The sequence below is a fragment of the Oryx dammah genome, unplaced genomic scaffold (genome assembly GCF_014754425.2).
Source record: "Oryx dammah isolate SB20612 unplaced genomic scaffold, SCBI_Odam_1.1 HiC_scaffold_14, whole genome shotgun sequence".
NCBI classification, from domain to species: Eukaryota; Metazoa; Chordata; class Mammalia; order Artiodactyla; family Bovidae; genus Oryx; species Oryx dammah.
Window position 1 is genome coordinate 47908662 of NW_024070198.1, and position 60988 is coordinate 47969649.

Genomic DNA, 60988 nt, shown 5'->3' on the forward strand with positions numbered 1-60988 from the left:
CTGGGCCTGTTTCCTCATCCAGACACCGCGGACGATAAGGAGGCCTTTTACCTCAAGGAGACCTCTTGGCTTTTCACACACTGTTGTGTCTGGGTCCGTGGCCTTCCCCAGTGCACTCTGGATGCCTTTAAGGAAGACAGTGGGCTACCACCAGTTTGCCAGCCCCAGAGCGCCCATGAGCATGATTCATTCAGAAACGCAGCAAGTCACACAGCCTTGAGGGTACAGCGCTTGGGACGGGACACTGGCAGCCTGCGGAAGCAGTCCACGGTCAGCGGGAGACAGCCTGGGAGCTCCAGTCTCTCGACCACTCAGCCAGGCAGGGTGCCCAGGATGGCCTCCTCCTCTGCCTCTCTCCCTCTTCATGGGGCGAGGGTGAGCGTGGACGCACGGCGGAAGGCACGAGCAGCCTGAGCCTGGGTGCCTCCTTTTTTAGGGAATTCTGGGAAACAGTTGCCGGCAGCATAGAAGGCCCGGGTCCCTGCACCCTCAGCCCCTAGTCCCTTTTGAGCTAAAGGGCCGCCCCTGCCAGCCAGCCTGTGCTGGCAGTCCACAAGGAGCCCTCATGACTGTGTGGCAGCATCTGCTGGCACATGTGAACACTGGGGTTTCTCCAAGGTGAAGGTCGTGACAAGGCTGCTTTTGCAAAACATCTCAGGCAGTGGGTCATTTGGTTCATGGACTTCAAATTCTGTGCCGGCATCAAATTCTCCTTACTAGAAACGACAGCAATGGATTCCTCGGTGATTCTCCCTTGGCCTGGCCCACGCTGCCTGCATCCCGTGGTAATGGGCCTTCTTCAAAAGAACAGAAGGAGAAAAGACCACGGGAGTGAGCTGGAGACCCACAGAGAGGGGCCCCTGAGGGCTGTGGGGGACTGGGGGTCACTGCATGGTCTCCCGGTCCAGAGCACCATTCCTGGGCATGGGCCGACATGCAAAGGGATACTTGGGTCTTGGTCAGACCTCCGTGGGGCCTCCTGGGGTAGGTGGGTGGTGCTGTGCCCTCCTACGTGCTCACATCCCTTCCTGCCACCAAACGGCAGAGTTGGGAAAATCTGTTCCACTTGGAAGGAGACAAGCTTCCAGGCTGACATCCTGCCAGGAAGATGCTGTGTTTGAGTCAGAGACAGGGCAGCCTCTGCAGGAGGCTTCACAAACCGAAACCTCCAGGGGTCTTGGCAGGTGTCATTGTCCCCACATGGGATATTTAACCCCAGAAGGGAAAGAAGACAGTGGTCCCTTCCAAAGGCTCACAGTGCAGCTTTGGGCATAAACCTATGCACAGAATCAATTTTTTAGGAGGGTGATGAATTGAGCCAAGGGTAGGGGCATTTTACACATTAAAAGATTTTGCCAATTTGTTTTCCAAAATGACTGCAACTCTTTTCTTTGCTGTCAACAGGGACTGAATGCCTATTTTCCAACATCTTCACCAGCACCGAGTGTTTCACTTTTTAAAACTTCTTGCCAACTTGATAGTAAAATATCTGATAGATCTGACTTTTATTTTTAAACTTACAAGATATAGCTATAGCAAAAACCCAAGTGTCTATCAACAGGACACCAGCAACGTGAATTATTGCTCATATAATCGACGTAATATATGTGGGTCTTAAAATAATGAGCCAGATCTGTGCTGATGAGCTATGTTCACTGAAGGGACATCCAGGACATAGTGTTAAAGGGAAATGAAAGTTGCAGGAGCTTTGTGTATAATTTTAAGTCTACACACATGTGCACACACACTCATGTGTGTACATATGCACACACATACACAAGCCCTAGGGGGAGGCATCAGTGGGCATCGGGTAGGGGGGAAAGATCAGACAGAGCTGGCCCAGCATGAGGGAGGCCATTGCCTCGATGTCAGGGCTGGACTAGCGTCGGGGTTAAGTCAGAGAAAGTGCTCGAGGTCAGCAGGAAGGTGCCAAGGCCACCCTGCAAGCGTCAGCCAGGTCGGGCAGTTTGGAAGGAACCAAGGCAACTGACTGAGGAAATAGACAAGAAAATGCAAAACCCACCAACGGGATTGAACGCACATTCTTAGAAGAGTCTATAAATCGGTAAGTGCCTTCCTCCTCTCACTGGCCGAGGCTCAGCAGGACATGCCGCGTCCCAGCGCCCGCCCCGCAGAGGGTTGGTCAGGCCTGCCGGCCAGGCCCCCAAACTAGCCTTCTCTGCCACCTCTTCTCCATGGGCTCCAGGGGTCATTAGACTGTGGGCAGGGCAGGGGGCCTGTCTGGGTGAACAAAGCCCACTCCCTGGAAAAAGTGTCGGACCCCATTCAGAAGCTTTGGCTTTCCCGGAGGGCGGGGGCCAGCTCCGTCAGCCCAGGCCTGGCCCCTGGGGGCTCTGACGGCCTTCCCCACAGGGCAGGCCGTGAGGGAGGCATCTCGCCTTGAACTTGCACTAAAGGCATGCCCCTTCCTACTTGCAAGGCTCAGCCCACGTTCCTCAGGAGACGGCCTTCCCAAACCACGACAGCCAGGACTGCCTCCCGTGGGCCAGGCCGTGCCGCCAGCCTGTTTGAGAGCAGAAGGGGGGCTCAAGAGTGTCAGGTGTCTGGCACTAGTCGGTGATTAAAACAGCACGGGCCCCCCCCCCGCCGCCCCGGGTGCGCTGACGACAGGGCCAGCCACAGCCCTCGGGCGCTCCAACACTGGACTTAGCATGTCCGCACACCCCGCCCGCCCCGAGCCGGCATCGTTCGCTTAGAATCCACTGCACGGCGCTGATGGGAGCTGCGTGAAGACCTTCATTCCAGAAACGTTTCTCTTCTGGGGAATTTTCATCCGAAGCAGAGGCTTCAGAAAAAATGACTGCAGACGAGGAAGTGATGAGGTGGCCCCAGCATGCCCAGCCACACCCACACGATGGAGGTGAAGCCATGACTCAGAAAGACCTGTCCAAGGGAGGCGAGGTCACGGGCGCAAACACTGGTGTGTCTCGTTTGTGAGGCGGCCGTCCGCTAAACCTATCAGATGCGCTCCCCTATTCCCAGGCAGGCTGATAAAGCAGTTTGATACAAATCAGTTGTAGATTAGATTCTGCAAAGCACATTTTCCTAGGAAATCCAATTGCACCTGTTTTGGTTTCTGGGGTGGCATCCGTTATCTGGTGATGGTACAGGAATTGCGCTGAGGCTCTTTGAGTGCGAAGGACGCGATCCTTCATCCGACGGGGGTGGGATGAGACTGCTCGAGGGAGTTCGGCAGGGAAGGGGCTGCAGTGGGCACCCTTGGGCCCCAGGCTGGCTGGGCAACCTTGCCAGGCCCCTCGGCTGGCGCCTCCCCCACCAAGACTCGCCCAAGGGGCCCAGCCTGCAGGCCATACATCTGAAGGCAGGCGTTCGGTGGAGCTCCCCGCAATTTATTTTAATTACGTGTGACATAAAAAGACCACCTACAGATGAGACAATGCTGCCGTAAGAGTCTCAAGGTTACTGTAGGGAATACTTCATAACTGAAGTGTGTTTTCCCCAAGGACTTATACTACCATTTGATTTAATTTTTAATTTTTACATTTTAATCAAAAATAGATCAAATGGTGGTGGTCTCTCCAGGGAAACATACTTCAGATAGGAAGCCGGCCATGCTCCTTTTAAATATGTAAAGCTGCCATCCTCCTATAAGTCATGGACGGCACCGGCTGCCAGCCGCCCCTGCCACGCGCTGGGCGTGTTTCCCGAGCATCGAGGCCGCTGGCAGCTCCACCTGCTCCAACGCAGCGTGAGCGTTAGGCAGAGGACGAGAAGGTCGTTCAGTCGGTCCCCTCCACACCGCGTGGGGCCTCGGGTTTCCGGGGAGAGACCAGTTAGGTCTCCCAAGGGGAGGCTCCTTACCTTTCCAGGGCGGGGCGGTGGGCAGTGTGAATCGCATCTCAGGGGTGTGTGTGTGTGTGTGTGTGTGTGTGTGTGTGTGTGCGCACTTGTGTTCTGAATGAGAGGCAATAAAACTCTGCAACTGCAAGGAAAGGCACACAGTCTTATCCAGGTGGGTCTTCCACCCATGAGGGCCACCCTGCTTGTCTCATCGCCACCTTGCGGGTGACCCGCACACCTGCTGATATGCAGCTGGGCTCCAAGAGCAGCTGCCAACCTACTTCATGACCTCAGATGACCCACATGTGCACTCTGCAGCCTCTCTGGACTTGACCTTCTCACCTGCAAAGTGGGGACAAAGCTAGCACGTGCATTGTCGTGCAGCTCTAGCGTCCATCAGGCAACAGGATCTTACTGCCGCCGGGGTAATAAAGGTAGCCTGATCTTTCTCTCTCCTCCTGAGTGTCCCCACAGGACCCTGGAGACTCTTCTCAAGGCTGCGTGCCTGGTGGGGACACAGCCAGGAAAACAGGGGAGACTAGGGCCCCCAGCAGCTTTACACTTCCCAGGGGCTGCCTCAACCCTGGGCAGTGCCCACAGCTCTGTAACCTGCCTGGATCTCCTGTTTATAAGTAACCCAGACACCAGCCTTCCAGGCTTCTAGGCTCTAGCTGCATTGCAAAGCAGACCCCAGGAAGCTGGGGGGACTCGGGGAGGGGAGCACCGCACCCACTTCCTCTAACTCCTGTTGCTGAGACTGGCGACACCCTGGCCACGCTCCCCCGTGTGTACATTTAACACAGCCCTCTGGTGCCCCAGGTGGTGCAGTGGCTAAGAATCTGCCTGCCAATGCTGCAGACACAGGAGACGTGGGTTCAATCCCTGCATCAGGAAGATCCCCTGGAAGAGGATCTGGTGGGCTACAGAGAAGCCTGGTGGGCCACAGTCCACGGGGTCACAAAACAGTCGGACTCGACTGAGCGCCTGAGCACACAGGCGCTGGTGCCCCAGGTGGGGCTGTTCCCCACCTCCCGTCAACGTCATTTACATAACATCCACTGGAGACGTTTCTTCGGAATTAGCTCCAGGGAAATGGCGCAGTTCTTCTGAAGAACGGGTGTGCTTCGCCTCTTCAGACCCTCGGGGCACACAGCAGACCACCTCTGTGCCCTAGAAGCCCAGGGAAAAAGTTCCCGCTCGCGTCAGTGACCTGGAGCCCCGTCCTGGCTCCTCTGCTCTGGGGCCCGGTTTGTTGTCTGCCTTCATCTCAGAGCTCATCACAGACGAACTTTGTGGTGGGCTGCCCAGCTCCCTGTGGCGGCCGCAGGGCAGGGAGGGAAGTGAAGGCTGGTCTAGCCCTGACCCCTCTCGGGCCCTGCCCACCAAGGCTGAGGGGGCAGCCTGCCTCTCTGGGCACCCCACCCACTGGGCAGGCCAGCAGGTTGACTGGGGGCAGGCAGCCTCTCTTCCCTCGCTCCGCCCGAGACCAGTATCCCTGCCCCCCCACCCCGTCACTGCCCTGGCTGGATGGGCTGCGTCCGCTGTGCCCGCTGCTGGGGCCACCACAGCTTCTTGCATTTCCTCGGACTGTGGCCCCGGGACAGCTCTGCGGGCCCCCGAATCGGGGTGCAGGGTGAGAGGGTTTGGCTGTCGCTCCAGGCGCGGGGGTCCGGGGAGGCTAAGGCCTGCAGGGAGCGCAGTCAGCTTCAGGCTCTGAGGACCACTGGGATCCGCCTAGTCACACAGGTCCCTGAAGTCCACGGGATTTTCTCACGGACATACACAGCCCGTGCATCGTGGAGAGAGCTCACATGTGACACAGGGAGCTGGGACACGCGCTGTTACTGGACTGTGTTACTGACGCAGAGGCCCCTGGCTGTACGCCCTGGAACTAGGGCTCCCCCCTCATCGTGGTCCCAGCTGAGTCCCTGGGGGCAGCCGGGGTGGGGAGGAGGCCCAGCATGGGCCCGCGTGGTGCTAGCGTGTTTGATCCCAGCCCTCGGGGCAGTGAGGAGCAGGCATCCGGTTGCCTGGCGCGGCCTGAACTTCCGCCTCCAACCACCTGGCCCTGGTCCCCGTGTGCTCTGTTTCCAGCTTCCGCAGTCCACGCGCGCGGATTTTCTCAGCAGGCCAGGGTCACCCTGGACAGAGGCAGGGAGGGTCTGGGGACAGGAAGCAGGTGGTGGGCTCAGCCGGGAGGTTGGAGCTGTGGAAACAGGACCAGGAGCTGGACCGGCCTCGGTGGGCCCCTCCCAGCAAGCCCCCAGCCCCCGCTAGCCGAACACACCGCCGGCCTGGGCTCCTGATTTTCAGAAGCTCATTAGAAATCAGTTCCTGGGGCTCCCCGGCCGGCTCAGTGGTAAAGAACCATCTGCCAATGCAGGACAATGAGGGATCGAGCCTGATCCGCGAAGATCCCTCGGAACCGCTCAGCCTGTGAGCCTCCGCCGTCGAGGCTGTGCTCTGGGGTCCGGGAGCCGCAGCCCGAGAACCCGCAGCCTGTGGTCCGAGCTCCGCACGGGGACGAGGAGCCCCCGCTTGCTACAACTAGTGAAAAGCCTGCCTGGCAACGAAGACCCAGCACAGCCAAGAGTAAATTAATAATTTTTTTTAAAAAAGAAATTGGTTTCAGTTGACCTTGCGAATACTCACTGAAGCGGCCTGGGGCTGGGAGCCCTGCCCGCACCATCCTTGCCTCCACTTGGCCGGAGCAAACCCCACCCCCGCCCTCCAAGGCCAGCCTCCTTCAGGGCTCTGCAAGGGGACCAGGAGATAGAGGTGAACAGGCGCCCTGGGACGTGATGGGGCCGGGGGCAAAGGCACCGTGACCTGGCCTCATCCAGAACTTATAAACGCCACTGAGCCACAAAGGCCAGAGCAGAGGGGGCGGCAGGGGATGAGATGGCTAGGTAGCGTCATCCACTCGACGGGCATGAGTCTGAGCAAACTCTGGGAGACAGTGGACAGGGAGACCTGGCGTCCAGGGGGTCGACAACAAGGAGCCACAACACACAGGTGAGGCAGAGGAGAAAACTAGGTGTCGTCACAGAGAGACCCCCACACACACGGTTTGTAAAAGGAATGGAGAACCCACCTGGTAGTTCCTGCCTCAAAGACGACGGAGCCTAGTGAACTCGCTTCACATAAGCAGTCCAAGAAACACCGAGTCTGAGGGCCACGCAGATGGCACCCTGGATCTTACACATGTATACGAATTGTCTCAATACATCTTTTTTGTTAAGACCCAAGTTTCCTAAGAGAGGCAGAGCTTGAGAGGATGTAAATGAGGCTCAGTGGCCTCGGGGCCTCTGGGACGTGCTGGGCCTGTCACTATTGTTCACGTGGCCTTGGGGACACACTCAGGTCTTCCAGGGGGAGCCTCTGGCCTTTCCCAGAGCAGGGTTCAGACCGTGATGGCCCTCACTGGGATACGTGCATCTGTTCAGGTTCTGCTGTTGAATGTGAGGTCAGAGGCCCAGCTTGCTGGCCGTGGGATGCTCTGCGGGCCGGGCCGGCACAACGGCCAGCCAGGCGGCTCCGGAGCCTGGACTTGTGGACCAGGGGTCGTGAGCGCCTCTTTCAATTACCCCGGATGCCAGGGAAACCACAGCCTAAGTGGAACCATCTGGGGGGACAAAGAGGCTTTGTGGAAAGTCCCCTCCCGCTCCGGTCGAGGAGAAGCCACTGACCATGCGGAGAGGGTGGAGAGGGCCTTCGGCAGCCACCACGGAATGCAGGGCCCTGTGGGGTGGGGCAGCACCAGGACTCAGAGAAAAGACCAACAGCGAGGGCAGCCTTCCTCCAAGGGCCCCGCGCTCTTTCTAATTTTATTGTGGTGAGAACACTTAACACGGGATCCGGCCTCTCCAGGGCGTTTTGTGTGCAACACACCCAGCGTGGTGGACACAGACACTCTGTTGTGCAGCAGAGCCCCGGGGCTAAGCCACCCTGCGCATCCGAAACTCTACCCACCCGGCACCCACCGCCCTGCGTCCCTCCCCCAGCCCAGCACCCACCACTCTGTTCCTGGCTGCTGTGAGCTTGACTCTCGTTTCCTCGCATTGGTGGGATCAGGCGACATTCATTCTTCTGTGACTGGCGAATTTCCCTTAGGGTCATCCATGTGGTCACACAGCGCAGGGTTTCCTTCTTTTTTAAGGCTGAGTAGTATCCCACTGTGTGCGTGTCCCACATTCTCTTTATCCGTTTATCAGCTGATGGACATTTAACTGGGCTTCCCCGGTGGCTCAGGAGGTGAAGAAGCCGCCTGCAAGGCAGGAGCCACAGGAGACGGGGGTTGGATTCTTGGGTCTGGAAGATTTCTGGAGGAGAAAATGGCAAGCCACTCCAGTACTCTTGCCTGGAGAATCTCATGGACAGAGGAGCCTGGAGGGCTGCAGTCCATGGGGTCGCAGAGTCAGACATGGCTTAAGTGATGGAGCACCCGTGCACGGCCATGCAGCTAGTTCCCAGGCCTCGCTGTTGTGAACAGGTCCTGACCTCCAATCCTTTGGCTGTATACCCAGGACTGGAATTGCTGATTCATCTGATGGTTCTATTTTTAATTCTTTTAATTTTGATGTTTTTTGTTCATCACGGATTTTTTTTTTGCATCAATTAAAAAAATTTTTACATTTATTTTTTTGGCCACACTGTGTGGCATGCATGATCCTAATTCTCCAGCCAGCAATCAAACTCTCACCCCAGTAGGGGAAGTGTAGAGTCCCAATCACTGGGCTGCAGAGAAGTCCCTCTATTTTTAACTTTTGGGTGAACCTCCATACTATTTCCACAGCAGCTACACCATTTTGCACTCTTATCAACTGTGTGCGTTTCTAATTTCTCCACGTCTTTGTGAACACTTAGTATCTATTGCACCCACTCCAGTACTCTTGCCTGGAAAATCCCAGGGACGGAGGAGCCTGGTAGGCTGCAGTCCATGGGGTTGAAAAGAGTCGGACACGACTGAGCGACTTCACTTTCACTTCTCACTTTCATGTATTGGCGAAGGAAATGGCAACCTACTCCAGTGTTCTTGCTTGGAGAATCCCAGGGATGGGGGAGCCTGGTGGGCTGCTGTCTATGGGGTCGCACAGAGTCAGACACGACTGAAGCGACTTAGCAGCAGCAGTATCTATTGCTCCATCCCAGCAGGAGCTCAGTGCTGTCTCAGTGAGGTTCTGCTTCGCGTCTCTGTGATGATCAGTGATGTTAAGCATCTCTTCATATGCATCTCTTCATAAGCATCTCTTCATCACACTTTCTGATTTCAAAATATATTACAAAGCTATGTAATAAAAAAAATACGTACTGGTATTAGGGCAGACATATGTAGCAGAATAGAGAGCTCAGAAGTAAATCCATGCACATAAAGGTCAAGTGATGTTTGACATCTGTGCTAAAAATACACAATGGGGAAAGGACTGTCTCTTTAACAGATGGTGCTGGAAAACTGGATATCCTCACACCAAATAATAAAGCTGGACTCTTATACCACACACAAATCAACTCAAAATGGATTAACGATCCAAAACTGTAAAACTTCTAGAAGAAAACATAGGGCAAAAGCTTCATGATATTGATCTGGGCAATGACACAGTGTGGCATGCAATGAAGTGAAAGTTGCTCAGTCACGTCTGACTCTTTGTGACCCCATGGACTATACAGTTCACGGAATTCTCCAGGCCAGAATCCTGGAGTCGGTAGCCTTTCCCTTCTCCAGGGGATCTTCCCAACCCAGGTCTCCCGCACTGCAGGTGGATTCTTTACCGACTGAGCTATCAGGGAAGCCCCATATGGCATGTAATACGACACCAAAAGCACAGGCAACAGAAGCAAAGCCAGGCAAGCTGGACTGCATCAGAGCCAAAAAAAGAAAGAAAGAAAGAATAGCATTTGCAGCAACATACGTGGACCGAGAGATGATCACACGAGGTGAAGCCAGTCACATACCATATGACATCACCTATTATGTGGGATCTGAAAAAATGACGCAAAGGAACTTCTATATCTGTGAGAAAGACTTACAGATCCAGAAAACAAGTTTATGTCTACAACAGAAAAAGAGCAAAGGTTGGGGGGGTAGGATAAATTAAGAGTTTGGGATTAACATATACACACTGCTATACATAAAATAAACAAACAAGGACAGGAACTATCCTCAATATTCTATAACAACCTAAATGGGAGAGGCATCGGAAGGAGGGTAGATACCTGTGTAGGTATAACAGAGGCACTTTGTGTGCACCTGAAACGGATACAGTGTTGTCAATTAACTATACTCCAATATAAAATCAATATTTTTTAAATAGTAAGAGAAAACATTACTTCCAGCATCATTATTTTGCTACGTATGTAAAGAAATCCATTTATGTGTATAGGTTATGCTTCAATAAAACATTTCACAACCTCCCCTCCAAAAAAGAATAATTGGTTAATATTTGGAGAAAAACAAAGTTAGATATATCGCCCTTTATGCCCTAAAACTCTGTAGCTAAAGCACAAAGTTTCATGTGTTAAAAGTGAAATCAGGGGCTTCCCTGGGGGTCCAGTGGTTAAGAATCTGTCTTGCAATGCAGGGGACACCAGTTTGTCCTGGTCCAAAAGATCCTATATGCCAGGAGCAGCTAAGCCGGAGTGCGCCAACTACTGAGCCTGTGCTCTAGAGCCCATGATTCACAAGGGACCACCATGAGAAGCCCACACACCGCAAGAGCAGCCCCTGACGCCACGACCAGAGCAAAGCCTGCTCACAGTGATGAAGACCCAACACAGCCAAAAATAAAATTCAAAAAATGAAATCAGAACCATGCAAAAACGTAGGCCATAATTTACGTATCAGTTCATGTAACGTACATAATCTCGGGGAAAGGAAGGTCTTTCTTGAATGGCTCCAAGGCTAGAGACACGCTAAAACGAGGCCAAGAGTTACGATGGCTAAAACCGTCCAGTAAATGATGCCATGGACATCACTGAAAAGAATGTGAGAAACTATAAATGGGGAAAAAATATGGGTAACAAATGAGAGGAAAACAGACGTAACACCCTTAATATTTAAAGAACTCCTAAAAATATAACAAAAAGAAGCACCCCAGCAGAAATACATCCAAAGACAGATCGTTCATGAAGGACAAGCGTGGCTGATAATACACATCAGAAACGCAATATGGGACCCACGTGTCAAAGCCACAAAGTCAGTGCAAAGATCAGACTGGCAGGGACTAAGAGAGAACTTCTGCCAAAAAAATCAAAATTGAATCTGATCAAGCTTCTGGATCAACAGCAATTATAGTAAATTACCAAGATCTCAGTTCCCCGACCAGGAACTGAGGCAGGCTGATGTTGCTGCTCACTCAGTCACATCCAACTCTTTGCCACCCCCACGGACTGCAGCACACTGGCACCCCTGTCCTTCACCACCCCCGGGCCCACTGAATCAGCGATGCCATCCAACCATCTCATCCTCTGTCACCCCCTTCTCCTCCCGCCTTCAATCTTTCCCAGCATCAGGGTCTTTTACAGTGAGTCAGTTAGTTCTTCATATCAGGTGGCCAAAGGACTGGAGCTTCAGCTTCAGCATCAGTCCTTCCAATGAATATTCAGGACTGATTTCCTTTAGGATTGATTGGTTTGATCTCCTTGCAGTCCAAGGGACACTGAAGAGACTTTTCCAGCACCACAGTTCAAAAGCATCAATCCTTTGGTGCTCAGCCTTCTCGTGGTCCAATTCACACATCTGTACATGACTACTGGAAAAACCACAGCTTTGACTAGATGGACCTTTGTGGGCACAGTGACGCCTCTGCTTTTTAATACACAGTCTAGCAGGGACAGGCTCTTTTCTGTGTCCAGAATCACTGTGGATGGTGACTGCAGTCATGAACTTAGAAGACACCGGCTCTTTGGAAGGAAAGGAGCAAGGACAGAGCTAGACAACCTAGACAGAGGCAAGAGCAGCAGGGGAAACTTGGGAGAGGCAAAGGGCAACATGTTGACACAGACTGTACGAACGAACCAGTGTCTTGAAAATTCACTGCAGAGGAGTAAAGGGGGAGGAAGACCCTTGATCGGAGACCCAGGACGGATCAGCCAGCCTGGTACATGGACCCTGCGTGCATCCAACTCACACACGTCGTGAAAAACCAAGCAAAATGAAAACGATCATCTATGAAGTTGAAGAGGCAGAGGGACTTGATCAAAGACTAGAGATTTCATAAATAAGAAATTATTGTAAATTCTGTTTGAGGGCTGACTATTGTATTGTGGTTATGCTTTTTGTGCCGCTTCTTTGGGAGGACAGACGGAGATAATTATAGCGGAACTAGTATTATGGATAGAATCTGCTCCCAGGGCACAGGGAGGCAGAGGAGGTGGGCAGGACTGGCCATGACGACCTTTGTTGCCGAAGGTCAAAGGCTACAGGGTCTTTGTACTATTGGTTCTGCCTACTTTCCTCTGTGTTCAAGATGTTCCAGCTTATTAACAATAAAAAGAGTGGGTTCTATTTGGTGTTGGTGGAACGGAAGGGACATGGGACCACCTTTCCAGATGGTAGAAAATCTGAGTAGACTCACTGACCCAGCAGCGTTACTTCTAGAATCTTTTCTCACGAATAGAATTGAAAGACCTTATAAAACTGTATATGTAAGACTATTTATCCTACAATTTTTGTAACAGGTAGATAAAAAAAAGAACAAATCAACGAAAAGAACATCAATTCACATTAGGGAGCAAGTGGGGAAACACACTGCACTTCCAGTCCATGGAATTAATACTTTTTTCCTTTTTTGCCTCAATGCATGGCCTACAGGATCTCAGTTCCCCGACCAGGGACAGGCCACGGCAGTCAGAGCACCAAATCCTAACTACCAAACCACCAGGGAAGTAAGTCCCTGTGCTGACCTGTAGAATGACAACTTAAACACGCACTGACTTGAGGAGACATGCGTGACAGTAACATCCAGAGGACAGGCTTGTAGATGTGTGCGCGCACACAGAAGTTTGGTTAAGATACACAATGAAACGTGAGCATTAGTTATCTTTGTGTCATAGGATTATAAATTACTTTTATATTCATCTTTCATTTCTACTTACCTATGGGCTAATTTGTGCCCTTTTTTTTTTTTTTTTTTGGCTGAGTTGCATGGCATGTGGGATCTCAGTTCCTTGACCAGGAATCAAACCCACACCCCCTGCACTGGGAGTGTGGAGTGTTAACCTCTGGGCTGCCAGATAAGTCCCATGGTAACATTTTTGGAATATGTGTAAGAAACAAATTTGAAGATTAAACTACATTTTAAAAGGAGGCAAAACATTTCAGGTGATACTAACATGTCTGTGATAACCATTCGCCATGCTTCTGAATTTTCTGAGAGTTTTGTAAGTTGTTTCAAGCTTTAGAAACCAATATAAACTTATTTTGTGAAATGATAAAAGGTATGTATTGATATTTTTGTCTCTACATAAAAAGCAAGGACAGATCATGTTTAAAGAACGAATGGAAAATTTAATGGGTATCAACTTATGTGTAAGTGTATTTAATACACACACAAAATGCCTGGTCTGCTTCCTTGGGGTGTTCCTCTTTCTGGCAAGAACACAGAGATGGAGCACTTTAAAGGTATAATCATAGTTCATGCTTGTCCCATGTGTGTCAAAAGCCAGTTTCACGGAATCGGTGCAGGCTTTGTGTGTTGCCTGTTTCGGTCCCTGTGGGGCTGACAGATTGAGGTGCAGGGAGAGGGGGTCCCTGTGTGAGGTCTCTGGGCAGGTCTGCCTCCTGCCTCTCGCAGCTCCTCACATCCAGGCAGGACAGAGCGGCTCCCCGACGCTTACCTACATCCTTAGAGCCAGCCCTTCCCGACGGAAGGCAGTCAGTGTCGGAGCCGTGAAGATGACGGCTGCTTGTCCCGAGGTGGGGTGCCCCGCCACTCTTTTAAATAACATTTTTTACAAGTTTTACTTATTTTTAAACATTTGTTGCCTGCACCCTTCAGCACGTGGAAACCTTGTTCCCCAACCAGGGACCAAATCCACACCCACTGCATTGGAAGCAGGGAGACTTCACCACTGGACCACCAGGAGGTTCCCTGTCACCTTTTAAAATGATGCTTTCCCACAAAGATGGGGGAGCCTGTTCGCTCGGTAACATTTGGCTGGAAATAAAGAAGTCCGTATCTGCGAGCTTATTTAGGGTTCGCTGTCTAGTGGCTCCAAAAATGCTGGGGGCAGAAAATGCTTTCCGTCCTGCAGCCGGGCAGCGCCCTGGGACTGCGGGTAATCCTTCCTACGGACGCTGCTTGCGCACCTCCTTTCTGCAGCCTGTCTCCTGGCCTCGTCTGTCCAGCCTGAACCCCTTGCCCATGACTGCACACCACGATCGCCTACAGATCAGGCTCTTCTGAACATGGATGCTGCGGGCCGGCTGCTGGCAGAGGACACGGCCACGTGGACGGCCCAAGGAACAAGGAGAGCCGGGTGGGAGGGGAGAGGCCCTGTGAACAAGCTGCCGCCCAGGGTTTCGCTGGGACCCGCCTCGAGGTGACAAGGGCAGCCTGGAGGAGCCTGCAGACCCTGGGGAGCACACCAGTCTCCATAGTCAGACCAGACACTGGAAACCCGAGAGATGAGAAACTCCCGTTTTCATATAAAAGTGGTCCTGCACCTGGTAACTTCAGTTGGGGAAATCACACAGAACGGACTGCTAACATTTAGGAAAATTCGGTGGAAGACTACAGAGCGTTTTCAATATAAAAATAAGACTTTTAATTAAAAAAGAGCACATAAGCAGCTCTGGATACACCCTGGAAGCAACAGAAGAGTACGGAGCGGGGCCTTTCCATCTGGACGCGGACTCCCAAACCACACGCGACGCTGGATGCCAGATACTTTCAACTCTCAGATAAAGCCACGACCTTCCCCCGCAGTCTGCGCTGGAAAGGCGGCTTCGGGAGGAGCGAGGTCTGCAGGCTCTCTGGCTCTGGAGTGAGGAGGCGGGACCTCCCGACGGGAGCACGGCGGCTGCTATGGGGACAGGAGGCGCCAGGTCCAGCCAGGGGAGCACATCCGCCGCTGCACGAGGGCTCGAAACCGTGGCTGCGACGCTCCTCTCCCGGCGCGGCCCGGCGCGGTCTTCTACCGACTCTCCGTGTGGTTAAAGTGCCCCTACAACGAGAAAGCGGTGCGTCGTGGGAATGAACCTACCTTGGCTTCAGGTTCATAGCACTGAGCTCTGCCTTTCAAACGGCTGGGCTAACACACACTCTGAGCTAAGCACGTATTCACAGAACATATATATAATATTATAATTAAGATATTTAAAGTGCTTCCTACAGTGCTTGGCACATAGAATGTTCTCGATAAATGTTACTTCTCTTCTCTCCTACGGTTCTATGAGAGGGGAAAAAAGAGAATGAAAGTATCATTTACAAATTCATAGTTTTTTTTAAAATGATGTCTGAATACTGAATATGGATTCAGCACGAGTGCACTGCAGCAGGCTCCTCGCAGGGGGCCTGGGGCTGGAAGTAACCCAGCTTCGCGAGGATCCCACTTGGGCCTGGCCTCTCTGCCCCCGGAGCAGACCTGTCTCCTCACCTTCATGCAGAAGTGACTGAGATGTCTCGTTCCCACCCCACCCCACCCCACCCCACCCTGTCTGGATGGGGTTTATCTGGAGACACACTGGAGGCAGGACAAACAGGACATGCGACAACTAGACACACAGACACATCGAAAAGAGGACCCAAACCTAGAGTCTTCTACACAAAAGGACCTGCGGGCATCACTCCCTTAAACCTCTCAGCCAATCTCTACTCCCTGATACGACTTCAAGTTCCCAATCATCGCGTTTTTCTCCCCAGGGTCCAGTGTGCCGATGTCCCTCTCAAAGCTTAGACCCCTGTCCCTGGTGCAGAAGTGAGGTCTCACGTCCTCAGACTCGGAGGCGGCCGCTGGCAGGGACCAGCCCCTGGAGCCACATCTGATGCGGGGGTCTGGGCACTGAGCCCGATTCGATAAAGTCGAGAGGGAAGAGGACAGCTGTGCCTTAAACGTTAGTCTCACTGTTGACAGTTCGCATGTCCATGGACTGTCGAGGAGGCTTGAAAAGTGGTATTAAAAGCAACAGTGGGAAACACACCACTTTTGACAAAACAGTTTCAGTATTTTTCCACCAGGCAAGAGAAGAGTGTTTTGTGTTTTTTTTTTTTTGAAGAGAGTTTTGTTTTGCTTCTAACACTGGGATCAAAAGAAAGTAAGGTCCAAAAAGACACCTAGGTACTTCAGAATAACACTGTCAAAACCCAAATAGTCTTGAAAGCGGAAAGAAAGAAATGCCACATCAAGTTGAAGGGATCCTCAACAAGATTGACAGCTGATTTCTCAGCCCAATTCAGAGTGTTGAAGGTCAACCAAGAATTTTGTATCCAACAAAACTATCCTTCAAAACTGAGAAATTAAGACACTCCCAGATAAACAAAAACAAAAAATCTGTCATTAGCAGACCTACCCTACAAGAAGTACTGATGAGGCTCTTTCAGGTTAAAACTAAAGGACCTTAGACCGTAACTCAAGTCCACAACAATCCATGAAAATGGCATTTGTTCCCTAATTACCACCTGAGTCCCCCCTCCACTGAAGCTGTCTCATTTCAACAGCACTCTCTCTGCCTTGGGTCGAAGCTTCTGAAGGACCTCCTGTGGCTGCACCTCTCCATGGACACCCTCAGTAGGTCCTGTCCCCTCCGGAGCCTGTCTCCTGGCTGGGAGAGCCTCCCCACCAGGTGCCTTCTCCTGAGATCAGAGCCCATCTCTGACATGCTTGCTGCAGGCTGAAAGGTCCACTGCGGGGAGGTGGGAGTGGCAATGTGGATGGGAAAGGATGCGTCCGTGTGCTTAAGGCCTCCTGTCAGTCAGGGCAGGGCCTGGGCTGGGAAGAGGGGTGGGCCAGGGGCCAGCTTTCCCTCATTGCACCAGATCCCAGCTTGGGGCTCCTAGAAGTCCACGACTCTCTGTTTGAACCTCGCCTTCCACCTTGTTGTGAAGGCTTGTCTGTCAGCGTAAGTCCGCAGCAGTTGGAGGAGCGCAGAGCACACACCAGGGAAAAAGAAGACCGGATTCCTGAGGCCAGGTTCTGCCTCCGTCCCAGCCTGTCCTGACGCTCCCAGGCGCTGCAACCTGTCCCAGCCCAGTCCAGAGAGCCTTCTGGGGCGGAAGTGGATGGTGGGGACAAGGCTTAGTACTTATGGGGGCCCAGCAGCAGCTTCTGGCGAGCAGCTCAGAACAGCAGCCAGCACGCTGTTCTGAGTCTCCTACCGAGTATGTCCAAAGGGATCAAGCCTGGGAAGCGATGCATCTCGACCAGGGGAAGGACACGTGGGTGGCACGGGAGTCAGGGGGAGGTGGGCTGGAGCAAGGGGACACCCCTTGACCATCTCTGCTCCTCGGAGGCTGAGTCAGGGGCTCAGGCTGGGAGGGAAGACGCAGGCATGAGCCCAGCCCCGGGCTTCTGAGGGGCGGGCCCTCCTGCCACAGTGCTGTGATGGGCAACGAACGCTCCTCCCTCAGACACGCAAGGATCAGGAGCTTCACCGAGGAGCTGTGGACAAACAGGCAATTCTAAAAACAGGGTATTAGGATGCATGCATATTCCAGGAAAAGCCTTGAGTTTAAAACTAAAAAAAACTGTATGCACAGCTTTCCTGGACTTCCAAAGCAGGCATGGAGGACACTCTCCAAAATCCACTCAGGCTGTTCTCATACATAAATTCGTGTTATCTCAAACTCACTACGGTGGGGTGGAAGGGAGGGACAGCCTGGCTTCTCAGCGGAGATGCTGACCCTTAAGAGGTCTGAGGAACCTCCTCTGCAAAGTCTGAGGAGCTTAAAGGGCCCACTTACTCGTTGCTGCTGCTGCTTTTAAAACAGATTCTTGTTGCTGTTTTCATTTTTACCTTTAGACTCCCTTCACCAATTTCTTCCACCCCTCATGCACCGTCTCTGGCAACCACCAATCTGTTCTATGAGTTTTTTTTTTGTTTTTAAGATTCCATGTATAAGACAGAATCCGTCTTTCTCTGTCTGACTCATTTCATTTAGGACAATGCCCTCAGATGCCATCCATGTTGCTGAAAATGGCAGCATCTCCCTCTTTCATGGATGAGTAACATTCCACTGGACAAAGAGCACAATTTATCTCCTCTTCCATCCTATTTTTGCAAGCTCATCTTATGGCCAACAGTCTTGATGAATATTAGTTTTAATAGTTTATCTGCAGATTTGCTCGGATTTTCTATGTAGATGATATCAGGAAATAACAATTTCGTTTTCTTCCCCTTCTAACTCTTATAGCCATTGTTTCTTCTTCCTTGATTAACTGTCTGAGTTGGAAACCCTGCTAAGCAGAAGTGGTGATGGCAAACAAATTTGCTTCTCTCTTCATCCAAAGAAATGCTCCCCCTAAGTGCAGAGACCTTTCAACCTTACCAGGAGAAACCCTCTACTTCTGGTTTTATCTTGAGTGGGATTTGGAATAACTGGGCAGTTTCTGTCTCTATTAAGATGACAGTTTGATTTGTTTCTTTTTTTCCTCCTTTGATCAAATAATGTACTTCTTTTTCTAAAGCAAGTCATCTGTATGTTCCTTTATGTAGAATTTTTTTTAACCTATAAAACCATCTGGGATGGTAGCTTTTGAGAACTTTCCCAAATTATTCCGTTGGGATTCTCTCTTTTGGAGTTAGTTCTGGCAACTGAATTACCGTGAGGGCAAGGGAATTCCCACTGCACTGGTCTCCCCAGCTCTGAGCATGTTACAGACACACGTTCACAGGACAGTCCCCTTAGCACTGCAGAGCATTATTCCAAGGTCCTTAGTGTCTGTAACTAATGGGGGTCTGCTGTCACTCAAAGCGCTGTTCCTTCATGGCTATCAGTTTCTCTGATAGCTGGTTTCTCTCCTGCAGCTCTCCAGAATTCTCTTTCACCACGATACATCAGACATGCAGATACATCAGGTCCAAGACTCACCAGGACTTTTCAGGAATACAAAAAAGTATAGACAGCAATGTAACAAATATACACGAACCATTATGTAGCTTACGAGATAAAATGCCACAGGTAAAATGTCATCCATTCTCACTGAAGTATATATTTACTGAACATGCCAGTCCACTTACATTGGCTCAGTTGGTAAAGAATCTGCCTGCAATGCAGGAGACCCAGGTTTGATTGCTGGGTGGGGAAGATCCCCTGGAGAAGGAAATGGCAACCCACTCCAGTATTCTTGCCTGGAGAATCCCATGGACAGAGGAGCCTGGCAGGCTGCAGTCCGTGGGGTCACAGAGTCAGACAGGACTGAGCAACTGAGCCACTTACCCATTCTCCTCCTGATGGGCGTGGATGTGGTTTCTGGCTTTCTGCTAAGCAAACAGCGCCACAGGTATTCTGTACACATCTCTGCAGGCCCACTCCAGGACCAAGCCCAACAGAAGCCACGTCCTGGTGACAGCCACGGGAGAGCATGTCTGTATCTACTGTCCTGCTTCTCTCTTAGGATTAACAGCACGCTTAATGTCTTTATCTGTAGCATACGCTAGTTTAGTCCAACATGCTTGTAGGAAATCTAAATTCCATTCTTTAGAAAACAAGAGCTTTTCTGTGAAAATCCGTTTCACTGTCTCCTCATAGTATAACATTTTATCCCCAGAGAAAGAAGTTTTAGTTTTGTTCTTTAGTCACCTGAAGGCTCTCTATTCCTTCAGAACCTGAAATAATCTCAACAACACAGTAAAAAAAAAAAAACTTTAACCAATTTTCTGGCATCCATATTCAGAGGAAACGTTTACTGTCAGAGATTCTGAGGATTCTGTCAGCACGTCTGTGCAAACTCATCTTTCTGGCTACACCAACACAGCCAGACTCCTCCTTGGCCCACTGCCTCTCCCACCGTCTGGAGGACTCAGCCCTGCCTTGGCCACGAAGCCCTCACGGGTCTGGGGAGGATGTCCATGAAGCCCTGTGGCCTCATGGCTGTGCTTCTGAGCATGTCAGAGCGGGCCGCCGCCGCGCCCGGTGCATGAGTGACGGGGCCACAGACCAGCCAGGACAGTGGGCAGAGGAGAGGCCGACACTGTGGGCTGGGAGCCCGGCCTCCCCACTGACCACAGCGCGGGGCGGGCTGGTCACCTAGCCCCATGGACTGCGTTCCTTATCAGCAACCTGACCGATGACCTCTGGGGTCCCTGCCGAACCTCGGGGAAGTGCACAGGACACTCTGATTCCTAAGGAATGATCAGTGAAACCTCTGTGACTGTTGTCTTCTCTCAGGATGTATGGATAAAGGGCTGATAAGATCTAGCTGCTGCTGAAACACAGAGAGTGACCCACTGCACATGCGTCGGTGTTAATCCACATCAGAGTCTGCTGTGCCCACCCCGGCCCTGGCTCTGGGCCTGACCCCCGGGCCAGGTGGCACTGCCCCCATCACCGCGGGCAGGGGGACAGAGACTCCTGTCTGCACCGGCTTCTCCCCCGCCCCTGGGTCAGGGCAGTATTTATAGATGCTGCAGATGCAGGGAGCAGTTGCTAATGAGACAGGCAGGTAAATAAAATAGAGCAAATACTGTAAAGGTCACCTGTTTGGAGATAACAAGTAGTACAGGGGAAACACGCATCCATCTAGAGTCAGAATGACCATCCTGGGGCGCCTCCCTCCGCCCTACAGGGAAAGCCAAACCCCGACGGGAGGCTGCGGACCCCTCCCCGGGACCACCCCTCTCGCCCCCCGCCATCCACTTCTGTCCCCACATCACCCACCTCTCTTCTTCCAGCCCCCCATGCTGTTGTCAGGCAATGGGTTTCAATGTCAAAAAGGGAATAACATAGAAGCTCGTTACAACGCTCCCCTAGTTTTTGCCCTCAATACTAATGAACAGGCTGTTAGCCAAGTCAATTTGTTGGGGATTGGGAGCTGCGGGGTTCCCAAAACCAAAAACACCGTTTTGCATGTTGGCTCTTAAGTAGTAACTCACTATCAGCTTGGGTAAAAACTCAGTAACCTGAGATAAACCCCAGCAGAGGGGACTGGCTCCCAAATGCTGAGCCTGCTGGGCGACCAAGATCCCAGGCCTAGTTAAAGACTGTTAAAGACTGCAGGCGTTCTGTTCTCAGGAGGATCTGTCCACTCCTTAGCTGGTTAGCCCAGGTGGGGTCCAGACAGAACAGAGACTCAGGTGAGGAATGTGGGCTTCAAGGTCACAGATAACAGAAGAGAAGAGCATCCATGGGGAGAAGGGAGGCACCTGTTCCCCCAGGAGGGGCTCCCCTCCCAGGCGGGGGGCAGCTGGGAGGATAAAGGGAAGAGATGGGGTGACCGCAGAGCCCGAGGGCTGCCACCCAGCAGGAGCTGGGAGCGAGGGGGCCAAGTCCTCAGGAGCCGGGACCCTGGAAGTGGGGGAGGGAGGCCGCCTGGGGTGGGGGGAGACGAGGGGAGGGAACGGCACCGAGGGGGACTGCCACGCTGACCCATGAAGTCTGGGGGACCCCTCCCTGAGGAGCTGCAGAACACCAGCGGCAGGTGCCACTCAGAACAAGGGGCGCTGACGAGGCAGCACGCCCCCCGGGCCAGCATCCTGAACCCGCTCTTCCTGTGGCTTCCGGCCTGGTGATGCACCCCCTTCACGCACCTTCATGTGGCTATCCTGGAGACCTCTCACAGCCTCGCGAGGGTCCATTTAATGGGAAGAATTTCTAAGAGCCATGATTTCATGGCCCACTTGGCTACCATGATCCCACAATGGACAAAGACTGCTGAGCTGAGTAAGGGAGGGAGCCGGCTGCATGGCAGACCCAGCCTTGGGAGCACTCGAGGAAGGAAAGGAGCCTCCTGCAGGCGGAGACCATCGCCCTGGCCCTGCAGCCTGGATGGTGCACAGCAGAGGGCCACCCACCCGGGGGCAGAGCAGACACCCTGAATGACATACCACCACGTCCCAAGCATCAGGGATGGCTTCACCCCAGCTGTCAGTACCATGAGCGGGGTGGCGAGGAGCTGTTTCTCAATAATGACGTGTACTAGGAGCTGAACCTGAACACTGATCACACGAAGACATCATCAGTGAGCTGCAGTGGGCCAAACGGGAGGCTCAGGTGTCAGCCTGGGGAGTGAGTTTGAGAAGGTCTTCAGGAAAAGTCCTTGCATACATGAGCAAGGACTCACGATAACAATCAGGAAAAGCTTTGTGGGAGAAAGACAACAGACCCAAGCGGCGAGCTGAGACAGCCACGTGAGAATTCTGAGCAGAACCAACTGGGTCATGCCGAGGTTAGAAACACGGCAGAGAAGGGGGACCCGAGGAGGTTCTCAGGGAAAAGCGTCCAGCTCACTGAGACACCAAGGCAAGCTTCCTGCCAGCGACTCCCTGTGGCTTTCTTAGGGGTGCCGTGGTGAAGAATCTGCCTGCCAGTGCAGGAGACGTGGGCTCAGTCTCTGGGTCAGGAAGACCCCCTGGAGAAGGAAACAGTAACCACTCCAGTATTTCTGCCTGGAGAATTCCATGGACGGGGAGCCTGGTGGGCTACACTCGCTGGGGTCACAGAGTCGGACGCGACTGAGCACGCATGCACACAGGGCTCCCACACGACCCCCAGCGTGACCCCTGCTGCTCTGAGCCAAGCTCACCACCGGGGCAGCCACGGGAGCGGCGGGCGGGGACAGGCAGGCTTCCGTGTGGACGGGGCACACCGTGAGCGGAACCCCGCGTGTAATGAAGTCTTCTGAAATTTGGAATTGCTGCCCATCGGTGATTTACTGTTAAGCGCTTCTCCCTGGGATCTTGCATTTCTAAAAACACTATTTGCTTTCTATTTAACACTGAGCCTCTTGATGTTCTGGAATACAAAAATAGTGTCTTATTATTTTAAAAGCTTAAGAGAGAAACTAGCCATATTATTAGAAAAAGAAGATATATGCAGCTATAGTCTGTTCAAATATCAAGAGGTGTGACTTTTCAAATTCACATTTCAATCTTTATTTACATAAGACTTTTAGAAATAGTGGGTGTAAATATTAAATCACCCAAGCCTGGGTGAAATTTTATTGAGAATAACTACAAATAAAGGGAAACTGATTTTTTAAAGTCACTTTCTGAAAATTTAGATGGAAAGAATATCGAGCATTAGTGAAAAAAATGATATATTTACATATCAATATAGGCTTTCCATGCACAGACTCGTCTCCTAGGAAACACACAGAGGCAAGCTTGGGGAATCGCAAGGGAAGGAAACCCTAATCAAACAGGTGCTGCTGTTCAAACAGAACATCAGCTTAAACGATCCAATCAGCTGCTCGAGTCAAATTTTTTTTTCCTTTAAGCTGTTCATGCCAGAAGACAAACTCTTGGAGCATTAAGAATCCGTATTACGTTCCAACTGTTTGCCCAACAGATGGGGGATTTGAAAGACACATTCCATGGAAATGGGACAAGAACAAGGAAGGTTTCGAGTTAGTCACCAGCAATAATGCACTCTACCCACAGTGTGGTCATAATATTAATTATCAAAATCCAGGGCACATTTGGCAGTTACATGAATCAACCGAAATACAGGAAATTGCTGGATCTCTAGTTTCAACATTATTCAGGATTATGGGAGGCAAAAGAATCACCTGCAATGTAGGAGACCTGGGTTCGATCCCTGGGTTGGGAAGATTCCCCTGGAGGAGGTCATGGCAACCCACTCCAGTCTTCTTGCCTGGAGAAGCCCATGGAGAGAGAAGCCTGGTGGGCTACAGTCCACAGGGTCTCAAGAGTCAGACACGACTTAGCAACTAAACCACCACCACCTCCACACCACAAAATGCAACAGGACTGCGGGGGTTTTCCTAGTGATGGAGTATGAAAGCAGGCAGGCACATCTCCACGGGCGGGCCCACCTGGCCTTGGTCTTCGTACTTGTCTAAGGACTTCAGAGGCCCCCTGGTGACTGGCCTTTGTTTAAAACAAAATCACCGCCTCCCCCTACAAAACAGTCTCCCACAATGCACCACGTGAAGACTCTGCAATTTACTGACTCAAACGTTTGCTGATCAAAAGCAGCACTGTGTTGCCTCTAAAGATCTTTAGGGGGAAATCCTGAAAACACTCACACACACACACGCTCCTGGTTTCTATGTGGAAATTAAACACAATTCTGTTTTATTGCAATATGAAGACTGCAAGCTTAAAATTAAAAAAAAAAAAAAGAATTATAGAGGCTTCAAAGCTTTTATTTTTAGAACAAGCCCAAATTTAGGAACAAAGGTATCATGATGCTAACGTGAATGAAGGACAGGGAAGCTTGGCGTGCTTGGGGTTCACGGGGTTGCAGAGTCAGACACGACTTAGCGACTGAACAGCAACAACATACACTTCCTGATTTTCTGCCCAGCACAGGGGACTGAGAATCTGACTCTAGTGACACTAAGACGTCCCATTCCTTTGGATTAATGGTGTGAATGCTGTTTCTCCTTCTGAAATTTGGGATTTATGTGAAGTGTATGCAAATAGGAAAGAAAAGCTTAAGGAGGGAAAAGAAAAAGCAACACTGATTCCCATTTGGGTAAGTGAATTAAGGACATTTCCCTAAGATGGCCTCAAATTAGCTCTATTTTAACCATTTCCAGGACCTGTTCCCTTCACTAAACCCTGTTTTTAGAAAGAATTTTAAACGTCTATTCAATTTGTAGTCTCAGTCTGAAGCTGGAAGCAAATTAGTTTGCAGCCGAGTAGAATGCTCAGAAAATCAACCTGCACCTTTTAATTTACACCCCTCTTTCCTTAGGAACGAAACGGCCGTTTCTACCACCCTTGTTCTACGGATCCAGGATTTAAGGACAGGCCTTTCACGTCACGGCGAGCAGGGGGATGCACTTACAGACTCTCCCGCGATGCACCGCGGACAAGGCTGGGCCCGGCTCCTTCCGCCGTCCGGAGGACCCTGTCCAACAAACCACAGCCGCGGATGAGCCAGGGCAGCGCTTATTCACACTTTCACCGAACGGGTAAAGGCTGGTCTGCGGGAGCAGGAACCTACCCCCATGCCTGGTCGGCGCTGGCCGCTGTCGGGCCGTGGTGAGGGCAGGCGGCCTCTGCGCTGGGCATCCAGGGACTCGGGCTCCTCGCTGCCCCCAGACGCTGGGATGCACACCCTCACCTGGGGGCAGTCCCGCTCGGGCGCCGCGGCGTCCAGCCTCCTGCACGCCCGCTTCTGCAACGACACAGTCTCACTTTAGATGGCCTGGGAAAGCACACAGCGCTCTGCCTGAATCGGCCTCTGAGAACCTCGCTGCAAACCCAGAGCCCCGAGGAGCTCGGAAAGTTTATAGGACGTTGGGAGAGGCAACTTCCAACTTTATCTTCCGGGAATAACCACCATCACTTAACCTCATTACTTCCAGCACAGTCTGATATTTATTTAGCTGTACAAGTTTAAAATAGTCATTTGAAGCAATTTTGGTCAAAATTCTTATCATAAACTGTTGTGACTGGTTTATTGATATCGAGAATGTACAAAACCTATAAATTTTTGTTCAAGAAACTAGTTATGTGCTTCGATACTTTTGCCAGGTCGGTACTTTCTTAATACAATATCAAGTTATGTACTTTCTTTATACGATATGAATAATTCCATGTGGATAAGTCTTTGTCTTCCTGACACTGAAGAGTGGGCTGATTTTATTTATTTCACAAGCTGCACACCCAGCCCGTAAGGGATAACCTTCGGGAAAGGCATTTGACTTTGTCATTCCCGTGAATTAAAGATGAATTACAAAAGCAGTCTTCCAAAGCTGAAGGAGACGGTTGACGCTCCAAGTTCCAAGTCTGTGCTCTGTGGGGTAAGGATGTGCTCAGCGACACAGAGCAGATGGGCAGGAGGCCTCTGCAGGGGACAGAAGGTCCACCCTGTCCTGGGTCCCCGCTGCTGGACAGTGCCCGCCCGAGTCAGGAAACACCCCTGGTTCACTGGTGGTCCCACGCTCTCCTCAGCCACCAGCAAACTGCTGTCATGATTTGCGCCCAATCTGTTCACGATCCATTCCATTATTTATTCATTATTTTCTAAATGGACTTTTTATTTTATGGATTTATTTAATATAGAAACCTGGTATCAAGTGCTAGTTTTACTCTTCCTTAACTAACATGTCTTAAAATAGATAGCTGAGGAGGAAAATGGCAAATGCTGACCTCTGAGCCCCTAAACCAGAGAATAATGCCCTGCGGCAAATACAGCGCAGACTCCGGGAGGCTGAGACAAGGACAGAGGTAGCCAGCCCCCCATCACCCACGCCACAGTCCCTCCTGAACACAAGGAAGTCCAGAAAGGTCAGTCACTGCTGCAGAACCACACCCGGGCACAACCTGAACCGGAGAAGGCAGACATCTGAGAATACGGCCAGGGGGACAGAAAAGCCACCAGACCCCAGCGTGGGTCCCCTCCGCTCCAGCCCACACCCTCCAACGTGGCCCTGCCCTGACAAGGGCAGGAGGAGACGCCGTGAGCAGGACAGGACAGGGTCGCCAGCGAGGGCAAGGCGCCCAGACGCACAGCGAGGAGGAGCCCGAGCCCCAGAGCCCAGAGGCGGGCAGGGGCTCAAGTCCGCACAGCGGCCACGGACAGAGCACTCAGCTCCCGGGAGGGGCACAGCAAAGGCGCGGGCTGGCGCCCCCAAGGAGGAGGAGAGAGAGGGCAAGTCTGGGGTCCAACCAGTGAGGATGCCCATCATGCCAGGGGGCTCACCGCCACCCCGTCCACCAGCAGACAGACAGACACCTGCTCCACCTGCACTCAGCCACACCAACAGCAGAGGTGCCTAACGGCAATCTTTAAAAGACCACAGTCTTTAAAAAATACCCCCAAACATAAAAATTCCTCCTGAAAAAGACAAGAGTCAAAAGGAGACTGTAAGTCTAACACTCTTAAAAACATAAACATTCAAACAAACATCTGAGGATACGAAAAACCACCCCTGAATTAGCAATGTAAAAACAGAAAGGACAGAAATGGGAGAAGCCAAGAGAGACTTGAATGAGTTCAGGAAAGTAATGGAGGGAAGTGAGGGATAAATTATAAAATGCACCAAAGAGGATAAATTCAAGTGAAAATTAATGGAGGACACCAAAGAAGGGCAGGAGCATAATCAAGAGAAGGAAACGACATAAAGAAAAACGGGCGGTTAAAAAAATGCAGCAGCAGGAAGGGAAGACAAAGAAGCAAGAAATGGTTGCTGAGTCAGAGTTCTGAAAAGAGGAGAGCAAAGTAACAGAGCAAAGCTAAGACTGAAAATGATAGCCCAAGAAAACTTCATGGAAAGAGGAGACTGGCTGAAGCTGAAAATGAGCAGGCTCACGGGGCACCTGGGAAAAGTAACCCAGAACGACCAACACGGAGACACCCTAAGAAAACCCGGGGGCTGCAGAGACAAGACAAGATCCTCAGAGCCCCTGGGCGCGCAGGTCAGCAACAGTGAAAAGGAACTGGACAGGCATCAGGCTTTTCAAGGCCAACACATAAGTGAGACAACGGAGAAGCATGCTTTCAAAACTCAGTGAAAGAAAACACAAGCCAAGAATTTAAAGTCGACCACACTGTCCCTCAAATATCAAGATTACAGAAACAGAATTTCAACATACCTGAATTTAGAGACCACTACAGCCAGGAGCCCTTCCAGTGGATTCTATGTGAGGGTAAGCTGCATCTAACTAACCAGTGACGACTGGGAAAACTCTAAGCATCTGAAGGTATTAAGATGTACATCTCAGACTAAATTTAAAATAAAGGTGGAATTAGGCTGACAGACAAACGTGCAAATATTACGTCCTCTGACATGGTGGAAATAATTCCACTAAAACACAAGAGATGAAGCGAGAGGGAAAGTGGAAAAATTCTGTAGTACAGGTCAATACTTTACAAGTGACAGTCGTGTACCAAAGGGTACCAGGAAAAAGATTAGTAAGTGTTAAACGAATGAGGGAAAGACAAAACCATCATGAAGTAAACTCACAGTGAAAAATATTTTAGGCACGATTTACTAATAGATGCTAACTCAGAAGGCAAAGGCTTAAGAAGAAATATGCTTTCTCCCCCAAGGTATTTATTAATTTATAAAGTTTCAGTTTTGTACATAAAACTGTTTTACATATAGTTTCAACATATATTTTCATGTTTCAACATATCTCCCCCAAGGTATTTATTAATTATAATAAATAATTATAATAGTTATAATTTAATTTCTAAATTAAATATAATTTAAGTGCAGTTTCAACATATCTCCCCCAAGGTATTTGTTAATTATAAAGAAAAGACTGGTAACTTCACAGGGTATGAAACCATCTTCATCCAGAGACAAGGTCAGCATCACGGTACTGAGACATCTGACATCACAGTCCCCATAAGATGCGCTAAGAAAGCGTAACATCACCTCGTGATACTCGCGCCAGAAAGGGCGTGGTCTTAACGGCATCACAGAAGATGCTGGACAACCCACATGGACTGACAGTCTTCTGCTGGATAGCTGACCGCTGCTCCATAGACTTGCCAGGGTCAGGAAACCAAGGATGCGTCAGTGACTAGAGGGGTGAGCAGGACTCCGTGCAGTGTGGGGTCCTGGAAGGACGCGTCGGTGACTAGAGGGGTGAGCAGGGCTAGGTGCAGTATGGGGTCCTGGAAGGACGTGTCGGTGACTAGAGGGGTGAGCAGGACCCGGTGCAGTGTGGGGTCCTGGAAGAGATCCAGGACAGAAGAAGGGTGCTAGCGGGAAATCAAGTGAGGCTGGAGTGAGGCTGGAGCCCGGGCGGCGGCCGTGCAGGGGTGAGCCTGGCCATCTGCCGATCGTACTGTGCCCACGTGCCTTGTTCAGGCGACTTCTCTATATTGCAGTGGCTTTTCCCCAACCTTTCTGTAAGTCTAAAACTGCTTGGAAATGAAGTTTTAAAAACGAAGATAAAAAAACCTCCTGCACCTGCTCTGGTGTACACCACACATCTAGAAATACGGATATAAGCCAAGTCACCTTCCCACGATCCTAATTTTTCCTCTTGAGTGACATAAAGTGTGACGTGTGTAAGACAAAAGTCCTTTCCCATGTGTGAACACAGCTCTTGGACACCTCTGAGGCTGCTTCTCTCCAACCAAGCATTCCTGCTCTCTTTCACTCTCCCATACCTGAGAAGCTTTCCAGAATCTTCCTCTTCTAGACACCATGTCCTAGAGTTTCTAGATCGTCATTATTCCTCCTGAAATGCACCAAGTAAAATACTCCCAACACGCTGTCACCACTGCGGAGGAGAGCAGAGCTCCCCCGCCCCCACCTCCACGATGTAGTCCCAAGCCCACAGGGAAAGAACCCTGGCTGAGGGGCCCCAGCGACCCGCCACCTGGGTCCACACGAGGCTGGCAACCCCCCAGCTCCTGTCTGTCTCCCCCACAGGATGCACAGCCCATTCCTGGGGACTATTGAGGGTCCTTCTGCTTTAAATTTAACACCAGGCTCTGCTACATAACCCTTAAGTTTAGTTTCCAAGTCTAATCTGATTTCCTTGCTATTTTCCAGTAAATCAAAGTACTGCCAAATACCGCCATCATGTTATGAATCACCTTCGTGACTGGAAATGGTGCCGCCTTCCGTGTTCCGCCTGAGTTGGATGGAAGGGTTGAGGAAGAAAAAACCAAGGACCGCGATCTCTGGTTACGCAGGATCTGCTCAGCCTTCACACTGCAGAAAGAGGCATGCTGTGTAAAGGGGTTTCCTGCCAACCCCCAACTACCTGGGCGGGACTTGCCTGGTGGCCCAGCGCGTGAGCCCCTGTGTGACCCCCGCAGGGGGCCTGAGTTCCACCTTGGGTCAGGGGATAAACATCATGCATGCCAGGCAGTACGGCCAGAAAAAATCCGGGCAAAGAGAAGTGGGGATACGGACCGTGCCCCACGTCGTCCACACGCAGGATGTGACTCTCGTCCTGCAGTCACATCCCAGCCCTGTGCTCCTTTCTGGGGAACATCATTTGCCAAAAAGGAGAGCAGAGGGGCGCGGACGGGCGACTGTGCGCAGGAAGCATGCTTCTCGATGAGGTAGAAGGACTCTAACTTCTTCTCTGTGGGGTCCAACAAGGCCTGGCACAGTGGGTCAGCAGACCTGTGGCCACCCACGGTGGACACTCCTCGAGAGGCTCTGGTGGTGGGGGCTGGGTCCCCATGTGGCGGGGGAAGGGGAGCCACGCTGACCCCAAGTCAGTCATTGAGGGCTGGGCTCCTCCAGGGAACGTGGTGGCCCTCGGCTGGCCGAGGGGATTAAATCATTCCTGTTTTCTGCTTTAAGCAGGGATTAGTGAAAGCTGGGTGTAGGTGACACTGACTCGTATATTTACTCGGCAAATATTCCAATTATCATGGATTGGCCTGGACCAAGGGGAAACGAGGGCTGAGAGGCGCTGAAGTCCAGGACGCGTGTGTCACGGGCCCTGCTCTCTCCACTCCCTTCCGGAGAGGCTTCAGTCAGCCTTCATCAGGGCATGTGAAGGTTTACCATGTAGCTGCAGACAATGACTGCAGCCATGAAATTAAAAGATGCTTGCTCCTTGGAAGGAAAGCTATTTAGACAGCGTATTAAAAAGCATAGATATCACTTTGCCGACAAACACCCATCTAGTCAAAGCTATGATCTTTCTAGTGGTCATGCAAGGACGCGAGAGTTGGACCATAAAGAAGGCTGAGCGCCGAAAAATTGATGCTTTCGAACTGTGGTGCTGGAGAAGACTCTTGAGAGTCCCTTGGACTGCAAGGAGATCAAACCAGTCAATCCTAAAGGAAATCAACCCTGAATATTCATTGGAAGGACTGATGCTGAAGCTGAAGCTCCAATACTTTGGCCACCTGATGCGAAGAGGCAACTCACTGGAAAAGACCCTGATGCTGGGAAAAGACTGAGGACAGGAGGAGAAGGGGACAACAGAGGATGAGATTGTGGGATGGAATCATCAACCCTATGGACATGAGTTTGCGCAAACTCTGGGAGACGGTGAACGACAGGGAAGCCCGGCCTGCTGCAGTCCGTGGGGTCGCAGAGTCAGACACGACTGAACAGCAACAACTGACTCTGGCACTGTGTAAACAAAATTCAAATCCTGAATAAACACAAAGACCCCGTTACTTAGTAACTACAGAAGACCTATCAAGCAGCAATCTCGCCAGAGAAGAGTTGAAAAAGAAACACAGTTGAGTAAGAGAAGACACTTGATAGGACACCCCCTCTGGAAACCCATTTCTCGACTCTGCACGCAAAGAGAATGTGGAGGGTAAAGAAAGAAGATGCCAACTTCCTTGAATGCTTTGACAGAAACACCTTGTGAATTCTCTTCAATCAGCACAGCAAGAAAAGTGGCAGGTTCTTGAAAAGCCTCAAGTCAAGCACATGTAATATATATGCTAATATATGTTAAGCACATATACTCTAAGTAAGAATACCAATGAAATTGTCAGAAGTTGGTAATGCAATTAAAGGTAACTCTCCAACTACACACATACACGCACAGTAATCTCATCTTTCATTTGAAGGTATTTTAAAGATTTTTATTGACCAGTGGAATTTATTCTAAAGATCACTTTATCATGAATGTGTGATGCTGACTGAGTCCCAGTTATCAGAAAGTTGCTGAGTGAGGTATTCTAGTCTAGTTTAATCTCTGTCCCAGGAAAGAAAGTTCACTTCGGCTGGAGCAGCTGACGCGGACATGCACCAGCTCTGGGGAGCAGGACTGCGGAGGCCTGCAGACTGTTGCTGAGAAAAGCGTGCAGAGATCCCCCTCGGGGACAGTCACTTGGAAGTGACTTTGCACTCTTGGGGGTGTTGCTTTCTGCAGCACAGACTCAACCACAGAAACCAGCGGAAGCAAGGATGCCTACTCTCAACCCCTGGTGTGGCCAGGTGCCCTGGGGCTTCAGCCACGGGAACCACAACGTCGGGATGCTGCGCATTTTCAGCTGCCCTTGCCAGAAGACTCCTCCCCGTCCCGGGCATGGACTTGCGTCCACACCCCAGACCAAGTCCTGCTTAGGAAAGAGAAAGCAACCGATGAGGAGACAAGCGAGGTAAGCCATGGGCACCACCGTGATTCCATGAAAGCTGGCTCCCCAGAGGAAGGTGGTGGAAGAGAGCAAAGAAAAACCACTCTTTTACTTCCAACGAAAATGAAAAGACGTAAACACACTCTACACTGAGCACTAATTTTGCTTGCATGATTTACCAAGGACAGTATAAACCTAAATTATAAAAAAATCTGCTCACCATAGGTGGGACCTAGTAACCGTCCTTGCAATGATTTAAAAAAAACTAGAGCGTGGAGTGTTTCTACAGTTGTTATTTCAGTAGCAAACCAGAGCCCGTGCTGCCAGAAAAGCAGGGCATTTTACTTCTATTCTGCACATGAAGAAGGTGAAATCCACCAACCCCAGCTAACTTGCCTGAAGTCCAGTGACTGGAAATGCCAGACCTGGGGCTCAGCGTGAGTTCAGACAAGACTGAGCCATTTACTAAAGAAGCACTAAAAACTGAACAATGTATGAAAAATATATCAAAGCTTAACATAAAGCTGCAGGAATCAAGACAGCGCAGTAATGGCACAGAGATCACTGGGGCAGAACCCAGAGTCCAGGGTAAACCCTTCCCTTTACAGTGAACTAGCTTTTGACAAGGGTGCGGAGACAACTCAGCGGAGAAAGAAGAGCCTTCATAAGAAGCGGTGCTGGCGGAACTCTCTATCCACATGCAGAAAGAGGAATTCAGGGCCCTAACACATACCACACACAGAGATGAACTTAGGATGATCAGAGAGCTAAATGTAAGAGCAGAGAACATTAAATTTTTAGAGGAGAACATAAGAGAAAATCTCTGTGATCTTGGGCTTGGCAAAGATTTTTTAGATACGACACCAAAAGCATGACTCATAAAAGAAACAAATTCATAAACTGGATTTCATCAATATCCAAAACTGCTTACCATATGCAAGCTAATGGACTTGTCTCCAGAATATATAAAGAAGTCTTTCAACTCAACAAGATGGCACATTTTTTTAAACAGGCAAAGGATATGAATAGGAATTCTGCTGACAAAGATATACATATGGTCAATAAGTACATGAAAAGATGTTCAACATCATTAGTCATTACAAAAATGCAAATCAAAACCACAACGGGATACCATGTCCCACCCAGTGGAATGGTTATAATCCAAACAAGTGTTGGCAAGGATGTGGAGAAAAGAGAACCCCCATTTGTTGCTGGTGGGAATTTAAATAGTGCAGCTGTTTTGCAGAAGAGTTTGGTGACTCCTCAAAATGCTAAGCACAGAGTTACCTAATAACTCAGCAATTCCACAGTGAGGCACCTACCCAAGGGAGATGGAAACACACGTCCACACAAAAAACCTGTACCTGAATGTTCACAGCAGCATTCCTCAGAAAATCCCCGAGGGGCAAACAACCCGAATGCCCATCCACGGAGAAATGCTTAAATAAAATGTGGTGTCATTCATACAATGTAATGTTTAGCGGCAAGAAGAAATAAAATACTGATATGTATTTCAGTACGGATGAACCGCTTTCAGTAAGTGAAAGAAGCCAGTCACAAGAGACCAAATATTCTGCGACTCCATTTATATGGAATGGCCAGGACAGCCAAGTCAGCAGAAGACAGGAAGCAGACTGGTGGCTGCTCAGAGGGCGGGAGGCCGCGGCACAGGGGACCAGCCTTCTTTCAGGGGGGATGAAAATGTCCTGAAATCAGGCTGTGACGGTGTTTACACAACTCCGTACTACACTAAAACCACTGACCTGTGCAGTTTCAGAGTGAACTCCACTAGGATACAAATCTGCAAAGCTCTCATTTATTATATATTTATTATTTATTTATATAGGTATATATGTCTAGTCAAGGCTATGGTTTTTCCTGCGGTCATGTATGGATGTGAGAGTTGGACTGTGAAGAAAGCTGAGCGCCGAAGAATTGATGGTTTTGAACTGTAGTGTTGGAGAAGACTCTTGAGAGTCCCTTGGACTGCAAGTCCATTCTAAAGGAGATCAGTCCTGGGTGTTCATTGGAAGGACTGATGCTGAAGCTTGAAACCCCAGTGCTTTGGCCACCTCATGCGAAGAATTGACTCATTGGAAAAGACTCTTGATGCTGGGAGGGATTGGGGGCAGGAGGAGAAGGGGACGACAGAGGATGAGATGGCTGGATGGCATCACCAACTCGATGGACATGAGTCTGAGTGACCTCCAGGAGTTGGTGATGGACAGGAGGCTTGGCGTGCTGCGATTCACGGGGTCACAAAGAATCGGACACGACTGAGTGACTGAACTGAACTGATATGTACATAATAAATATATACATTATATACAGACACACACACACACACATATATAGTCATTCAGGTGACCAAAATGTATTTTTAAGATACATCTGGTTCCTGGACTGCAGCTTCCAAAACCCCTGGAATTTCTAAGCGACCAGAGCAATGGCGTGTTTTCTGTCACAACACGTAGTCTCTAGTCCTCAGTTCCTGAGGTCACTTCAGAGCCACAAAGGTGAAATGGGTGTCTGGTTACTCATGCGAACAAAGTGACTTTTGGAAGGCACCTGAGGGGGTTGGGGGGACTGGCTGCCTGAGGAACCAAACAAGAGGAGCTGCTTGGGACTTTCAGTCCCACCTTCTGATTTCTGGGGAGTGGGGAGGGGACAGAAGCTGCGTCACAGAGGCTGCCATGCAACCCAAGAGGAGGGTTCCTCGTGCTTTCAGCACGGGAGCTGCGAGCCGGTGCGGCATGCGGCCGGGGCCCCAGGGGACAGAGCTCCTCTGGGCCGGGCCTCGTCTTCTGTGTCCCTCCTACGGCTGCAGACCCACGTCTTTCGATATCCTTTACAGACAATCAGTCATCTGGTGAGTCGGGGCTGCCGCAGTTCTGTGAGAGGCTCCAGAGGTCACTGGATCTAAGGAGGGGGTGGTGGGGACCTCTGACTTACAGCCGGTGGTAACAACCTGAGCTTTGGCGTCTGGAGTGGAGGGTGGCCTTGGGGGCCTGGGACCTCTACCCGTGGGCTCTGAGGCCGTCTCTGGGTAGTCAGTGTCAGGACTGAGGTGAAGTCTAAGACATCCTGCTAGGGTCCAAGAACTGCTGGGGGAAGCCTCCACCACACACTGGAACTAAGTTCAGAAACCCATTTAAAATTACACATAAATGAAGCTATTTTTTTATCTGGGAAAGAGTAAAGGCAAGAGAAGGGGATGACAGAGGATGAGATGGGCGGATGGATGTGAGTTTGAGCAAACTCCAGGAGTTGGTAATGGACAGGGAAGCCTGGCATGCTGCAGTCCATGGGGTCACAGAGTCGGATATGACTGAGTGACTGAACTGAAAGCTATTTTTTAATGAGCAAAAAATCTGAATAGACAGTCCACCAAAAAGATATGAATGATTAATAAGCATGTAAAAAGATGTTCAATATCAGATATTCATCATTAGGGAGATTGCTGTGAACACCTAACTTCACATCTACTAGAATGACTACAGTCAAAACAACACACGTGAGGAAGATGTGGGCAAACTAGAACCATCTTAGGGTGCCAGCAGGGGCGCAAACCTGGACCAGAAAGAAGGATGACCACCAAAGAACAGATGCTTTCAAATTGTGGTGCTGGAGAAGACTCTTATGGGTCCCTTGGAGACCAAGGAGATCACACCAGCCAATCCTAAAGGAAATCAGCCCTGAATATTCATTGAAAGGGCTGATGCTGAAGCTGTAGCTCCAGCTCTAATACTCTGGCCACCTGATGCTAAGAGCCAACTCATTGGAAAAGATCCTGATGTTGGGAAAGATTGAAGGCAGGAAGGGGACAACAGAGAATGAGATGGTTGGACGGCATCACCAATTCATTAAATGTGAGTTTGAGCAAACTCTGGGAGATGGTGAACGACAGGGAAGCCTGGTGTGCTGCACTCCACGGGGTCAAAGAGCCAGACGCTGCTAAGCAACTGAACAAAGGGGTGTAAAAGGCTGCCACCACTTTAAAAAACAGTTTGGCAGTTTTTAGCAAGTTAAACATAAATTTAACATTGGAACCAGTCATTCTAGCCTCGGGGACTATCTAGCAGAAAAGAAAACTTACGTCTGCACGACGGCCTCCATGGGATCCTCCGAGTTTTTAGCACTATTTGTAACAGCCAGAGAGAAAAAAGCAGCACCAGTGCCCATCCACTGAAGACTGAGTAAACAGACTGTGGCGCATCTATACAATGGAATAATTCAGCAATAAAAAAATGAGCTCCTAACACATGCTTCAATGTGGACGAACCTCAAAACCATCACAGAAGTGAGAGACGTCAGCGGCAAAACCGCACATTCTATGATCTGTTCACATGAAACGTCTAGAAAAGGCAAACCTAGAGAAACAGAAAGCAGACCCGTGGCAGATGAGACCCGGGGCGCGGATGGGAGTGCGAACGGGCACAAGAGAGCTTCCTGAAGAAAGCAGTCTGATTATGGTGATGGCTGCACAGCTAAATTCACGAAAAAGCACTTCGCTGTACACTTAAAATTTCTCAACCTTTAATCCATGTGGTCTTGATGGTAAGTGTGAAAGGGGAACCTGAGAAGTCATAGCCACGGGACCATTCGGAAGGGGCACGCGACGCCAGGCGATTTATAAGTTTCCCCAAATAAACGACACACGTTTCGAAGATAACCACCGCTTGATGCATCAGCGTAAGGCTCCCGCCATTGCTTTTCAGTTAAACACACACACACTCTTCGTGGGAAGCAATTACAAAGTGGGTGCTGAACGCCCTCTGGTGTGCCTCGCTTGGTCTTGGTCCTCCACATGTCACTGCTGAGCGCAAGACATACCCAAAAGGGCCCAAACCATCCAAAACTGCCTCCTGACTGACCCAACCTCATCTTGACTCTTCTGAGTTGTGTACAAAGAAATCCGCTGAAAACCAAATGATCGAGGCTGTGTGTAGCTGGCAGCATGAGTATCTGATTCAAGTTACAACTGAAGATGAAAGCATTGATAAATTCCCTTTTTCTAGACGGGAGGATTGTTGTTGTTCAGTTGCTCAGTCACGTTCGACTCTTTGTGACCCCAAGGACTGCAGCACGCCAGGCCTCCCTGTCCATCACCATCTCCCAGAGCTTGCTCAAACTCAAGTCCACTGAGTCGGTGCTGCCATCCAACCATCTCATCCTCTGTCGTCCCCTTTCTCCTCCTGTCTTCAGTCTTCCCAGCATCAGGGTCTTTTCCAGTGAGTCCACTCTTCTCATCAGGTGGCCAAACTACTGGAGCTTCAGCTTCAGCATCAGTCCTTCCAATGAATATTCAGGACTGATTTCCTTTAGGATGGACTGGTTGGATCTCCTTGCAGTCCCAGGGATGCTCAAGAGTCTTCTCCAACACCACAGCTCAAAAGCATCAATTCTTCGGTGCTCAGCTTTCTTTATAGTCCAACTCTCACATCCATACATGACCACTGGAAAAACCATAGCTTTGACTAGGTGGACCTTTGTTGGCAAAGTAATGACTCTGCTTTTGATAGCTGAGTACAATTAAACTGAGTAGACCAGACAATACAGAGTAGCTCAATGGATAATTTCTAAAAAAAACAGGTGAGAGAAGTAGATAGTTTCTTGAGGAGTGGGCTGCAATTATTTAGAACAAAAAGAGTGGCCACTGAAAGGCAGAGCCAAACGGTTTTGTCAGGGATCCACACCGTCAGCTACTATTCACTAGGTTTTCTCATTCAGCAGATGAGCAGGAAAACCTACGTCCTACGGAGCAGAACAAGCAAATTTAATTCTGAATCTCTCAGTTTGTAAGTTAGACCCCATAAGGCTACTTGGATGGAGGTAGAGACATCAATACATCTGAGTGGTTTTGCTGAGAAGAACACCCAGCTTTACTGGCCAACCTTTTAAGTGTTAGCAAAAGTAGATCTATTAAGTTATCCAGAGAAATATCATCAGCCCTCTAATTTAGGGGCAGCTATTTATAACATCAAGGATTGGTGAAAATGGCAGGAATTTTACAATTTACTCACGTCTAAATTTCAACAGCTGAATCAAAAACATTCCAGACCGCAACTCACTTACATGCCCTCCCACAAAGCTCAAGTGTGCTCACCTTGGGACTGAAGGCATGGCCTGTGTACAGGTGAACCCGGAAGGAAAAACATGTCTGCTGATAGAATGTGCACCTAACCGGTTCCAGACTTGCAGAAGAACCTACAGAGCACAGCTAAACAAAGCCACGCAAAGGCTGACGAGGTAAAGTCTGTGTTGAAAACACTAACCTGTTAGTGGCTTTAGTCAGCAGTGACATTGCTGCTGCAGCGCAGAACCTATACGACCTCTGAAAGTGTCAGCTGCTCACTTGTGTCCGACTCTGCAGTCCCATTAACTGCAGCCCACCAGGCTCCTACATCCAGGGAATGCTCCAGGCAAGAATACTGGAGTGGGTTGTCATTCTCTTCTCCAGGGGAACTTCCCAACACAGGGATCAAACTCAGGTCTCCTGCACTGCAGGCAGATCTGAGCCACCAGGGAATGTGTGTTAAAGGAATTCCTTCAGGAAGAAAACCCAAAATTAAACCAGATGGAAAGAAGAATATACAAAAGACTGAAGTGCACTGGAAATGGTAACTCTGTGGGCAAACAGTAAGTTTTTGTTCTTGTTACTGAAACCTCTGTACTCTGCCCAGAGAGCCTGCTCTTTACAGAGCTTTTTTGGAAAAAGAGTCTTCAGGGAGATAAAAGGTTGAGGCGTAGACATGAATTTTGGGCGTCTGGGTTGACACTTCCATTCTGAAAGGTGTAGCGAATGAGGTGGTTAGGGACTGCAAGGAGCAGGGCACTGGATGCCCAGCCACGGGCTCAACCTAAGCAAGGCCTCCCTTCTCTTCTTCCAGAGCCTAGAACAGTGCTGGTACACAACAGGTGCTCAGAAAAATAATTTTTAAAAAGTCTGTGCAACAGAAACGATATGCACTACTGCTAGTTAACTGCCACCACATTCACTAAACTTACCGTGATCGGGACACTCCCAAGAGGACAGGGGAGACTCCTGACCCTGGCTCATGAGGGTCCTCATTCCAGAGATGGTGCTGGTGGCTGCAGCTCCTAATTTCTTCTGCTGGCTTTAACATACGGGGTGCAGAGCCACTGGCTATCACAGAGGTACGAAGGGACTCACGCTTCCCGAGTAACCAAACTCTGAATGGGTGTGTGTGAGAGAGACAGAGAACAAGAGAGTGGAAGATGGAGGGAAGAACTTGGCTACTTTATGAAGCTCAATCCAGATTATCAGATCAAAAACTAGGACACGATACAACATAAACAAGAACTCTATCAGATCAGGAGACAGGACACCCCCCAGCACTACACACCCTCACCCTTGTCTGGCAACAGTCTGGACGTGCTGGAGCCTCAGCCTGGGCACCTCATCCCACCAGCTCCAACCTGAAAGATCACTCAAGGTTTCTTCTACCAAGCCTCTCCTGTTTCCTCTGATCAACAGTGACCTATGGCTCCCCGCCCCTGACAGTCCGGCACATCACACCTTTCATCAGTTTATGGCCAACTTTGGACTTCGTTTTCAAGTCTCATGTTTTAGTTCCACAAGCCCCCCGGAGGAAGCTGTATAGCCCAGTGGTTAAGAACACAAGCCCTGGAGGGCGTTGGTAGGGTTTAGGACCTGCTGCCACCACTTGCTAGTTGATTAATCTCTGTGTACCTCAGTTTCCTCGTTGGTCACGTGGACATCCTAACAGGCTGTTGTGAAGCTGATAACCCGCACGGTGGCCACCTGAGGACTGGCAGAATCGGCCACGCCTCAGCTAAATGTCTCCAAGATGTCCTCTCCTGCGGTGCCAGCACCACTGCACACCCAGGAGCTCAAGTCACAACCCTGGGGGTCATCTGGACTCCTCCCTTCACCTTCCCTTCCACGCCCACTCCACCAGCAAGATCTGCCAGCTCTTCCTCCAAAATCCACAGCCACGTCTGTGCGCTGCCATTACACTCCCCTCAGGCTGAGCCCCTGACACCTCTCACCATCTGTACATCGTGCCTCCCCTCTGACCACCATCCCTTTCATTTCCCACAAAGCTGCTCTGGGGAAAGGGTGGCCCTTGAAATGTCAGGATGATCGTGTCACTTTCCTATTTACTTCCCACTGTCTGGAAGATGGGGCTTCCCAGGTGGCTCAGTGGTAAAGAATCCACCAGCCAATGCAGCAGGCACAGGAGACGTGGGTTTGATCCCTGGGTCAGGAAGATCCCCTGAAGCAGACAACCTACTCCAGTGTTCTTGCCTGGGAAATCCCGTGGACAGAGGAGCCTGGCGGGCCACAGTGCACAGGGTTGCAAAGAATGAGTCACGACTGAAAGGGTGGACACACACATGCCTGAAGGACAAGGGGCTGCTGAAGCCACGGACAGAATGAGACTGGGTGCGTGGATGTCTTTGATCCGGGTACCACTAGAAGGTATGAGAAAGGGATGACAGAGGATGAGATGATTGGCTGGCATCACCGACTCGATGGACATGAGTAAACTCCGGGAGTTGGTGATGGACAGGGAGGCCTGGCCTGTTGCAGTCCATGGGGTCGCAAACAGTCAGACGGGACTGAACAACTGAACTGGACTGAACTGTTCCACTGCCCTAGGCTCACCTCCATACTGCTATGCACAGAACCAAAGTTCCCTCAGGTTTGAGCCAGGATGGTGTGAAGTCTCCCGGTTACAGAAGCTTAGCCTATGCCCTGTGAGGTGGCACCAGGGAGAGGGGTGCTGCACAGAGAACATAAGTGAAACCAGCTCATGGTCAGGCAGCGGGCAGCGAAGAAAAGAGGCCTCAGGGGAGAAAGCGCCTCACTCCTGACAGGCTGTGCAAAACACTGGAGAAAAAGGCTGCCTGCACTAACTGGGAAGGCACAGGCCATGCTTATGGAGCCGGGAGGAGTCGAGGAAGCATGTAAGTAATTCTGTCACTCGGTAAGGGGGCAGATGGCTGCTGCTCTTAGAGGGATCCATGAAGTAAACAAGATGAAATGAGAACCGGCGATTCGCAGGCAGAGGTGTTGGACAAGAGCGCAGCTCAGAGGCTCTGCCCTCCTTGTCACAATCCCACAGAGCTTCTGTCGATTCCCTGAAAGCCTACGCACTTCCTGCCCACACTAATTTTCCCTTCAAGGCTCGCACAGACTCAACGACGCCCCCACCCCGAGCTTGATTAGGGGCCCTCCCATTACCCATCACCTCTTACCCTGCTTTCTCGCAGCAAACGACTGGAGTGTCTGCTGGCCTGGCACACATACCACACCCAGCCCAGCGCCTGCACGTGGCGGTTTGACTCAGGCACAGCTGCGCGCAGAAGGCGAAAGGGCCCTTGACTTTGGACACAGAACCTCCGAGGCCTCCGCAGCAGCCCTGAGCACATGTAACCAACCCTGGGTTTCCAGGACCCGAGGTGCACGGGTCTGCATCTCTGCGCAGGCGCGGTCTGAGGGGCGACCCCCCCCACCCAGGCCCCGCCCACTGTGCTCCGCCCAAGCGGGCGCACAACGCCCGCCCGGGCCCGCATCTCTGCGCAGGCGCGGTCTGACGGGCGTTCCGCCTCGCCCAGGCCCCGCCCACTGTGCTCCGCCCAAGTGGGAGCGCTCGGCCCGCCCGGGCCCGCATCTCTGCGCAGGCGCGGCCTGAGGGGCGGTCCGCCCCCTCAGGCCGCGCCCACTACGCTCCGCCCAAGCGGGAGCGCGCCGCCCGCCTGCGCCCGGCCTCCTCCCGCTGCAGGCGCCAGGAGTCGCCAGACCCGGTGGGCGTTCGCCCAGCGATTCCGCCTTCCCCTTCGCAAGGCCCGGGCGCCGGGGGACTCACCGTGTCCCCCGGGACCTGCAGATCCTCGGGCCTCCGCCGTCGCCATCGGCCCAGCGCCAGGGTGTCCATGCGACCCCAGGCCCCAAGCGGCCAGGACTTTCAGTCCCGGATAGCGGCCAGGTGCCGCCCTCCTGGCCCAGCCCGGGCTGCCGAGGCCACGCCCTCTGCGCTCACGTGCCCCAAGGGAGCCAATAAGGTGCTGGGGGCGGGGTGCCGCCGGGAACTCGCAAGCTCTGGCTGGCGCGGCGACAGGCTGGAGTAGCGGAGGCCAGAACCTTGAGGAAATGAGGGGATTTCCTCCCTAGGTCGTTGGTTATGTCACTTCTCTAGTCACTGTCACTCCCCAAGGTCATAGATTCTGTCACTTCACCGGTCACCGTCACTGCCCTAGGTCGTTGATTCTGTCACTTCTCCGGTCACTGTGTCGGCCTTGGGGCTCCAGAGAACCTCCTGTTTAGGGTTTCGCCATGATTCGATTTGGGGCCTGCGGTCGAGGGGAGCGCCCGCCTCCCCTCTTGTGATTGGTCGCTGAGCCCCGTCTGCCGTCGCTGGCTGGCTGATAGGTGGCGCAGCGGGCCTATCAGAGGGGAGGAGCGCTGGAGGCTCTGGGAGTTGTAGTCCTTGGGAGTCCATCTTGCTTCCGGGCGGGAGCCACGCTCCGGCTCGTAGTGTCCTCCAGCCTGGTGTTTCCCGGTGCACGGTGGCTTCTCGTCCAGAGGCGCTGGGAACACCTCCGGTTCTCTGAAGCCTCAGTTCTGAGCTGCCCGGGCCCTCGGGCCGTGCAGAAAGGGCATGCGAGGTCGTGCTGCCCGCGGCCGTCGAGTGGTGTGGGATTCGGGTCGTGTGCCCTCCCACCCGCGGAACCCTGGGCCTAGCTGCGCCTCCCACTTCTCGGGGGGCAGAGGCTCAGGAGTCCGCCAGTCTGTCCAGGCGGGACCGTGCACCCCTCCGCTGAGCCCCCGCTCCGTTCTGCGCCAAAACGCCGAGACCGAGATCCTTTCTGCTTAATTAAAGTTGGTATAAGCTAATCCTTTGACAGTGATGGGCTGATGGGTCTGTTGGGGCACGTCTGTCTCTGGGGCAGATGCGCTTTACTGTTTAAAGAGGGATGTGCCCCCAAGGTCCCCCACAGTCGTAACTGAGCTCTAACTGACTTTTACTGTTCTGTTAGTTTACCGTGTACAGTGCAATGATCTGATATATGTATATACTGCAAAATGATCACTAGAACAGTTAATATATCCAACACCTCACATACATTGTGTGTGGTGTGAATGGTTTAGAACCTACTTTCAAGTGTCTTTCAAATACACACTACAGCAGTGTTAACTATAATCACCATGCTGTATATTACAAGCCCAGAACTTAATCACCTTGTAAAGGACTGGCAGCTGAGTGTGGCACAGATCATGAACTCCTTATTGCTAAATTCAGACTCAAATTGAAGAAAGTAGGGAAAACCGCTAGACCATTCAGGTGTGACTTAAATCAAATCCCTTACAATTATACAGTGGAAGTGAGAAATAGATTCAAGGGATTAGATCTGATAGACAGAGTGCCTGAAGAACTATGGACAGAGGTTTGTGACATCGTATAGGAGGCAGGGATCAAGACCATCCCCAAGAAAAAAAAATGCAAAAAGGCAAAATGGTTGTCTGAGAAGGCCTTACACATAGCTGTGAAGAGAAGCGAAAAGCAAAGGAGTAAAGGAAAGATATACCCATGTGAGTGCAGAGTTTCAAAGAATAGTAAAGAGAGATAAGAAAGCCTTCTGCCATCAATGCAAAGAAATAGAGGAAAACAATGGAATGGGAAAGACTAGAGATCTCATCAAGAAAATTAGAGACACCAAGGGAACATTTCATGCAAAGATGGGCACAATAAAGGACAGAAAAGGCATGGACCTAACAGAAGCAGAAGATATTAAGAAGAGGTGGCAAGAATACACAGAAGAACTATACAAAAATGATCTTCACGACCCAGATAATCACAATGGTGCGATCACTCACTAGAGATCCTGGAATGTGAAGTCACATGGGCCTTAGGAAGCATCACTATGAACAAAGCTAGTGGAGGTGATGGAATTCCAGTTGAGCTATCTCAAATCCTGAAAGATGATGCTGTGAAAGTGCCGCACTAAATATGTCAGCAAATTTGGAAAACTCAGCAGTGGCCACAGGACTGGAAAAGGTCAGTTTTCATTCCAATCCCAAAGAAAGGCAATGCCAAGGAATGCTCAAACTGTCACACGATTGATTTCATCTCACACACTAGCAAAGTAATGCCCAAAATTCTCCAAGCCATTCTTCAACAGTACGTGAATCGTGAACTTCCAGATGTTCAAGCTGGATTTAGAAAAGGAAGAGGAATCAGAGATCAAATAGACAGCATCCATTGGATCATCAAAAAAGCAAAAGAGTTCCAGAAAAACATCTACTTCTGCCTTATTGACTATGCCAAAGCCTTTGACTGTGTGGGTCACAATGAAGTGTGGAAAATTCTGAAAGAGATGGGAATACAAGACCACCTGACCTGCCTCTCGAGAAACCTATATGCAGGTCAGGAAGCAACAGTTAGAACTGGACATAGAACAACAGACTGGTTCCAAATAGGAAAAGGAGTACGTCAAGGCTGTATATTGTCACCTGCTTATTTAACTTATATGCAGAGTACATCATGAGAAACGCTGTGCTGGAAGAAGCACAAGCTGGAATCAAGATTGCCGGGAGAAATATCAATAACCTCAGATATGCAGATGACACCACCCTTATGGCAGAAAGTGAAGAGGAACTCAAAAGCCTCTTGATGAAAGAGGAGAGTGAAAAAGTTGGCTTAAAGCTCAACACTCAGAAAACTAAGATCATGGCATCCGGTCCCATCACTTCATGGGAAATAGATGGGGAAACAGTGGAAACAGTGTCAGACTTTATTTGGGGGGGGGCTCCAAAATCACTGCAGATGGTGATTGAAGCCATGAAATTAAAAGATGCTTACTCCTTGGAAGGAAAGTTCTGACCAACCTAGATAGTATATTCAAAAGCAGAGACATTACTTTGCCAACAGAGGTCCATCTAGTCAAGGCTATGGTTTTTCCAGTGGTCATATATGGATGTGAGAGTTGGACTGTGAAGAAAGCTGAGCACCGAAGAATTAATGCTTTTGAACTGTGGTGTTGGAGAAGACTCTTGAGAGTCCCTTGGACTGCAAGGAGATCCAACCAGTCCATTCTAAAGGAGATCAGCCCTGGGATTTCTTTGGAATGATGCTAAAGCTGGAACTCCAGTACTTTGGCCACCTCATGCGAAGAGTTGACTGATTGGAAAAGATTCTGATGCTGGGAGGGATTGGGGGCAGGAGGAGAAGGGGAAGACAGAGGATGAGATGGCTGGGTGGCATCACTGACTCGATGGACATGAGTTTGAGTGATCTCCGGGAGTTGGTGATGGACAGGAAGGCCTGGCGTGCTGCAGTTCATGGGGTCACAAAGAGTAGGACACGACTGAGCGACTGAACTGACTGACTGAAGTTTAGGAAGCTGTTTTGTTACAAAGACCTATCCTTATCCATTGTGGTGAAATGCATGAAGCCCTACTCAGCTGGGCTACTTGCTGCATGATATTCAGCGGATTAAATAGCTAATTACCTCAGTTTTCTTGTTTATAAAAGAGCATGGGCTTCTCTGGTAGCTGAGTCGGTAAAGGATCTGCCTTCAGTGCAGAGACCCAGGTTTGATCCTTGGGTTGGGAAGATCCCCTGGAGAAGGAAATCCCATGGGTAGAGAAGCCTGGTGGGCTGTAGTCCATGAAGTTGCAAAGAGTTGGGCACAACTGAGCCACTAACACTTTCACTTTCACATGGTATTGGGAGGATTAAATGAGGTACTTACATAAAGTACTTAAAATAGTGACTGATACAAACTAAATACTCAATAGTACTGGTAATATTTCTAGGACTACTAGTTAATCCTGTATCAAAATCCGTTGGGACCTTCCAGTGACAAGGTAATTAAGTTCTGTGCTTGTAATATACAGCACGGTGATTGTATAGTTAACAGTGCTGTATTATATGTTTGAAAGATGCTTAAGAGTCGGTTTTAAAACATCTCACACCACACACACAAAATGTAACTATATGAGGTGCTGGATGTGTTAACATACCTTATTCTAGCAATCCTTTTGCAGTATATACGTATATCAGGTCATTGCATTGTACACAGTAAACTAAGAGAAAAATAAATGTCTGCTAGAGCTCAGTAAATATGAGTGTGGGGGACCTGGGGGCCAGATGTGGTTTTGGAATTCAAAATTTTTTGGATTCTGTTTGAAAGGGCAGTATATATACAACAAGAAATCTTCAGTGGGGTATGGAACCACATATAATCAAAGAGTATTTCTGTAGCAAAAATGTGTGAATAGACACAAATATTACCCAGAAATGGGATATATAAAGGCTATAAATAGTCTCAGTCTCAGTTCAAATGAGTTTGCTCCAAACTTAGGGCTTCCCTTGTGGCTCAGCTGGTAAAGAATCTGCCTGCAATGGAAACCTGGGTTCGATCCCTGGGTTGGGAAGATCCCCTGGAGAAGGAAAAGGCTACCCACTCCAGTATTCTGGCCTGGAGAATTCCACGGAGTGTATAGTCCATGGGATCGCAAGGAGTCGGACACGACTAAGTGACTTTCACTTCACTTTCACTTAGGAGAAAACTTGTAAGTCTTAGAATGTTTTGCATTTCAGAATTGAAAATAAAGTACTATTGTAGACCTATATTCAGAGAAGGCAATGGCACCCCACTCCAGTACTCTTGCCTGGAAAATCCCATGGATGGAGGAGCCTGGTAGGCTGCAGTCCGCGGGGTCGCTAAGAGTCAGACATAACTGAGCGACTTTACTTTCACTTTTCACTATCATGCATTGGAGAAGGAAATGGCAACCCACTCCAGTGTTCTTGCCTGGAGAATCCCAGGAACGGGGGAGCCTGGTGGGCTGCTATCTATGGGGTCGCAGAGAGTCGGACACGACTCAAGTGACTTAGCAGCAGCAGCAGCAGCAGCAGCAGCAGCAGACCTATATTACTGCCTCTACTTTAAAAGCTTTGTATGTGTCTTGCAGTTGAGATTAAATGACCTGCTTGGTCGTTCAGTTTCGGCTTCACTGCTCTCTGCACCTAGGGCTGCTTTTTCAGATGCTTGATCCAAACATTGGCTAATAGGGGCACAAAAGCTTAGTCCCTGAGGAAGGAACAGGTGGTTTCCTTGACCAAATTCTAGTCGGGCTTCTCTGAATCCTCTTATCAACTAGGCTGTGACCTTCAGGCTCCCAGGTTCACCCCCGCGTTTTCCAATTTTGGCACAAATTCTGCGGAGTCAACTTAGCCGGAAGCCCTGGCCCCTGGTCTCTGATCACCCTTGGTCTCTAATGGGGCTCCTCATCCTCCACTGTCCCCCAGGGGATGTCTGATTGTGGTGCTCTGCGTTCAGCAAGAATCCTGCTAGGTTAACTTAGCCAGAACCTCCCCTTATACATGATGTTTCCTCTTAGAAATTCGTCTATCCATGGACCCCACTCTCCCTACCATGCTCCTTGGCTATAAATTCCCCCTTTGAGCCCACTCTCTCTGCGCTCACAAAATTCCGTTTCAGTAGTCCCTGTACCTGCCCTAGCGGTCCCCCTGCATTAAGGCTGCCTGATTCTTTAACAAGTGTCATGATTCTCTTTTCCTTTAATACAGCTGGTGTATTTAGAACGACACAGTCTAGTGTAGCACACTGCCAAACATTGGCCGTTTGGGTACCAACCACAAGATGTGTACTAAACCTCTCCTGTTATTTACCTAATATATTTAAATTCTTGTATCTTAAAAGTTAAGACTTTAAAAATATAAAGTATCTAAAAAGTGATAGTTTGACGTATTCACTACTCTAATGTATTATACGCAATAACAGAATAAAACAGGAGAAAGCTTCATGACATTGGACTCTTGCATACGATGCCAGAAAGAGTCAATAAAAGGAAAATTAGGTAAATTGAACTATATAAAAATATAAACCTTTTGTGAAAAGGTGCTATTAGCACAGTGAAAGGCAACCCACAAAATGGAGTAAATATTTGCAAATTATGTATTTGATAAGGAGTTACTATCCAGAACACATAAAGAACTCCTACAACTCAGACAACTTGATTTTAAAAAGGACAAAGTACTGGAATAGACATTTCTTGAAAGGTAATATACAAACGGTCATGAGAAGATGCTCAACATCACTAATTATTAGGGAACATGCGCAGCAAAACCACAATGAGATACCTCTTCATACCCATTAGGAGCGCTGTTACAAAATTAATAAGCGCTGGCTAGAATGCGGAGAAATTGGGGCCGTTGTGTGTTACAGATGAGAATGTAAAATGATGCGGACACTATTAAAAACAGCATGGTATTTCCTTAAAAAGTTAAAGATAAAATTATCATATCCTGCAATTCCGTTTCTGAGTATCTACACTGGACAATGAAAAGCAGGGAGCAGCGCCATTCACAACGGCCAAGGGGTGGCGCTGCGGTTCACGGGGCCGCGAAGAGCCGGACGCGACTGAGCGACTGAGCTGAACTGAACTGAACTGAAGGGGTGGAAGCAACCCAGGTGTCCGCAAGTGGGTGAAGGCACGAGCAAAACGTGATCCATCCACACAAGGGAATCTTATTCAGTCTTCAAAGAAAGGAAATCCCAGCACCGGTTACAACAGGAGTGAACGCTAAGGACATTATGCAAAATGAAATAAGCGGGTCACAAAAGGTCAAGTGCAGAAGAATTCTACTCCTGTGAAGTAGAGTAGTCAGACTCACAGAGACAGACAGCAGCGTGGTGGCTTCTGGGGACCAGGGGAGAGGGATGAAGAGTTTAACTGGGGCAGAGTTTCAGTTCAGTTCAGTCGCTCAGTTGTATCTGACTCTTTGCGACCCCATGGACTGCAGCACCCCAGGCTTCCCTGTCCTCCACTATCTCCCGGAGTTTGCTCAAACTCATGTCCATTGAGTTGGTGATGCCATCCAACCATCTCATCCTCTGTCATCCCTTCTCCTCCTGCCTTCAATCTTTCCCAGTATCAGGACTTTTTCCAATGAATCATCTCTTCAGTTTATGCGTGTGTGTGTGTGTGTGTGTGTGTGTGTGTGTGTGTGTGTATTTGCCAGTTCATGGCAAGTAGAAGGGGAAAAAGTGGAAGCAGTGACAGATATTCTTTTCTTGGGCTGCAAAATCACTGTGGATGTTGACTGAAGCCATGAAATTAAAAGATGCTTGGTCCTTGGAAGGAAAGCTATGACAAACCTAGACAGTGGGTTAAAAGACAGAGACATCACTTTGCCGAAAAATGTCCATCTAGTCAAAGCTATGGTTTTTCCAGTAGTCATATATGGATGTGAGAGTTTGACGATAAAGAAGGCTGAAGAGAAGTGGAAGTCGCTCAGTTATGTCCAACTCTTTGCAACCTCATGGACTATATAGTCCATGGAATTCTCCAGGCCATAATACTGGAGTGGGTAACTTTTCCCTTCTCCAGGGGATCTTCCCAACCCAGGGATACAACCCAGTTTCCTGCATTGCAGGCTGATTCTTTACCAGCTGAGCCACAAGGGAAGCAAAGAAGGCTGAGTGCCAATGAATTGATGCTTTTGAAGTGCGGTGCTGGAAAAGCCTCTTCAGGGTCTCTTGAACACCAAGGAGATCAAACCAGTCAATCCTAAAGGAAATCAACCCTGAATATTCATTGGAAGGACTGATGCTCAAGCTGAAGCTCTAATACTTTGGTCACATGATACGAAGAACCGACTCATTGTAGAAGACCCTGATGGTGGGAAAGATTGAAGGCGGGAGGAGAAGGGGTGACAGAGGATAAGATGGTTGGATGGCATCACCGACTCAATGGACATGAATCTGAGCAAATTCTGGGAGGTAGTGGAGGACAGAGGAGCCTGGTGTGCTGCAGTTTATGAGGTCACAAAGAGTCAGACATGACTTAGTGACTGGACAATAACAACCGTGTGTGTGTGTGTGTACTGTCCCTTCTGTAGTGGGGCACTCCGAGTTTACTGTGAGACCCTGTACAGTGCCCAGCACGATGTGTGGTACTTGGCACGTTCACAGTTCACCGTGGCTGGTGTGAGGAACCTTTAGTCTTTCCTAGCCAAGCGCTGGATCATTCAGAGTCCAGGAAGATTCTGGAAAGGTTCTGTCTGCTTAACTAGTGAGGTGTGCTGAGAAAAGTGTTCACAGCCTCAGTCTCCTCATCTATAAAATGGAAGTAAAGCCTCTCAGGGACGTCAGGGCTTCGTGGAGTAGCTGTGGGTTGCCTTTGATAGCATGCTCTTCACAGTCTCTCTAATGGGTAGGAGGTTGTGTGCACACAAACATGTCTTGTGTGTCTGTGTATGTCTTGTGAGAAGGGGGCGAGAGAGTTTCGATTCACCTGTTGCAGTCACTGCTTCTACTTTTCCACTGACTTAGCCTTCCTCCTTTAAATCTTTAATGACGTCTGTAAAAAATTATACTGCGGTGGGTTGCCGTTTCCTTCTCCAGGGCATCTTCCCAACCCAGGGATCAAGCCCATGTCTCCTGCAATGGCAGGTGGATTCTTTACCGCTCAGCTACCAGGGAAGCCCCTGTTTTACATATTGATAGCCAGAAGCATAGGAAGCCACATAGGAAGTATTTAATAAATGCTCTTTCCTTTCTCCTTGCCCTCTTATTTTAAAAAAAGTTCCCAGCAGTTCCTTGGGCACTAGTATAGATTATTGACTATTTCATTCCTTTGAAATTCACAATTTCTTTAGCTATTCTGTGACAATGCTGTTTATCATCTTTGCCTGGAAACGCATCTCCCTAAACGGCAATAGCTCTACTTCTTATTTTCCGGAGCTTGAAGAAATCATCCCCTGCCAGGAGAAGCTAAGCCCCCACCCCCACGCCATCTGCCTGGGTCCAGTCCCCCAGGGCACTCGTCCCTGGGGAGCGAGCGTCTTTCTTTTCCGTCCAGTGATGATATCTGTGTCCTCCGGGAGGGCTGGCCTCCCCGGGGCGGAGCCTGGCCTGCAGTCGCGCCGCGCTCGGGGAGTCCCCGCCCACCGGTCGTGAACCATCTTTAGTGGTCACTCCTGCACCCTTGATTGGCTGTCATCCTCGCAGCAACGCTGCGGATTTCCCTGGTGGCTCAGACCCTAAAGCGTCTGCCTACAATGCGGGAGACCCAGGTTCCATCCCTGGGTCGGGAAGATCCTCTGGAGAAGGAAATGGCAACCCACTCCAGCACTCTTGCCTGGAAAATCCCAAGGATGGAGGAGCGTGGTAGGCTACAGCCCATGGGGTCACAAAGAGTCGGACACGACTGAGCGACTTCACTTTCGCAGCAACGCTGCAGGTCTGTCTTCAGGTTCGGATAAAGAAAGAGACGTCAGCCTCAGAGACGCGGCTGCACAAGGTTGAAGGGCGGACCTGAATGCAGACACAGCTCCCTCTGGATGTCTTCTCCTGCCCTCGCCTTTCGTTCCCGTGGAAACCCTCCTCACGTCGCAGGTCTTCCTGAAACCCAGTGAGTTTGGCCAGGCAAACCACAGCAACAGTTCAACAAACAAAACAGCTCTGCTAGTTGCCCCAGGGGCTTTGATGTCCGCGCAGGAGTTTTCAGGCAGGCTGGTGGGTACAGAGCCCCCGTGGGCTTCCTCAAGGGGCTCCTCTGCGGTGCACAGACGTGAATAATCTTTACTCTGAACACCCACCTTCGCGCTCAAGGTGATTCGTGCGGGGGAGTGTGCGGCCAAGGGCTTCTCTTCCTGAAAATCTGTATCCCCAGTGCCCAGCACAGACGGGACCCAGCGAGGGTGCTCAAGGCTGAGCCGATGAATGAATGCGTTCAGCAGAGGTAGCTGTGTAGGGTCACTTGCCCACTCTGGGCTATTTTCAGCTAGAGACAGCAGGCGTTTCTGGGATGTTAGGTGGGACAACGAAACAATGGGAATGCACAAGCCATCCACTAGGTCACCTCTTGTCTTTGTGATTTTATCTCATGCTTCCATGCCCCAGTCAAAGCGTTACCAAAGAGTGGCTGGTCAGGACTGCCTTCAGGGCCCCGCTGGCAGCCGCCTCTCCTGCCTTGGTCTCCAGGTGGACAGCACATGGGTACCTCGAGGGGCCCACTCACCATGGACAGCTGCTCCATCCCAAGGCAGTTAGCGTCCGAAGGATGCCCGTCTTTCTAGAAAGTCAGCACGTGTTCGTCTTCCTAAGGGTCATGGTTTTATCTCCACATTATTTTCGCTCAGGTTATTATTATTTTTTTATGGCGAGACTCAGTATAAGATTTTTCTAAATGCAGTCCTTATAATGATCCAGGTTGATTTCATTAAGGCAAATCATAATGATAATAACAATAATAATACACCGCCATTTTCAGCTTTCAAAATAACATCCCTACACGGAGACCTTTGGGATCTAAGCCATTTCCCTACATTATTCCCTAACATTGTACATATGCTCTTCAGGGATGATCAAAAAATAGAAAATTATTTGAAAGGCTTTACAACCAGTGCAAATTAGAGATTTGTATGATACTGTAAAACGCATGTGCCTCCATCCATCCCATAATGGGACTGTAAGCACTTGCTACATGAAGTGGGCAGGGATTTTATAGTCTGTCACTTTGCATTTTCTACATAGGTGCTGTAGAAAAATTAAAATATTAATAAACCACATATGTGCTTGCAAAAGCATTTAGATTTGAATATTTTATCTCATTTTAACTTACCTCTGCTTCTAATTGCTGCATAATGGTTGTTAAATGCCAGACACGAGTGTACTTTCTGTGCTGTGCTGTGCTATGTCTCGGCAGTAGGCGGAAATTTTAGCATGATGTTTTATATTTCATCCTAAAATTTTTTTATTTGCAAGTGTATGAAGTCACATTGGCTATGTTTGACAATACATTTTTGGCATATATTTTCACATAAATTATAGGGTGTTCTTGCCTCTCGGCTCTCACAACATTGTAAGGAGAAAGCCCCAGGCTGTGGAAATACGACTGAGGCCGCGTTAGCATGTGGGTTGGAAATAATAAGGATTATAAATGACTCGGTAGGTAGAGAAAACAAGGAGAGAAGACTTATTGGGGAGAAGTAAAACAGCTTGCTCTGTTTATGCGCAGCTGAAAGAAGGCTCCCTGAAAGATATATCACTAGTCACCTTCTTTTTATTTCTGAGGGGCTTTTATTAACCCCTTTTTATCAATCAAAATAAATTGATTGCCAGTGAATGCCATCTTTTCTGACTGTTTGAAATTATAAAACAAAAGCAAAGGCACACAAACTCACATACTGCATCTTTCGGTAAAGAAGAGACAAATCCCCCCATAGGGATTGCTAAATAGTGTTAAAGATTTTTATCACTGTGCTTAAAACAAAACATCTCATTTAGGGACGGGAGTAGGCCTCGGGATTCTTCTAAACGCAACTCCCCTAGCTGCGTCAGTAGACAGGAATTCCAGAACACTCCCCTTGTAAAAGGACATGTTTCTGTAGGGTAAATACAGTTGTGCCCAATAATAACGGTGCGGGGTAAGACCTGATTGATTCAAGGGGAGCAAAAAAGCAGGGTGGCCAGGAATCCCTGTGACGCGCATCTGGTCATTTCTAGCTGTGAAGCCGCGGCAGAGGATGTGCGGGAGCTGGAAAACCAGCCTCTCATCCAGGTGGGCAGGAGCCCCCTCGGGCCCTCACCCGTCGGAATGGCCTGAGAGTTTGGGGCGGTGGGCATCAGACACGGCGCTGCAGGAGGAGGGGCTTCCGGGGGGAGGGGCTGGGGGCGTGGCGTAGCGGGGGGCGTGGCGTAGCAGGCTGCGTCCGCAGGCCTCCCCGAGGTCCCCGGAGCCTTGCCTCGTCCTTCTCAGCCTCGGGGCCGCTGCGGCCTGACCTCCGAGGGGCTCGGCGCCTGGCAGAGCCAGGGCTGGGGGCCGTGTTTGCTTCCTCCCTCAGGTCCACACCGTAAAGGGCTGCCTGCTGGGAGGCCCCGACTTCTCTTCTCTTAGGAAGGAGACCTTCCCCGCCCTGTATCTCAACAGACCAAGGACTGAAAAAAGAACGTGTGTCATAGCTAGAAAGTCTGAAGGTCATGTGGGCATCGACGTGTTTACGAGATATTTATTCTAATTAAAATAGTGAAGCTTATTGCATACAGAGGAGCGAAGAATAGATCCTAACTTAAAGCTTGAGCTAATAATGGAGTCACCGCTAAGGTTTTTGCTTTACTCTGAAGGGGGTTTAGCTGCTTTATCATGAGAACGTGAAATCCTGACCCAGGTTTAGTTTTATCTTTTCAGACTTTTGTGTTTTATTTCAAAAGTTGAAATAAGACAAAATAAAGGTCTGCCAAGTCATAGGGAAGGAACATGAGTATACCAAGGGTCAGGAACAGGAGAATGGCAGCATTGGTACAGACATGGCAAGAGCATAGAGCTCGGATCCTCTGGATAAAGAAACAAACAGGCAAAATGTGTTCTGAATATAAGTTAAACTTATTTGCTGTTCAAGGTGATAAATGCTGCAAGGGAGCACTCACCACCCCTCAAAATGTGTGTGTTTGGGACGGTGGCCACTAGTAATGGGGCTGGAACCGACCCATTTATTTTATATACACACTACAGGGGACGTCCGTGGTGGCTCAGCTGGTGAAGAATCCGCCCTCAATGCGGGAGATCTGGGTTGGATCGCTAGGTTGGGAAGAGGAAAGGAGAAAGGAATGGCTACCCACTCCAGTACTCTGGCCTGGAGAATTCCATGGACAGAGGAGCCTGGTAGGCGACAGTCCATGGGGTTGCAAAGAGTCGGACACGACCGAGTGACTTTCACTTTCACAGGGCAATAGGGCCTAAGCATCATTTAAAACTCAGTGGTTTGCTTTTTCCCTTTCTTGTTTTGTGCTAAAGGAAGAAATTTAAAGTCAGAAATTTTTGTTTCTTTTCTTTTCTTTTTTCTTTTTTAACAGAAAAATCATCCTAGCCATTGTAATCTGAGGTGGGTGAGCCAGTCGAGAGACCATGGGAACTGGGCACGCTTTCAGAATCTGATGCGAGTCCAGGTCTGTTCCCATCATCCGGGGTTATTGTACCATTACACCACCTTCCAGGAGTTGCCCCTGAGCTGCAGCAAGAGCAGCGGCTGCCGTACTGTGCGGCGGGGAGCTCCGCAGCTGCTCAGCGGGAGACCACCAGCATCCCTGCCTGTCCTGCCTGCTGGACTCCAGCAGGGCTGTGGCCGGCCAAGGCTCACACAGCCTGCCCGACAGCACTGGAGAGGTTCAAGAATACAGATTTCTGAGTCGTATTGATGTGTGGCAAAAACTATCACAGTATTGTAAAATGATTATCCTCCATGTAAAATAAGTAAACTTAAAAGAAGACAGATATCAGATGATTAAAAAAAGATACTTGGTGTTCCTTTGCCCTACACCTGGAGGAAATGCCGCCGTTATCTTTTAGGTAACAGAGAGGCTGGGAAGAAGGCCTTTGTAGGTGTGGCAGACTTGTGAGGCATTTTGTCAAACATAGGATTGTTGTGTCACTGGTTAAACCAGCTCTCCTGGTTGGGATGGCCCCGTCCTCGTGTGGGAGAATCACCGACTGGCCGTGGCTTGGCCGCCAGCACTGCACAGTAGGGTGTATTCTTTAAGGGGTGTGTGTTCTCAGCATACCCTGAATTCCTTGCACAGGTAGGAAGGGCCAGCTCTGCTCACGGCGCTTGCCGGACACTCCAGACATCCGCTCTGTGAGGAGAGAGCTAAAGGCAGAAGCGGCCCCCGAGAGCGCCAAGGTCAGTGGGACAGAAGGCCTGTGAACTCCAGGGTGGAAGGGTCCCCTCTGAGACAGGACATCTCAGAGCCACATAGCCTCAAGGGTCTTGACTGCTTAAGACTTCTTAGCTCGCTTTAGAATTACCTCGGATTTTACAAGGGATCTTGTTTGTGACAGCAAAGCCATTTGTATCCTTAAACAAGAATTACAAACAGCAACAGAAAATTAACTCCAAAATAACCTGGAGAATAAATACACAGACACACCTGCACACACACACACCACCGTTTATATGTAAAATGTTTGACTCAAGACAACACACAGCTGCATACAAACATACACAGTGACTCTGTATACTCATGATCAACAAAGTGCCATCACAGCTGTATCTGGGTGGTCACGCAGAAAACCGAACCGTCGGGTAGACAAAGGTGTGCGTAGCAGCGTGTATGCGAGTTTCTCCTCCTCTCTTACTGCACATCCCAGCCCCGGCCTCCGTACTAGCCTCTTTCATCTGTATAGGACACACTCAGTACATCTTACAGCACCTCACATATGCTGCTGGTTGAACTGAGAAGGCAGGAGAAGGTATTAAAAATTGGCAGGTCAGGGGTGAAGCATGTTTTCGGAGGATCGACAGAGCCTCTGCAGACAGAGCATCAAGACAGAGCATCAGTTTGGGTTAATCCTGAATTGTGGCGTCTCCAGGTTGAATAAAGAAACCACTCAACAAAGGATGCTCCTTCCCCAGGCTGAAGAAGCGGCTGGTGCCACCTACAGCCTGGAAACTGGCCCTACAACCGGCACCTGCCGCCCTGGCTGGCCCTCCGAGGAAGACAGATTAGAATTGATGCAGGGGATGGAAAATGGGCCGTCCGCTCTCAAGATGAATTTCCTCTGATAAATTGCTAACAGCTAGAGGTGTGTTTAAAAATGATTCTGGCTAAAGAGATTTTGAAGATTGTAGCAATTAGATCAAGATGTGTGAACTTCATTATAAGAAATATAAGATAATATGTCTCTTCTAGAGTGAGCCTTATGAGATGTGGTCATATCTTTTTTTTTTTTTTTGGCATACAGCAATCCCAAATCACTCAGCCCAGTCCTAGATTAGGTTAGTGGGCACACATGTATCCACACTGTCCTACTTCTTAGGGGAAACGGGATTACTATGAAACCATCAGAGAGCACACACTTCTGAAAAGAAATGAAATGTATTTTTATTGGCGGAGCCAAGATGAAGTATGTCTTGAAATCTGTTTTACAAATAAACTTGCCCATAAATTGTCCATTCACTGCTTCGAAATCTTTTTTCACATTTGAGGAGCTGTCAGAGGGTCCCTAATAAACATGAGTCTTATTTAGTTTACTGGATATGTAATTCTTCTTTTCTTTGAAAATAATTATTTTTCAAGCAAGTGCAGCAAAAATACAACCAATAAAAATCTTGCTATGGCAGCATAAACAACCTTTATAGCCAGCATATACATAGAGTTCTTCCAATAAAAGCAGTTCCTGGTAAGGAAAGGGACAGAAAATTGGCCAGACTTTGCCAAGATCGCGTGCAGGGCTCCCAAGGGCTGACAGAGGAAGCCTCACACCTGTCTCCACCTCCCTATCCCAGACTAGTTCTTGGCTATTAGGATGACAGTTGGAGCATCTCAGTTGCCGAGGAGGCCCTTGGGCCACAGAGAACAAGGGGTGGTCACTTGGTGGGACCCCGTGTGTCCAGTTTATCTCAACATCACTTGTGAGGCAACCTTCCCAAGGCCCATTCTCGGAGCCCTCAAAGCTGATGGATAGCGGGGTGAAAGTCTCTGGGGGCTCCTGAGGGGCAGAACAGAGACCATCCGCCTCTTAGTTACCTCATTCTCATTCCAGGCCCCTCAGCAGGATTGTGCCCTGGTGGCTGGCAAGGCTGGGAAGGTCCAATGGGGGTGACCCTTTGGGGCTCTTGCGGAGGATCATTTGCTCAGCCCTCCCAGGCCTTTGGCCAGCCATGGTCTGCGGTCATAACACCACACCCCCCCCCCACCTCGGGGCCACCCCAGGGGACAGCCCCAGTCCGGGAGGACGCCTCCCCCGGAGCAGAGGTGTGGGTGCTCATTTATGCCTTTTACAGTAGCTTGAGAAGATGTTATCGCAGCTTGAGAACAGAAATTAGAGCATGTATCCATCAGGTGCAAATCTACTGTACTTACAGGTTTTCTGTTTCTCTGCAGGGGGGCTCCATTAATCTTGTAACAGTGAAATTCCTGAGGAAATTAGTTTCCTCCAGTTGGGTTATTCTCAACTGGTCTTTGGGGGGAGGAGTAATTAGGATTTAAGACTCCCTCTTAAAGCAAAGGAAGTATTGGCCATTTTACCTGAGTAACAACACTTTTCAGTGCCATGCTTTACTCATTAAAAACCTGTGTGTCTTTCAGCTCCTCGACACAGGGTCTGCAAAGATTTAGCCAGGTGGGAAGCCAATTCCAAGTCCTCATCTATCGTGACCAGGTAGGTGTTTTTCTCCACCTGGGTCATTTGTGCCCACCTAGAACTCAGCACTCTGCCCTGCTGGGGAGTAACTCTTGGGCCCAAGAGGGAATAACGTGCTCTCAAAAATGGGATGGCTAAAATACGTCCTCACCTACTCAGAAGCGCTGAAATGCTAGCTGTCACCAAACAGGATTACACATCAAGCACACTCACACGTCTCTTTTTGAACTGGGGTCGATTCACAGACGCAGGGTGCAGCTCCTTAAATGCTGCTCTTTTCTCCCCCCACCCCCCCGGAAACCTGGGGCCGGTAGATTGGCCTTACCGTGGGCAGGCAAGCGGACCCAAGTTTGGCTAGGTATCACAGGCAGTGACGTTTTTGCATCATGGACTGGAAAGAGCAGGGGCTTTGGAAAGCTGAAAAGTACTCTGTGGCTGTGTATAACCTTGTCTGCCTGTAACTCAGATGTGACAAGCCCTGGTACATGACTGGGGTTCAGGGCTTCCTGGGGTGGTTTTTATTGCCGAGCTCAGAGATTCACCTGCTGAACATTAGACCTGTTGATGCAACAGTGGTAACTGCAAAAAGGACAGATGTCCAAGGAGAGGACATCCCTGGTGGTCAGAGGCTAAGATTCTGTGCTCCGAATGCTGGGGGCCTGGGTTCGATCCCTGGTCAGGGAACTAGATCCCGCATGCTGCAGCTAAAAATTTGTATGCCACAATGAGGAGCCAAGATCCACTGTGCCACCACCACTAAGATCTGGCACAGTCAAATCAACAAATATTAAAACTCCCCTGTTCTCACTCTCTGGGAGCAAGCTTTCCTAACTCTTTGGGGCACATCCTTCTGAAGACTTTTTCTTTGCTACATTCACCTATACAGTAATATGTTGTATTTATACAACTCTGTTTAAAGTTGGTCATCAGAGCAAACACCTTGTGTTGCAACATGCTGTTTTCTCCCCTCTTGTTGCATTTTTCATAATAACATCTAGATTTTATTTCCTTTTTAATAAAAATAATCTTTTTATTTTAAAATAATTGTAGGGTCACATGCAGTTACAACCCACTCTGGTATTCTTGCCTGGAGAATCCCATGGACAGAGGAGTCTGACAGGCTACAGTCCACAGGGTTGCAAAGAGTTGGACGTGACTGAGGCGACTCAGCAGGCACACAGTTATAAGAAATAACACAAAGAGATTCTGTGTATGGTTTTTCCCAAGGACAGCATCTTGAAACACTGTAGTATAATATCATAACTAGGATGTGGATATTCATACAATCTGTCCATCTTCCTCCATTTCCTCAGGTTTACTTTTTGTGTGTTTTTTTGTTCTATGCTATTTTGATCACATTCAAGTAATTTACCATCTTCAGTTGCATCTTCTCAGGCAGAGGCACACGTGTAACTAAAGGCCCCTTTCAGTCCAGTCACCAGCACAATGCTGCCCAAGAGAAAACACGAAGTGAGCCCAAAATGAGTCACCTGCACACTTAAAAAATCTCTAGCAACCGTGTTTAAAGGGTGAAAGTGAAAAGTGAAAGTCGGCCACATAGTCATGTCCCACTCTTTGCGATTGTATGGACTGTAGCCTGCCAGGTCCTCTGTCCATGGAATTCCCCAGAGTATTGGAGTGGGTTGCCATGGGGATCTTCCCAACCCAGGGATCGAACCTGGTTCTCCTGCATTGCAGGCAGATTCTTTACCAACTGAGCTACTAGGGAAACCCCATTTAAAGGGTAGAAAGAAGTAAATCTAATTTTAATAATATATTTCACACAACCCAGTATGTTTCGACCTGCAATCACTGTAAAGATTATTCACTGGATACCCTGCATGAACTTCTTTTGATAATGAGTCTCTGAAACTCCGCCAGTCCACTTCGCAGGGGGGGGGGGCGGGGCCCCGGCCGGAGGTAGAGAACATGGTTCACAGCACCTACGGCATGCCGGGCTCTCACTCAGGCTCTGGGATGGAGACACAGCTCCCGCCCTTGATGCGAGACCACAGACGCTTCTAACACGGTGAGGTGTGCCCGCAGTCCAAGGCGCGCAGGAGCCCGGAACACCTGGGGGCGGCTCCGCGGGGCCTGTCCTCCAGCCCGGTACAGAGCCAGAACAGCCCAGGAGGAACCCCACGTGTCTGGGTGGAAGCAGTGGCGGCAGTGAACCTGGGATCCAGGAGGAGGGGCGCTTTGTAGACAAGGCCGGGGCTGGTCTGGGGGGAACCTTAAAGAGACCACCCCCGCCCCACCCCTGGCCCTCCCCCAGCCATGGGCACCGGAGGCAGGGGAGGGCGCTCTGCGGGAGGTTTCCCTGGCGATGGAGGCTGCCGGGACCATGGACAAGGTCACCCAGGCTGGAGAGGAGTGCGAAGCAGTGGTGGAAAGGTGGGAGGGGACACTGCCTGGAGCGTCAGCATCAGGAGGTGCCGAGGGGATCCGGGGGAGGCCTGAGGTTAGAGGGGCGCGGGGCGTGGAGCCGGGCCTGATCTCACAGTGGGTGATGGTGGGCCATGTGCTGACGTGGCTTCGGGTTCTTCAGGGCCGAATTCGAAACTCCTTGTCAGCGCTGAGGTTCGGAGAGGGCGCAACCTCCCTTCCCCTGATCTCCCATTCTTCCATCCCTACCTTTTGGATTAAAATTTCAGCTTGTTAAACACACGCTTCCCTGGTGGCTCAGATGGTAGAGAGTCTGCCTGCAGTGTGGGAGACCCAGGTAGGGAAGATATCCTGGAGAAGGAAATGGCAACCCACTCCAGTATTCTTGCCATGGAGAATCCCACGGACAGAGGAACCTGGCGGGCTGCAGTCCATTGGCTCGCAGAGTCGGACACGACTGAGCGCCTTCACTCACTCAAATACACACTCACGTCTCACACACACACAAACACGCATACACCCT

General features: G+C 49.9%; 1 protein-coding gene across 2 annotated transcripts; it reads right to left on the reverse strand.

Annotated features, from left to right (window-relative positions):
• Positions 1-14444: 14444 nt before the first annotated feature.
• CUNH10orf143 (chromosome unknown C10orf143 homolog) lies at positions 14445-41934 on the reverse strand. Of its 2 annotated transcripts, none has more exons than XM_040254765.1 (4): positions 41774-41934; positions 24891-25064; positions 24732-24794; positions 14445-14985 (listed from the first exon to the last, which is right to left on the reverse strand). In XM_040254765.1, the coding sequence occupies exons 1-4, from the start codon at positions 41840-41842 to the stop codon at positions 14956-14958; spliced, it is 336 nt and encodes a 111-aa protein (XP_040110699.1). In that variant the 5' UTR covers positions 41843-41934; the 3' UTR covers positions 14445-14955. The 2 variants fall into 2 exon arrangements, with proteins under 2 accessions (XP_040110699.1, XP_040110698.1); XM_040254764.1 differs by lacking the exon at positions 41774-41934 and adding an exon at positions 41163-41387.
• Positions 41935-60988: the final 19054 nt, after the last annotated feature.

Coding starts and splice junctions, on each gene's coding strand:
- CUNH10orf143 (XM_040254764.1), bottom strand. CDS start 41,336: ATGTGCTCAGGGCTGCTGCGGAGGCCTCGGAGGTTCTGTGTCCAAAGT. Junction 25,065..41,162: donor GTTTGCTGCGAGAAAGCAGG/GTAAGAGGTGAT, acceptor GTGTCGTTGCAG/AAGCGGGCGTGCAGGAGGCT. Junction 14,986..24,731: donor GGTGCATCGCGGGAGAGTCT/GTAAGTGCATCC, acceptor TTCTCGTTGTAG/GGGCACTTTAACCACACGGA.